This window comes from Vanellus vanellus (genome assembly GCF_965231255.1).
Source record: "Vanellus vanellus genome assembly, chromosome: 11".
In the NCBI taxonomy this organism is placed as follows: Eukaryota; Metazoa; Chordata; class Aves; order Charadriiformes; family Charadriidae; genus Vanellus; species Vanellus vanellus.
The window spans coordinates 9,879,108-9,951,196 of record NC_138916.1 but is presented as its reverse complement, the minus strand read 5'-3'; the positions used below and the strand labels follow the sequence as shown (position 1 = coordinate 9,951,196).

The 72,089-nt window shown below is 39.9% G+C and overlaps 2 protein-coding genes across 2 annotated transcripts; one reads left to right on the top strand and one right to left on the bottom strand.

The window, feature by feature from the left end:
• The first annotated feature begins 23,416 nt into the window (after positions 1 to 23,416).
• Positions 23,417 to 49,898, top strand: TEX9 (testis expressed 9). Its single transcript, XM_082488888.1, has 13 exons — positions 23,417 to 23,476; positions 23,552 to 23,646; positions 24,589 to 24,652; positions 26,222 to 26,292; positions 29,984 to 30,032; positions 31,068 to 31,153; positions 32,677 to 32,855; positions 36,570 to 36,652; positions 39,004 to 39,177; positions 43,456 to 43,590; positions 44,070 to 44,204; positions 47,999 to 48,118; positions 49,888 to 49,898. The coding sequence occupies exons 1-12, from the start codon at positions 23,432 to 23,434 to the stop codon at positions 48,074 to 48,076; spliced, it is 1,194 nt and encodes a 397-aa protein (XP_082345014.1). The 5' UTR covers positions 23,417 to 23,431; the 3' UTR covers positions 48,077 to 48,118; positions 49,888 to 49,898.
• On the bottom strand, positions 49,383 to 59,440 carry MNS1 (meiosis specific nuclear structural 1; the record flags this gene model as incomplete). The annotated part of the gene is made up of 11 exons (XM_082488953.1): positions 49,383 to 49,685; positions 51,326 to 51,451; positions 52,356 to 52,613; positions 54,122 to 54,229; positions 54,308 to 54,524; positions 55,257 to 55,486; positions 56,323 to 56,425; positions 57,323 to 57,450; positions 57,688 to 57,798; positions 59,247 to 59,274; positions 59,433 to 59,440. The coding sequence occupies 11 exons, from the start codon at positions 59,438 to 59,440 to the stop codon at positions 49,587 to 49,589; spliced, it is 1,416 nt and encodes a 471-aa protein (XP_082345079.1). The 3' UTR covers positions 49,383 to 49,586.
• Positions 59,441 to 72,089: the final 12,649 nt, after the last annotated feature.

Here is a 72,089-nt window from a genome sequence, read left to right as displayed (position 1 = left end):
GCAGAAACCTGACCAGTCTTTGCAGGACTGGGATCTTTCTTGTTCTTTCCCATTTTCCACATGGTCCGCTTTTATGGCAGAGCACAGCAGCTGAGCTCAGAGCTGGGGGCTGCCTGTCCGCCTCTCCCCTTCTGCAGATGGATTTTGCTCTTCTGGAAACTGATGTTGCTATATTAGCGCTAAAATTCCTGTCTTTTCTCACTCAAAAAGCACTGGAAGCCCGCTGCGCCAGACAGATATATTCATCAGAGGATGATCATCAAAAGAGCTGTTTTGGGGAAAGAGGGAGCCGGCTGTCTGCACAAAGACAATCTCCACCATGCAGTCCTGTGACAGGCAGGAGCTAACTCCATTTTGCCAGGTTAATTCCAAAAGCTGTGTTTATTTTTCCTCCATTTCTGGAGCTTAGGATCTAACGCACGCCCTCTCTGTGGGGAAAAAGTTGTGCTTAAATACTGCCTAACCTATTTTCCAGGATTTTCTCTACTGTACTTTAGCGTGGCTTTGTTTTGTTGTTGGTTTTTTTTTTTCTTCCCTGTTATGAATTGTCTCTGGCAGTCGGGGAATAGGGTGTCTGATGCTTTCAAGGAGGAATGCCTCACCAGCACAGAGGGGAGGGTGCTTTTCCTGCTCCCCCGTTGACAGAGAGGCATCCGCCACCTCTTGTCTAGCACAGGACCAGAGACTAACCTGTGGTAGGAGGCACATAAATAATGAAACCTCGCTATCCTTATCCTCAAGACAAACATAGAGCATATTCTGTGAGGATAACTGCCTTTAAAGGCTTGCTAAAAAAAGACACTTTCCAAAAGCTTTAACCACTGGTTCAGTGAACTCCATTTTTAAGCCTTTTTGCAACTCTCCTTCCCAAGGGATGTCTGTCTTCATGTATCCTAAGCTATGCCCAAGACATCTCCCTCTGGTTCTCTTTGGTTTGCTACCTCCATTCACATGTAGCACCTGTAAAATGAAAGTGCAATAGCTAGTAATTCACCTAACCAATTTTAACGGATACTTTGTCTTTTATGGTTTCAATTATTTAAAAAAAATAGCCAGTTTACCTAGGAAACCTTCAGACTCGTATCATACCAACTGGCAGGAGAAACCAGGCTGTGTTCAAACCTGGCAGTGAAAAGGGGGCTATTTTAATTATAATGAAAGCCTGCTTGACCAGAAGTTTTGCCAAACTTTTCTGGGTCTTGCAGCATGTTTGGAGCGGGTGCAAGCATTGTATGGTGGGCAGTATCACAACCTGGCAAATAATGGGAAACATTAAAAAAAAACACTAGGGAAGTTTGAGGTAGGCCCCGTGATCACAAGTCCTTCTCCAGCAAAGAAAATTAGCCACCACTCTAACTAGTTATGGAAACAGTTTTCTAGGCAACCACAGCTCCCATTCCCTGCTTTGCCATCCATTTAGTCATTTATCTCCCTGCAAGGCAGTTTTAAGCCACTAATGAAATGAGCACGCAGCCCTTACTCTGTGCAGATGTGGGAGATCATCAGGTGCAAGGCAGCGATGGCCCGGGCTCACACAAGCCTGGCTGTAGCTTGCCATGGTCAGTCAGACGAGGAGTATGGCGTTTTTCTGGGGTAATACCATTTACATTTTGTAAGTCATGATAATCAAGTTAAATTCCCAAGGTCCATCCAGGTTTTTTGATGATACAGATAGTTTGAAACTTTTCATTTCTGTAGAGTGCCTCCTCCGTACAGTACAATAGATCTTTCTCTTAATGTAATGTCAAATGGCCTCAGCTGCTGAGCTTGAAAAAGTTATGATTATGGTGTTCGTATATACTGCATGCTTGTCTTAAAGCTGGAAGAAGTCAGTAAGGAAGAAAAAGGCACCAGCTACCTAAGAAAACTACTTAGAAGGGGACAGTGGGTGATGAAAGGGGTGATTCAGAATGTCCTGTACAAGGCTGATGAGTAGGAAGGAAGAAATACCAAGGTTTGGTAGTTGACTGAATGAGGTTTTAAACAGAGACATACTTCCACTGTCAGTGTTGTTGAATATTTGATGCTCCCGCTGGTAGAAGTTAGGGGAAAAATGTTTTCAGTCAGACCCCTACACAGATGGCTGATCTTGTCCGTTGTCTCTTGTGCTGACGCAGAGGCTCAGTTTCAGGGAGATTCTGACAGAATCAAGGCCAAGGAGAGATAAATATATGCAAGTTTCATGTAACAAAGCAATCAACACTACAGTCTTTCCTTGATTTTTTTTTCTTCTGCAATGCAGTAGTGAACTGGAAAGGCACAAGCATTTAAAACTAAGGGTTGCCTACCTGCAGAATGGCTTGAGTGCAAGGAGGGGGGCAGCTGCAGATTGCACGGACTTTGCCACCTGCCCAAAATGATGACCCAGGAAAGCCTCACACAGTCACGCAATAGTTCCAGGTATGTGATAACAGAGGATGGGAGAGCACCGAATCCTCAAACACAGAGCCATGTGGCACAGGGACTGTGAATTTCAGCTGCATTGGTCCAAGCTCGGGATCCCCAGAGAAACTATGGAAGTCCTTAATCCTACTGCTGCCTCAAGGAATCCTGGAGGATTTCCAGGTCCTACACCTCCTGAGAAATTTGTTTGCATTTCTCCTGTGTGCAAATTGGCAAGGCAGTGATCCAGCAATACACAAGGGCTTGCGATTATGGCATTGCCCTTTGATTCCCCATCTTACGAGCAGGCAGTGTCTTGAAAGATCAAACACCAGCCTGAGGACTTCATTAAACATTTCTGTTCTCAGAGAAGTTGCTCACCCAGAAATGGGGGGAAAGGAAAATGTGAACTTCACATAGTTCCTGTAGTACAGGCAGGTGAACCCACACAACCATACCATGCCTTGGCCTCCCATTTTGTCTTTCTTTCAGCTCTCTATCCCCGACAAGACAGCAGGGTGTCCTGTCAAAGATCAGAGCAATCACATCTCATCACTACTGCTTATGTCCATCTGGTTTTAACACTTCATTTCTTCTTGGTCAAAACTCCATCCCTCCCCCTGCTCATCTTCTGGCCGGCAGCTCCACCACCTCTGAGGACCATGTCAGGACCCTCTCGTCCAGAAAGGCTTTCATCCCCAGGGCTGCTCCATGGACTCTTCACAACCTTTCCGCCAGCAGCCACTGCCCCTCCAGCGATGAAGGCAGTGCTGCCCGAGCCCGGGAGTGGTGCTATCAGTGCCTCGTCAGGACGCAGCAGGAAACGTCTGGCCTCCGCTCCACCACCATCTGCTAAAACCAGGCCTCCTCTGGCGGGAGTCCAACGCAAAGTAAATAGAGTTTCACAGCCAGATTTCAAACAACAAAATAACTGAGAAATATGGCTCACTGCTCCTGGTTTTCAAATTGAAAACATTAAAGTCCCTAGAAGCAAAAGTCCTTTATGCATCCCAAGACCTTTTGATTGCCAAATGGGCCCATTGCAGCTAATGCTAGGGAGAAAGTGCAGTGATGTAGCAATTTTAGTTAGCTACACCTAATTAGTTCAATTTACGCATTTGCTAATTTTTAAGATGATTTCTTTCTCAAGATCAGTGATGGGGAAAAATTAAATTGTCAAACTGGAGACTTCAGCTTGCAATATTGGTTTGAGAAACCTTACAGAGATAGAAGAATTCTGCATCTTGCTACTGTACAATATTTTTCATGGTATGGAAGAGAGAGAGAAGGACTCAATGAAGTGTGAACGATTTTTTAAAAGAACAGATTGCCATGTCTTTTAAAATAGGTCAATTTTTTGGCCTAGTTTCCTTTAGAGTGTCCCTTAAAGCAATGGGGTTTGAATATCCAAGCTAGCGCCATTGCTTTTTTGGTTTTAGCCACATCCCTGTGTGGCTGTAGTTGTAAGGCAGAAGTGATCCAGCGTAATACTACAATGGCAGACACCACATGTCTCAAGAAGTATTTCTGAACAAGTTTTACACTGAACAGTAAAATCTCAGCAGTGGCCGCGTTTCCTACTTATGTGTGTTGTTATTCTGAAACAAGTGACTAAGAAAAAACAAACTATAAAAAAAGGTGATGGCCAGCAAAGCCAACACCCGCAGACCCAAATCCTGTCAAACCTGACCTATTAACTCTCCAAATTTCAGGAGGGTTAGTTGTTTGCTTTCTATCTTTAAATTGATTAAATCAATTGATTAACTTGATTTAAGTAGAAAGTAGAATTACAATAATGACATTTAGACTGAAGATACACAAGATAGTACTTATAAGAACAAACCAAGGCCATGGAGATAAAATACAATGGTCAGCTGTCAAAGCCAAAAGAATCTGTATGTGTACATTTAGATTCTAAAAAAGGATGTTCAACATATTTAAAGAGGGAGGAAATTCTGCATGCAGTATTAATTAATATAGAATAAATACCATCTGTCTTCTATGTATGGAGCAGTCTGGTACATATATTTATGGATGCATCTTTGCTCTATGAAAGTAACTTAAGTATAGTACACATGTATTTGTGATGTTACATAAACTTAATTATTCAACGTAATACACATAGCAGTAATTGTGGTTGGCCCTAGTGCAGCTATATGGAGTGAGGCAGGACACGAGGAGGATTTCCTCCATCCCAGAGCCCTGGAAAAAGGTCAGGTGCAAATCAAGAGTGGTTGTGCTTGGGGAATACAAGGACAGGACTTGTCACTCTACCTACTTTCCCCTGAGGCTGAGGTGGGAGCTCAGCACATCCTTGTTAAGATGCAGATTCTTCTCCCCACTAAGCTGATCCATAAGGGATAGTGCCCTTCAGGCACAATCCATCTAAAATGTACCTTGTTGTGGTGAAACTCTGGATTGACCTAATACGCAGCCAGTAATAAACATTAGTTGGCTCACAGTGTTGTACAGTAATAAACATACTGAAGAGCTTGTCAGTGCATGCTTCGGGAAAGAAGTACAATCTGGAACAACAGGGTCTACGCATACACTTGGAATACAAATCTATTGCAGGCTGTGGACTTCATTATGAAAACTGTTCGTGATTCCAGTTAAGCTGTGAGTGAAGGCAACGCAAAGGCTTGTCTGGTATTAATCCCACTATAATGTGGAAAGATAAATCAGCCTTTAATAATGGAAACAGTTTTAAGAATACCTTTCTTTTAATGATTAACATTATTTTGCACTGAGATTTGTAGTTGTAACCACCCTTATGGACTGGAACCTTTGTTTTGTACCTGATCATAATCTGCATCTTTTGCTGAAGAACCAGCGTAAGCTGTTACACACATGGCTTTGTGTGCGTGGTTTGTGAGATAAAAAGGCTCAAGAAGGGGAAAGAGGATCTTTCTTTTTGCAGAATATCAAAAAGTGCAGGAGAAGACATCTAGAGAGCTCTTGAGGATACCGATTTGTGAACAACGCTTTTTCACATATTACTCCCACTACTTCCTGCGAGATAAGAATACTATGCACCCAGATCTGGTTTGAGTTTTCACACTGGCAGTTCCTCCTAGCTCGTGTCTCACAATCACTTTCACTTCATAATAGGTCATAAATTATTCCAATAATAATTCTAAGAATATTATTTTTGTCTGCTACACTAAATTATTAACAAAGATGCCAGGCAGATTTGTGCTGCAGTTGATAAGTAGCAGGAGAATGTTAGTATCTCCACAATGATCCCACATCCAATAGCTGGCAAAGCCCTATCCTACAAAGAATCCTACTGAAAGGTCTTCCTCAGCATGAATATGCAATTGCAGAAGTACTCAGCAAGGACTGGTGAACTAAATCTCATTAATTTACAATCTGAATCAGGTTGGGCAAAAAAGTCATATTATCTATTTGCATTGAATAGGTTCATAAGCTTCACATGGAGTTTTCCTCACCAGCATAGAGCTCAGTGGGGCATGGACATTATTTTTTCTCATCAGGATGAAATGCAAGAAATGAAAGACTGACTATTTATGATACTAAACATAGGCCTGGATTCTTAATGCCTTCGTCTCACTTTGTAAGGAAGTTTGCACTGTGTGGTCCTGAAGTCAGCAGCACATCCAGATTTCAGATGGAAAACAGAAGGTCCGAGTGGAATACCTGTTATATGTAACATACAGATAATTACATTGATGCTAAAGTAAGGCAACTGGCTCAGCTGCCTGAAGAATGGGATTTTATTCTGTTGGGCTGAAGCAATCTTCTGTGGGGTTGGAGCCAAGAACATTGAAAAGAAAATGTTGTTCATAATCCATCTGGCTGAAATCTTATACTTATCCTGTCTAGGCACTGGATCTAGCTGAGAGCCAAAATTAGGCTATCAGGAAAGGTACCACGGAGATGGGGATGAAGCCATATAGCTGTTGAGGGAACCTGGTCCATGGGCAGATAACAACATGTGAATGGGAGTGGGAGGGAAAGGCTGGGTAGCGGTTCCCATGTCAGATCAGCGTGGCAGTGAATGAGTCAGCAGTGGTGGTTATAGTCTTCTCGGTACCCACAGGGATCTTTGTGGTCTTAACCAATGTGTTTGGGTTGGACTGTCAACCTAGCAAAAAACTCAATAGCAAATCAGTTTAGATAGGAGAAGAATGGCATCCTTTATCAAGGTGCTTTATCAATATCTTAATTAATTGAACAGTTACAATATCACTGCTCTTACAAATCAATACTGCATACAGCCAAGAAACAGCCGTTCCCGTACTATCAGGCTTCTAACATCTAACAATTCAAAAGAAAAACAGACTAAGGTATAAGCTTCAGTACAAGGGAGCACTTCATGTCCTTCACTATTTTTAAGTGAACCTAAGAGATGATTGATGTATTTAAATAGCTGTTTAATAAATATTATGTGTGAAACTATGGAAATTTAGATAAAAGCTGTCATTTTAGAACTGATATCATCTGGGGATAGGAGGAAAGCGTGGGGATTATAATTGATAAAATCCTGGACTTCACTGTTTGGGATGGTGCTCAGAGTTTTTCAGCAGTCTTAATCTCAATAACCTCTAGTGGAGCAGCTCCGTTTATAAACCAGTGCACTTTGCAGCTGGACGTTTTATATCACCATGAGAAAAGTAAAATAAATAAATCAGTAGGTCACCTTCTTAACTTGATTTTCCTGAGGCAGATAATTTCCTTTCCTTCATGAAGCAAGAACCGATCTCTTTTAACATCAAGAAGAAAGGAAGTAGGGGCAACTTTCCCTCTGCTCTTCATTTTCACTTTAACCCCTAGAATGAGTTGATCACACTTTGTTCACTAAAATTTCACATGTTGGGGGGGTGGGGCATTTGTTTGTTTGCTTCTTTTCTTAATTTCTTCCCTTTCAGTTTTTAGAAAGTCCTCCCCACAAGTTCTAGCAGATCCCAAGCTCAAAAATCCGACTGCCTATTTACACAATGGTGTAAGGGATGATTAGCCAAGCGTGACACCGACCCAGGAGTAAGCTTTTTCTCAGATACAGGCTGTGTTCTGTCCACATTCAGGAGGTAGGAGAAGTAGTGTTGAGTCTTTTTATTAACATAGCAGGCACCCAACTTAGAGCTGTGCCTATTTAGACTTCTAAAAACAGTTTGCACTGAACATGCCCTCTGGCTTCCTGGCAGGGCTACTCCCATACCAGTAACTTGATATCCACCCTCATGGTCACCATAACACCAGCCAAGCACACAGAAATAAGAGCATCTTTAGAAAATACCTCAATGGGTTAAAAAACCAGCAGGGCACAGGTACCAAAGCCATGTCTGGGATTCTTCCCTCTGCCATGCAGAAAGGGGGCTCCGTGCCTTCTGGCTGTCTGCTGCTCCGAGAGGAAAAGGACAATTGTGCAGACTGCAACTTCTTGCGCAGAAAAATCCGTTTTCAGAATTGCAACAATTGACTAGTTTGACTTTGACTTCTTTATCCCTCCAGCACTGGGGTAGGGGAGGGGGCAGAAAGGTATCAGCTCTGCTAATGGCACGCAGAACGATTAACTAAACACTAGAGGCCGAGGTCCTGCCCTCATTGCACTGGTGCAGCTTATTGCAGAGGATACAGTGGCACAACCATGTGAGAGGACAAACACTGTCATGGCAGAGATGCAGAACCTTATTACTAGTAATCTAACTGTCAAAAAGGAAACAATATGCTGCATAAATGCCTGGTAGGTGGTTAGAAAAGCTTATGTTTTTAACCTTATTCGCAGTGTATTTAATCTCAAATTACAAATGCAGACATAGAACACACTTTTAAACATACCAGACTTGCCCCACTGTAAGACATTTTCAGGTTTTTTGTTCTGAAATTTTTTCATTTTGAGGGATTTCTTGAATGGAAAATTCTACAATCACAGTACACAGTTGCCTCTTGTAAAAAAATACTACTCCGCTTTTCAAATTTCCTCCCTTCCTTTCTGAAAGCATAGACAAATTAACAAAGAATAATCATAGCTTAGTCATAAAAACAATCTGTTGATATTTACATGGTGCCCTTTCATTACTTGGTCTTTCTTTGCTGGTTTGATACTTCAACTAAGCCCAGTATGCATCACCAAGCCCTGGATCTAGTAAGTTGGGAAGACGATATTTTGAGATGCATATGCATTAGGAAGTGAAAATCCAAAAGGAGTGAGGAAGTGTCCTCAGTGGGATTCAAAAGAATTGCTGAATGAGAGGTCAGGATATAACAGGATGAAAAAAACCCCCACAAATTAAAAAAAAAGGAGGCAACCAGACTTCAACTAGGTAGCTGAGCAACTGTGTGCAGCAATGAGAAAGCCATTTGCAACTTCCTCAGACACTGACTGTAAAGCTTCAAATTGATTTATGCTTCTGTTCAAATAAAGATGCAGCTAAGGCATAGTTATGTTGGGTCTATTGTAAAGTCTTCTGCTCATCTGTGGTTTTTTGATACCACTTTTTAGGGGCCTGAGGAAATCTTTTTGAGAAAGAAGAGAATTGGGGCTTGAAAACTCCCAACTACAGCAGTTGGTGCCCCAGGCACTGTCTGGAAGAAAGAGCAGTTTGAGAGCTGTCGGATTGCTTTTCCACCTCACTGCCATTACAGCTTCATAATTCTGACTTACTGGGGATCCAACTTGGATATTGATAGATATTTCAATATAAATGTAATTTCTCGCACCAGAAATGGGGGCTTTTAGTATGATAGGAGCAGGCGCACTGCTTTAGCAGGGGCATTGGAGCGAGGCGAGTGATTGTTCTGACTTGGTTTCTTTTTCGTTGCAAGTACGTAAGCACTGCTGCTTCTGAAACCCAGCTGCTATAGTATTGCACAGAATAACTCAGAGCGAGTATGAAACCAAAAGTACTGCCACATAGGCACAGCATATTTCTTTCAGAAGGTTTCTACCCAGAAGCACAATTGTTAGCTATAAAAGTCTCTCTCATTCATGCTTTTTGCTTTTTTTTTTTTTTTTCATCATTCTGGCAAACCTGCAGTTTGGGGACTAAGCAAATAAATTTTATACCTGGAACAGCTTTATCACAACTGGTTATATGAGCATCCTCCCTCTTTCTTCACATTAAAAATCTCTCTTAAAATTTTTCCAGTTATTGAGGCTGGCAGTATTACACAGTCAGAGAAGCTATCTGGAGCAGAGCACGATGGAGGTGCTTTCAGGGGCAGCACACCAGAACTCACCCAGTGAACTGGCATCTGAATCCTCCAATTCAGGGAGCAAAAATATGACACAAGGCATCCCAAATCCCACAAATGGTTCCAAATAGTTTGTTTTCCAAACATTTCCAAGTGGATTGCTTATTTTGAATTTCTCAGGCACTTATGGATGACATAATCGTAGTATAAAATTATTGCCAAGTGTGCACAAGCCTCTTCCCAGAAGATCTGGCCTGGGGGTGAATAATGTACTTGGTGCATTTGCAACACAATTACTAGGCAGAGCACAGTGCATGCACTCTGCAGCTTGCCTCAATTCAGCCGCTCTCACTCAAGCTACTCTGGTGAAAGAAGAGGCTTTACAATTTCCCCCACAGTACGCTTCCCTCCTAAAAATCACCCACATAAGCATTCTTACTCCTGCAGCTTCACCAGTGCTAGCAAGTGTGGGAGGGCTGGCATTTTTGGTACAAGAATATTTGGAACCTCTCTACAGTGTCTGCTCTGCTCCCTTGAATACATTTGCAATTAATCAGAGGAACGTATGACAAAGGGCGGGCTGCTGTGAAAGGTACCTGGTGCACTTGGACTTGGTATCACTTCATTTTGTGCAGATAACGATGCTCTCTCTCCCCCTGGACTCCCTCTTTTCCTCAAAACTGCTGGGTGAGGAAGACTAGAAGTTCTGTCCGAGGAAACTGAAAACAATAAAAGCTCTGATGTACTTATGAAAAGTGCTGTAAGAGAGCCAGGCTCTATATTATTATATTGTCTAGTATACTGCAGTAAAACATTATTAAAATTGAAGCAGTTGAGATCATTTTCAAATAGATGATGTGTGGACGTGAACGTTCTTCAGACTACCCTCACTAGTACTTTCATATATGTTACATCGATTTTCATATAAACATTGTATGATCTTATGTGGTATGTAGTCAAATAGCTGGAATCCATTAAAACCGTGCTCCGGCTGTGCAATCACTGTCCTCACAAAGATACATTTTTACATGTGGCTAATGCCAGGAAGAATCCACAGCTTCAATTATGAGAACATCAAAATATGTTGTTTATTGCAGAAAAAAGCATTTGCAGCAATTTAAAATATCCAGTCAACACCACACTGCTAAATCTAGATAATAGAAATCCTGGAGAAATTTGAGCTAAATCTGTCTGGATTATAGCTGTGGGATTATCTGAATGCTAAATTACTGTATATGTTTTACTCACAGGCATGAGCACAGACAGTATAGGAAGATGGATGACTATGCAGATCGCAATAAAACCCATCCCCAAGAGACTTTTTCATACAGTAGGTAAACAACCCCTCTCAATCTATCAAGCATTCTGGATTGAATTAATGCTGTCATTTACTTTGTTGTTGCTGTGTAGAGGAATATGGTTTAACTTGAACAGCTCCTTTAGCACCAGAAAAGTAACAAAGGTTTTCTCGGTGCATCCTTCACAGCACACAGAGTGCAGGAATATTAATCGGCTGCCGTGTTTGTATAACTGAATTAAAGAAAATACAACTGTAGTTTAGTGTGTAATTGGAAAACCAAATTATGTGCAATATTGAAAGAAAAGATTAACCCTGGTTGCCTTGTTAAACCTTCCCTTCCCCCCGCCCTGTTGTTTACACACCAGTGTTTCTGGCTTTCTAAGGACCGCACAGTGAATAAACCTGGATTGACCTGACACATAGCATCTCTCAAACTTTCCCCTTGAATGATTCACAGATGTGTGAGCTGTGACCAAAAAAAGCAAAGGGGAAAAATGCAGGGTACTATACAGGCTGGGTGAATTTGAAAGAGGTGATACCGTCTGTGTGTGCCCGGCCTGAGTCCCTCCTTCGCTGCGAGTGCACAGCTACTGATTACAAATACACACGCCTTCGGTTGCCAGTTTAGCTCCGTTTGACAATTGCAAGTGAAATTACCTTCAGTTGTGTTGATGCAGGAATTATTCTAATTCCTATTATTCTACTCATGTGTATTAGTTTTTATTGCTCTCTGATGCTTTTTTTGATATTTTGGGTGGGAAGGCTGCGTGTCCACACACCATGCCATCAGGTGAAGCCATGGGGAGGGCTGTCCCGGGGACGGCGGCTACACAGAGACTGCTGCTTCCTGCAAACAGCTACCAGCTGAGGTGGGCATGGCCACTTTCTTTTCCTTCTTTCTCATTCAAATAACGTATGTAGCTCCATAAACAGACTAAATTCAACTTCGGACCCTAGGAAACTGTTAATGTAATCCTTTGGTCAAAGTACAAACAAAAAACCAAAAGAATTGGCCTTAGCCAGAGAGTTCACCTGCATCCAGATTTTAAGATACATAGTTTTCAGCAGAAAACAAATTCAGAAAGGGCACCAAACCCCCGTTTTTTTACTGAGAAAGAGGGACTATTATGAATAGATGCCATGGAAAATGGGCATGATAGCTGTTACTGTTATTCTCAAACTGCGCATGTGCTAACAGATTCAGAGTGTCAGCACTCTCTGGCGTCTGAGATAACAAAATGTGGGTTTCCATTCTTCAGTTTTTCTCCCTCAACCAAAGGAGTAATTTCTCACCATTTCTGCTACTATTTTGGCTGCTTTTGTGATGAATGCATGAGTACTAGTTGACCTAGAACACAAAAGCTTGGTTGTTGCATGAACTATCTGTAGACTCGCACTCTCACAGCGCTGAACCAGAGGCGGTAACAATAAGACATTTTACGAGTAAAAGATTAAAGCCACCTAGACACAAATATCACAGCATGAGTGGAAAGCTGAGTTCGTGAGCTAAGATCTACCCTGTGACAGTGACTGCAATACATATTGCAAAGACTCCAGATCATACAGCATAAGTCCCAAAGGTGGTCTCTGTATTGTGGTCTCTGCCATAAAAATAACATGCAGAATAGAAAAACTTGAAAAATAGGTAGGGCAAGTGAAGAGTACAGGTTGGAAAGGGCTAACGTGAACGCTTTTTTTTAAAATTGAGCTAAATTCATGTCCAAAAGTAAATTCTAAAAGAACTTGGAAAGAGAGAGAATGGTTTATACCGTGTTACTAATTTAAAGGATAAATACTTTGGGGGATTGAAACATTAGGAAAAGATTTAAAGCAAAAGAAGAAATCTTATTAAACAGTACAGCATAGCCATAGATCAAACAATAAAATAGGGCGCTTCGTATTACTTGCAGGAATGCTAGATATGCTTCTCTCATCTCTTATATATTCATTATGAAATTTCTTCTACTGTAGCCCAGACACAATTTAAACTATTCCCTCTGCCAGGAGAAACCAAACTTTAAAGACAAATATTAGCTCAACTAGCATGTCTTTCTGGAAAAATACGTATGTTTTGATTAGCACGAGCAGTATTTCAGAACAATTTAAATCAATTTCCATTCAAAAGGAGAGGAAACAAATTTAGAAATCTGATTCAGCAATGTAGTTAGATAACAGCTCACATGCTTAGCACTATATATGAGCTTAGCCACTTTCCTGAAACAGAGTTCCAACATTAGAATAAATCTCCAACAGATCTCAAATCTTTGTCCGACAAGATCTACAAAAATATTGTGCGAGTTGGGAAAACACGTTTTCAGTTTTACACAAGCAGTGCTTTCTTCAGCATAGCCCCCTCAGATCAACAACCGCCATTGTCACATAGGCAGCTCTGTAAAACTCCACTGACACAAACCTGGATGCTGCTCTACAAAACGCTGAATGCTCAGACACACGAGTGGTCGGCACTTACCTAACAGTTGTTCAAGGTGGCCCAGGAAAGAGGTAGTTTATTTTGATTTCCTATTGGACTGCTGACCACATAAGGAAAAACACAATTATACACGGCATGGAATAACATTACGTGCAGCTTTACGGTTAATGCCAACACACTTGGAAAAGCTGCATGGAAAATAAACCACAACCTTAGTGGAGGTGGTTTCTCTACTACAGGCCAGCACTTGGTCATGGTGCCAAAGCAGCACAGGGAAAGGATGCATGATTGCTGCTTATGCTGTACTGACTTCAAAGGTAAAAAGCAGCTTACTTTTTCACTGCCGTTACCTGCTTTTTTTCTCTTTCACAAGCAATATGTTACAAAGATTTTTCCAGTCCTTAATTTCCCATTGTGTGCTGGTTAAGTGATTTCTTCTCTTCATCTTTCCATGTGCTTGTTTTGAAAGACAATCACCAGACAAACCTCCACTAACTCTGCTCATTGCTCTTTCACAACTGATGGCCAGACTCTCAAAAGCTGTCTCTTTGCTGTCCCCATTTGACTTTGGACACCCTTTCTTTGGATCATTCACCAAGGCTAAATGAGCTCTGAGAACCCTTTCTGGGGATCTCCTTTCCTTTTCCTCTGTTCATGTGATCTCTAGCATCATCTCCCAAATCAGCCAGAGTAAGTTCCTTCTCCGGTTTCCCCTGCACGTGGGACAGACACTATTTTACTGTATCTCAGGCCAGTGAATGGAACAGCAGAACACATGTGACTTACTCAGGCCTACAGCAAATTTGTTATATAGCAAGAGAACAGAAAACAGGAATGCCGTGAGCAAACCCCTGAATTTGCTACTGTCTCAGAAATCCATAGCCCTCTGCTAAGAGTTAGCTTATTAGAAAATATTAAGATGATTTTATTGTATTCAGTATCTGCTTAATGTGATTTCAAATTGAAACTATTCCTCTCCTAATTGAATTAATCCATCTGCTAATATTTAAAGTAAGGAGAAAGATTAATTAATAGACTTCAGCAACTTCACGTGGCCAGCACCACCCATTACTTTTAACCCGACAGTCCCTAAAAAAAGAGTCTCCATATGTTTGTTGTCACTGAATGCATTAGAACTTGTCAGAGATAATGACTTCCTCTATAAATAATGCCTTTACAGCAGCTTTTCGTGTTGCATGGTATCAGTTGTGTGGGTTTTTAGTACACTTTTGGACTTTAAGTTTGCACTATCATCTACAATATAGCTGTTAGTTCAGCCTGGTTAAGAAATGATAGGGAGGTGATACTCACCGAAGTGAAGTCACCATTCTGGAGCTATGAAATATGTTTATGACAATCTCACTCTAGAATTCTATTATTTCAAGTTTTAATTCTACTTAAGTACCTTTTAAGACTCAAAATTCAATGAAAAGTAGCACCACAGAATCATGTTTATAACCAGAGCTGTTTAATATGCTGATTTAAAAAATTATTAAATGTGATTTTACACTTAATGCTTAAGTGTAATTTTTTTTATTTACTGATACCAGCAATAATTTTACAATTAATATTTTCACCATTCAAGCTACCTGTTTACAGTGAGAATTCAACTTTTCTTTGATAGCAAACATTTGCTTTCATCTCTGCATTCCACTTTCTGCTTCTTATGCAGTGGCATGATCTTGCAAAATCTTGAGTTGCCAACACTGGAGAAGAATGTCCAAATCTAAGTATACAAAATAGCTGTTCCAATGGATCTTTTCCTTTTGATCAGGTTTTAGTTCACAGCCTAGCCTTTGAACTTAAGTGCCTTTGGAGTGCTCTTTTTACTTGGGACAGCCAAAGGCATAAAAGCTGAGTCATCCAAAATTAACATCAGCCAGCCAGTTTTTCATCTTTCCTACCTTGTTAATCAAAGGTTCAGAGCATTTGAACACAGACATTCATTTAATAATGCTAATAAATTAGTTGACAATAAGTTTTAAAGGAATGCCCAGCCTTCTACCTGCCACTACATTGCTTGTACCTCTGTCCTAGAACACTCAATGAATACACAACATGTAAATTAAAACAGGGATTCAGCTTTGGGGAAGAGGGCGGTAAGGAGTGATGGGATGGAAGCAAAGGCATTTTTCCACTTTATTTGCATATGCAACTAATACATTTTGTATTTATGTATTTGTTCTTGTCAGGGATTTGAAATGTTACATGGTTTAGAGGTTTGTTTTTTTTTCAGAAGGCCTTCTTAGTTATCTGCTGTTACCTGCTGAGGCATGAGTCCTGGGAAAACCTTAGCCCCCCTAAGGGGAAAAGAAGAGTTGTGATCACGCAACAGAAACCTTTAAATCTCTGTCAGATGGACCTAGCCTGGGAATTTAGTTCAGTATTTAGTCCAGGGTTAATTTTGCCATAGGTAGTTTCTTCAAAAGACAGATGTTTCGCTGACTGTCCCACAGTAGTTGTGTCCAAATCTCACCTCTGCATTCCCTCTCACAAAGCAATTCCCATCAGAGAACCCCTGCTTTAGTTTAAGCTAACTTGAACATTACTACTAAGGCTGATTGCTGTGAGGATACCTTGGCAAAGTTTATGAACATGCTTAATATATGTAACTTTCAAAAGACTCAGTCCAGTCTGAGTTCACGTATAGAAAACAAAAGCCCCTGTGCTATCCTGTCATCGCTAATGCCATACTTGGATCTTGAATCCGCACAACTCCTTAGCATGCTGTGGGGCATCTGCAGCAAAAACCTACCTCAATGGCAATTTGGGGGCTCAGCATGCCTAAATATTGGGCCTTGTCTTTTCAAAAGCTATCAAACATTCTGTTGTTAAAATAACATCTCTTTTTTTTGCGTGTGGCAGAACAACAAAAAGAAAACCCCCATGAATTTCTGCTGGCTCTGCAATAACAATTGCTGTGGGCATTTGTTTATGAAAACAGGCAAAAGAGAACAAACCAACCTTCTCCCCCCCAGCCAACACCAAGCTACACAGCTTTTACTACAGCTAGCCAAAAAGTTTGTACCTCCACTAAGCTGAAATAATTTTCCAGTGTAGTTTAATGCACTAACAAGTCAAGTGTGTTCATACTGGGGCTTTACACAGGAGTGTGTAGGTTGACTTTTAATCTATTTTACTACACTAGAAGAAGTTTTATGACAGAGAGTAGGCATCAGCAGAGAAGCCAAGGACTGAACTGCCAACAGAGACTGAATTAGCATTTCTTTTATCAAGCAACACAGAATGAGCAAATGCCCAAACCTGTGTTAATCTAGTTTAAGGCTAACATTCAATGCTAACATTGACACATTTAAAATGTTAGAACTTGTTTGTACTTGTTACATATTATTAACTTGCTTGGTGATGCCACACTATAGTCACTGAATATTTTAGAACCATTATGTCTTACCCTGCACTGAATGAAAAATTAATAAAAATATGCAAGCTGATAGTCAAGGCCAGATCTGTTTTGGTGGTGTCAACACAGCAAAGTAATTTTGAAAGACCTCATCTGCATTCACCCTTGATGTGCATGCTCAAATATACAGTGTGGCGAGCCCCGTGAAAGCAACAGTATAAAAAAGTGGTTTCTAAATTAACTTCATGCTATGTAGCAGAAGATAATCTTCCAAGTGAAGAAGAGTTGGATACAAGTGATGACACACCTATGCAAATAACATATTCATGAAAGGAGCAAAAGAGCATTTGGCTCTTTCCGGCTCTGGGGTTTTTGGTACTAAATACACGACTGGATTTCTCACTGACAATGGCATGGACAGGAACAATAAATGCAGGCCAGTAACGAAGGTGGTGACAAACAGCAATAGCATGGACAGATTTGCACTTGCTCCTGTTATAACTGCAGGGCTCTGCCTCCAGGTGACAAGATTGTTTCTTTTCCAAAATCTGCACTCTCTGTTGAAAAGTGAGCGATTTCTTCTTAAAAGCAGCTTGTTAGCTCTCTTAAATTTAAGTGAGATGGGGTTGTTTTCTTTAGACAGAGATCTAACATGTAAAGTGACACTCTTTAGAAGTCTCAGTGATCAAATATAGAGAAAAATATTTAGCCCAATTTTATTTCTAGTTTGCCATAAGTAAAATGAAACGAGGAGGAGTCACTGATTTGTTTCAACTTATGTAGCCTTTGTTTGAACTAGGATGAGGAAATCATCTCATTTAGGAAAAACCTGTATACTTCCAGAACAAACCAATGAACATTTGACAAAACCATCCAGTAGTAAGGTCTAAGGGACTGATTTTGGTCTACAGATGACATGCAAAGTTCTTTTTTTTTTTAAATGTAACTTCACACATTACAGTATTTCAGGGAGGAAATGGTGTAAGATTTCTAGTTTTGATAAAATGAATTATTACTTTGCCGCTTTGGGAACGAGCTAGGAAAACATGTCTATGTTGCAGCAGCCCTTTAAGGGTACCCTCCATTAGACAACATTGTGTCTTACACAGTAGGAGGCATTTCCATCATCAGTGAAGGATATTTCACTTTAACTTTGACATTGCCATATTCTGAAATCCTCTAAACCACTGTACAGGAGGACCATGTGCTTTTTTAATTAATTTTCAATGTGGCAGTCTACTGTTTTTTCCAAAAATACCAGCTAGTACCACAACAAAAAAATCGCACAATTGTCATAACAACCTGGTAATATTACAGGGGCCACTTTGAAGAGTGGTCTGAAGAGTATTTGCCAAACCTTTTGATCCCTAGTAATCAGAACAGAAGTGCCCAAAATCCAGAGATTAAAGGATTAGGCCTCAAGAAAGACTTGTGGTATTTCAAGAAAATGTGACTGATGCTCACCACTTATTTTTTACAGTGCTGATGAGATTTAGTGTTTAAGGTCCTTTCCTGTTCAGACATAAAAGCTGCTGTAATCAGAGTATTACTAGGGAAAACTACTCTGGTTGGGGATTCAATATGTTTAAATTGTTGAGCCAAGGTTATTGTTTGGATTAGGTTAGGAAGGATGACACTGAAATAAGTAAGCCCCAATAGTGCAGCGAAGCAGAGACGAACAAAGAAAAATGTTTGCATCTTTAAATAGCAATCTAGATACCCTAAGTACGCTGGTTATAGCTATATATATATAAAAAAAACTTAGACTAGCCTAAAAACGAGGGTTTGTAGATGTCTACACAGCTACTAGAAACAGAATAAACATCTCCATTGCACTGAAATCCATATGAAAACAAAACTGGAGACCCTGGAGGTAGAAGAGACTTATTAGGTCAGCTTGCCCACCCCCCAGCTCTGTTGTCCCTCAAAATCTTCATGCTCAGTTCCCATGCACCTCCTCAACTTGCGCATGCAAAACTTGACACAAGCAACCAACATCCATCAGGGTCATTCTGCTAGAAAACAAAAGATAGCAGGCTATACTGATGGTAAACCAGCTTAGGATATTTGTCAGTAAGGTCTAAAGATTTTTTTGCAGAGTTCATATATGCAAACAGCTAGCAGCTTTTTCATAAGAAATACATGGCTATTAATAATACTCAGTCTTTGTATTTTAGGGAGCCGTTAGAGATGCATGAGACACAAAAATATGTTCCAATATACAATCATGCCATTTCAAACACCATTGGATTATTATTACTGATTAGGAGGAAAAATCCAACAGCTGTCTGGGGAATTCCCTCGATGTCTGGATTATTGATTTAATAGCCACACACTGTCTAGATCCTATCACTCCACTAATGTTTGAAAATGCTGTACATGAGCTTACATTATTTTTTTCCTATTATTGCACAAAAAATATGTATTTTAGCCTGATTTTCAGGTGAATTCAAGATTATCTCCACACAATAGGAATATGAAATAGCAATTGTATCTTTTTAAGTAAAAACTAAGATGAGCTAAAAAAATTCCAAGTTTTCAGAAAGTATTAAATTTCACCTACAATTCATTCCAAAATTCTGCTCTTCCCTCTCCCCCCTCCAGGAAATTTGAAATAGAAAAACAAAGCAGAAGTTTAAGGTAGGGAAACTATTCAAGTGTGAAGAGGCTGTAATATTACAGTTGCTTAGGTTACGGTGATATGCTTTGGATAGAAGTTTGACATCCTCTCTGGCACATTTACAATAAGTACGTAAACACACAAACAAACAAAAGCCTGCTAGCTTTAAATTCTTTGCCTTCATCTGTGAGTGCTGCAGTCAGCCAGTCTCTGGTTTAGTTCCTTACGACTGGGTTCAGCCTGCGCAGGCTGTAGTTTTTGTTCTGCGTGAGGCTCCCTGTGCATGCCCTGCTTGTGAAGCACACTGATAAGAGGCATGGTGGGAATGGCAGCTTATGTCACCTGGACCAGGAGATACGGCAGTGCTGTGTGGCACACTGCTGCGTGGCACACTGCTGCAGCAGAGGCAGCCCTGGTGGTAACACAGATCTCATTTGAGTGTGGATGGGATTGCTTTGGATTCTCCTGCTGAAAAACATGGGTGATGACTGAGAAAAGTACCAGCGTTCAGACCTGAGAGTGTAAGCGTGGTGCGGTAAACAGTCTCTCCGTGACCGCTTAACCCGGACCAGGGTAATCTAAGCAGTACAGGCTGTCCTGGCCAAATAAAGTAGTGTACAAGGAAGAATGACACACTTTGTGTTATATAGCCTCAGTGAAGCATCCCTCTTTCCTAGGGCAGGCAGCGACAAGACCTGTAAAAGACTTTTCCTTCTGGAGGTGGAATCATCAGAGGTAATATTTTACTACAGGCCTCTCTCATATATGTAAGTTTAATTGAATTTAGCTCTACCACATACCAAAGACAATATGTAACCTTTAACATGATTCTTGGTCTAAAGATGGTAAGCATTTTCCACGTATATGATGCTATTAATTTGTTTAGCATGGCCCAAGAACAAAAACTTGAGCAAGGGTATCAGCTGTTGTCTCTTTGGCCTGATATATTTGCAATGATTTTTATGGGAGAAAATATTGTACTAAACCACTATTGTGCCTCTGTGTCTGACAAGTAATGTGATACACAGTGAAATCCTGTCGCTTCCTACAACGTTGGCTGTTGATAGTATTCTAGGTCTCTACTAAATGTCACAACTTTTATGAGCACAGAAAACTCTGTATAATGAATCTTTAAGCCAATAAGAAGATATTATGAACAAAAAAAAGTGTCTAAAAATGTAAAGATAATAGCTTAATAAATAAATCTCATGTTTTCATATTTTTATTGGGGCAGGACAGGGAGATCACAAAATTTGTGCCTGCAGAAGGAAGGACTATATGTAACAATTAAATAACATGTATTCTTTGGTCTAATCAAACGTAAATATCTTCAGCGGTCTTCTATAATAAACTATTCTAACATCATACCAGCTACGCACACCTTTCTGTCCTGAACCACTCCTACCAGCTGTATTGATTGAGCACTTTTGTTCTGTGATCTACTTCCTCCTTCACTGGAAGAGCAACAATGGCAATGCAGTGAACCACTTGATTTGGAATCTATACATTTCTGTTAGAGCCACTTAATTCTGGGATCTTATAATCCTCAAAAAAAAAACAAAGAAAAATTGAAACATTTGGAAAATACAGAATCATGATGTACTACTCTAATCGTGGAGGTCCCAAGGAACAGGTCCCGAGTACAGCTCACTACAATCACAAACATCCGTTTGAATTCTGCATCTAATCTGATGCATGCTTTGTTTCAAAATGACAAAAACGTTTTGATTTTACAGTCATGATGTTTGTGTCAACTTTTAAAAAACGATTAAATGGAAAATGAGAATCTGCTAACAAATAATGTTGGTTAAATCTTATACCATACCGATGCTATGCTTTCAAATGCCTTTTTTTTTTTTCCAGATAAATACTGAGATAAATTTTGCTAGCTCCTTATGTATCTCACTATTGGTTGTTGTCTCTAATATAAGCCTATTCTCTACCCAGTTACCAACTATGTATTAGAGAATTAACCACAACTGTTAAGGTCACATCAGGTCAACTTTAAAGTGATAAAACCTTAATGGAGTAAGGGATCAAGAATATAACAAAATCTCTTATTTCTGTTTTCTACATCTCTGGAGAAATAGTTTAAAGTTCACTAAGAAATTCTTATCTAAACATACTAATCTCTTCATATTATTTCGAACATAGGTAGTTGAATTCTAAATCCAGTTGATACAATATTTCAATAAAATAAATCATATTAAATCAATCACGTTACAGATTATAGAAAAACTGTGCAAATCTGCAATCCTAATATATATGCATGCCATTGTTCCCAGAGGACTCGAAACAAAAAGAACCTTGTGTTGCTGTCTTTGTTAACATATTTAGTCATTTATGATATAATAAATTACCCCTCTTTTGTTTATTAAGACTTAGCTAAAAGCTGGCTAGAAAGCCAGTGGCTCTAATCTCTCTAATCTCAACCAGTGATTTTGTTGCCTCAGTATCTAACTAGCAGAGATCCTCTAGCTAATACTACTTTTGGCATTTTTAAGGTGTTACAATCTTAGAGATATATTGGATGAGAACTTTAAAAACAGTAAGAATATTACTAAGATGATATTTTAGTTCTGCAAAAAGAAATATTACTTTTCTTTTGAAAAAAAAAAACAAAAACAAAACCAAAAACTCGTTGCTGGAAAGAGCACGTTTCTCTTTGTAACTTTGACCTTGTAGCTGCCAACTTTGTTTCCCTTCTCTAGCTTCTCTGTTTCTTTTAAAACCCCACAGAACTTCACTAAACCTCACTAGAGAGGTTTCTAAAACCTCACTTTGGTTATGATGCTTTAATCTCTCGTGGAATCTACAACTTATTTCTTAACAAATCCGTTTTTCCCCCTGTGGAGGTTTGCTTTCTACCATTGACCTCGACCTTTCTTGTTTCTCCAAATCAAAAGCATAGCTGATGGAGTTAAATTCTGCATATCTTTTTTTGAAAGGCCACCATTAACCTCTTGCTATTATTAGTAGTAAAAAAAAAATTTAAAATAATTGTAATGGACTGACTTCTTGGCTGACAATTTTTTCAAAAGCTCTGTACCTTTTTTCATAGGCTCACTCTTTCCCCCCTTTGTGTCAATACCTCTGTATCAACATTGCTGTTAAACACTTTCATTTTCTATATTGATATTTCTATTTTTTGCCTTCCGCTAATCACATTTGTCCCGTCTTTCATTTCACCTCCATTTATCCCATTACACTGCATGTCTCAGTGCTCAAAGTTAATCTCCTCCAAGCATTTCTTGTGTTTTGCAACTAATACTTCTGCAGAAATCCTTCAACTACAGACAGACCTTCTATTTCCAGTCAGCTAAGCCCTTCTGATTTCCCTTGTGTGAATCCCTTCATTAAAATCATATACAGTCCATGTAACTCAAGGCATAGAACTATATTATTCTTGGTATATACTCAGCTACCTACATGGGCACAGGACTGTGGGCCCGTGGGTGACTGGGGAGGCGAAATGCAGCAAAAACCAAACACCACGGGGGCGAGGGACAAAAATAATGGAGAGATTCACACGTGTGGCAGAGGACAAGGCTAAAAACAGACAACCACCACAGAAAACTGGGAACAGAAAACACAAGAGAGACGACAGCACAAAAGAGCAGTAAATAGGGTGGAACAGTTGCCGTAAGGCTGCAAATGCAGGAGTTTAACACACTGAAATGAAGGGATGCTGGCGGGACAACACGTAGCGAGGCCAAAAGGCTCAAACGGAAGGGTTGTAATAACTATTACAGTAATAACTGTAACGCTGCCTCAGACCTTATCACTTCCCCCTCGCCTGAGTCCATGGCGGCCCGGCGCCATGCCAGGAGCCTGCTGATCCCCGACCTCGGGTCAGGGGTCCTGTCCCCGTGCCCTCGGGTCGCAACCGCTGTCACAGGGCTCCCGACATGGTGGCACCAAGCCGCGCGAGGGACAGGGGGGACGAAGCGTTCCAGCTTCCCTCCGCCCGGCACCCAGCGCTGAAACGCGGCCGCCCCCGTCCCGGCCCTCCGCGCCCAGCGGCGCCAGGACGCCTGGCCGGGCAGGAAAGCAAGCCGCGACGGCGGCCGCCCCTCGGCCGAGGAGGGGAGGGAGGCAGAGTCACCACCCCCGCGGTGGCGGCGGCAGCCGGTTGCCCTGGCGAAGGCGACGCCACGCAGCGGCCTCCGCGCGAACAAAATGGCGGCAGGCGGCGGGGTCCGGCGGGGTGGGGGCTTGCTCGGGGTAAGGCGAGCGGCGGCAGCGGGACGGGGTGACCGTGCCGTCCTCGTCCCGCAAACGCTCTCCTCCTCGCTGCAGGTGCGGAGAGCGCCCGGCGGCCCCCCGGTGCCGTTCGCCGCCTCAGGGACCGGCGTGGTGAGCAGCGACTTGCTGGCCAAGGAGGCGGAGTACAAGTAAGGAGGCGGCCGGGGGCGGCGGCGGCCGGGCCCTGTCACCGCAGCCTTGTCCCGCTGCCCGCCCCAGCGGAGGTTACAGTTAATATTCACTCTGTCTGAGTGCCTCGACTCGTTCCCCCAAAGCGTACAGATGAGAGTACCAAAAGCGACGTTTTAAATTTTCCCCGCCACGGTTTTACGCGGGCGCCTCAGGGCGGGCTGTGCGCTGCTCCAGGCCGCACCTTGGTGCCACAGCATCGGGCCTTAGAATTTTCTGCATTTAAAACATTGACGCTTCTTTAACATTACAAAATATAAGTGCTTAAGCCTGTTAAAAAAGCTTAAAAGCTTTTAAGTTTGTGACAAATGCAGTGAAAGCACATGTAAAAGCTCTCGCTGTTACCTGCTGGTTCTTGGCCCCTGTGCGTGGTGAGGGTGTACGAGCAGCCATGTCTGCAGAACTCGTGTAGTCACACTGTGTGAAAAGCTATAAAGCGAAGCATGAAGGAACACAAGGTTATTTTAACCTGTACAGATGTTTAGCGACACATTTTAATTACATGATCAAGTGATGTAATCGTGCATGACTCCTTCCCCAACCCCTGCTGCTAAGTATACCTAAGGTAAGGATTGTGTTAAAAACAGAAAGCATTGAGGAAATGAAGACATGAAATGTGTATTAAGCAATGACATGGCCAAAACCAAGAACGCCCTTTACCTCTCAGAATTGTAGTCTAAACCTTACTGTTTAATGGATATAGGTGTTTTATTGCTATTGATTTGACAGAAACCCAGGAGATTGTTGAAATGTAACTTTGTTAGTACCCTGAAATATAAGGCAGTGTTCCTTTGTAGGAGTTATTAAAATTTCACTTAGTTCAGGCAGAGCTACTGTCATGCTTACCTTTATTCCTTTTAAATATTTCAAAAACTCAGTGGCAAGCATTCTTACTCTTTCAGGCAACTGAATGCAGAATTAGAAGCAAAAACAGCAAAACTGGTGCGTCAGGCCGAAGAAGTAATGGTGAGTAGGCTAAGTAGACTTATGTAATTTAATCTTGATTCACATGCACACAGGGTCAAGTTTCAAAAGAAATTATACCATGATAACTAGAAGCATTTTGGTTTCAAATGCAATCTAAGCTTTTAATTTCTTTTTTTTCCCCCACAATAGTAAACTTCTACCAAAAACACTTCTAAAAATAGTTTTTATATAATTTCATCAGGTAGGTAGATGTTCATATAGATGCATAGAACATTTGTGCAGATGAAGCCACATAAAAAGACTTGTTTATGATGTTTAAGAAAAGTATCTGTAGGTGGTTTTGTGTCTTAAATACTAAAAAAATAATTAGTATTTGAAAACCAGATAGTGTTGCAATAACATCCCAGTAAACCAGGATCTACACTGTTCAAGATGAAAAAAACCCCAAAGAATAAGCAACAAAAATAGAAAATATGTAGTTAGTAAGAAAGAAACTTTCTTAAAACAGAAAAATTTCCTGTTTATCATCAGTGTTATCTTTTAACATTGCTGTGGCTGTGTAGCAGATAGAGTCATGTTTTTGGATAAAAATTGGATAAATTAAAGAAAAGGAACAGGGGACGTGTGGTTTATACCCAAAACTGGAGAAGGTGTTCTGCATATTGGATATATTAATTGTAAGTGCACTCACTCAAATAAATGAGGCATAAAAAGCAAAATATTAAGTCTTCTGGAAAGCGATACTTGTATGCACTTCTCCTATTACTGAAACTTCATTTTTAAGTCCCGTGAAAACATATTCTTCTCGTGAGCTGTGATAAGCTAAGGCTAACTGCTTGGCATTTGAACAGAAGCAGATGAAGTGTCCAAAATAGCATCTAGTCTCTTTCCTTTAAAAAACAGCAACAACAAAACCATTTCTTTTTTTCTCCTTCTCTAAATACAGCAGAAGATCAAATATTCTTAGGACACTTAATATACCACAAGGCACTGCCAGATTGCACAGATACGTTTAACAACAAAAGAAAAACAGTCCAAGTTTAAAAAAAACAACCAAACAAAAAGAACACCAAACTGGACAATTGCATTTTGTTCTGGATTATGCTTCCTAACTGTAACTTAGCAACATAGAAGCTGTCTGAACATGCAGATTGAATTGTTCTCTAAAGTACATACAACATATCAATGCGCAATTACGGTTGTACTGCATGAATAAAGATTTCTTTTTAAGGCTTATTGTGCAATATGGGAAATTTAAAATTTGTTCCACCTGCTGTGAATTGCTACTCCTGTATTTTATAAAAGAAGGAGGGAGTGTAAGAGCACCTCTGATGATGTTAAGCTGGGCAAAAGTTTTATGGGCAAAAGGCAATTACATGTTGTGGAGCAGAAATACATGTTGGGGGATAGCAATGGCATTTTAATTTTTATCCATCTTTTCCTGTGTTTGAGAAGTTATTTTCCACAGCAGACTATAGTTTCCATTCTTTTTCATAGTAGACTATAGTTGCTCTGATCTGCGATTTACAAATGTGTAATTTGTCTTTAATGGATTATATTCCCCAAAATTTGACTACTTTTTTTTTTTTTTTTTTTTTTGTAATAAAGAAAGGCCAACAGGAGATACTATCCAGACAAGTTTCAGTACAGACTAAGTCATGTGAAGATGACAGACAGAGGTATGTGATTTACAACTGCTGCATATAACTCGTGGGGTATCTTTCGTACTGATCCTGCACACCCTGACTTGTGCCCTAGTCAGGCTACTGTTTTATCTGTCTTTGCAGCATACTGGATTGGTGAAGTCTAAACTTTTTCCTATTATTTGAAACAGTTGATACTAAATGAGTGTTGTTCCTTGTTATTTCAAGGAAGTCTTAATTTTGCTGAAATGTTCTAGCTAGGATACTAAGTACTGCTGAGATCTGTAAAAAAGCAAGGTAAGGTAACAGGTTTCTTTGCAGTGCAAAACAGTAGACACTCAGCAGTAGATGTTTTTTAACCAGTTCAGCTGACAAAGTGAAGAAATAGATACTGATTCACATTTAACTTGGCCTAAATGTTCCTGGGACAGGAAGTGCTTGATAAAAAAAAAAAAAAACCAACAAAACAAAAACCAAACACAAAAAACCTGCCAGACAGACGCTCAGCTGCCACCCTCTGGAACTTGGGTATCATTACACTTCAGAGGTTGACATACCTTTAGCCTGTATGAACATGCGTACAGCAGTGGGGTTTGGCCTGTATGTTCGAACCGTTTGGCTCTAGAGTGGTTACATAGCTGTATTTACTTAGTTGTTCAGGGGCGTTATTATTTACTTGGTTGTTCAGGGGTTTGTATGTTGATAGTACAGGAAGTGGGTGAATTTAAGATAGACTAATACACAGTTTACCAAAGATCTGATCTGGTAGGTTCCTAAATTTATAATCTGGATAGCAAAGGTACAGGGCCAGACTACAAGGTGCTTCAAATGTTAGGCTGCAGTGGGAAAACTGTTTTGAAATAGTAGATATGAAAGGCTGCTAGAGGTGATAAAATATTTACTTTTGTGAAGAGTAAAAACAAAAACAAGAAGTGAGGGGTTTTATGTACGTAAAAAGGTTTTCAGTACAAAAAAAGGTGTGACAGCAAGTCTGTGACAGAAGCCTGGCTATACCAGCAAAAGTTTGCTACTATAGTTAAAATTATCCCTGAACTATTTTAAAGCCGTATCTGTCAGTTGTAGAGGGAAACCAAACCAAAACAAAACCAAACCAACTTGTGTTATCAATATAATTATGCTTTGCAAAGAAGTTCTGGATCTTGCTTTAGTTGTATGTTCTGTTAGAGGGATTTTGAACAGTAGACAGAAGATTTTTTAAGAACTTCAAACTGGAGTTGAGTTACTGGGATGTTTTATGAGGTAAGGTGATTGGAGCATTCAACCCCACAAAGGGAGTTAACAGTTTTGATGGTATACATTTGAAATAAATGGGAGTGTGAGAATTAAAAAAAATAAAATTGGCAATTAGCATGTCAGAGTAGCAGCTGATCTATCGATTACTTACATAAATTGAAACACCTTAAAACAGTCACAGTCTCTGTTCTGGTAAACATTTATGTGAATGAAGAGTTGAAATCCCATCCTGTAGTGAAAAAATTAGAATTGTGTGCTAGGAATTAGGCACACTTGTTATCCATGAGTGAACATTGAGGCGATTCAATTAGATTAGTTCCAAGTATTTAATACTCGATTTAATTTTTGTTGTTTTTTTTTTTTCAAAATTTTGCAAGCAGATAGGCCATAAATCTAAAGGAAGCACTTGAGATAGTTTTGAAACCAGTTCCAGTGATTCCTTTAAGGATAACGAACACTAAAGCAACTGGAAAGAGGGGAAGAAATTGAAGCAAATAAAGGGGTAGTATTGGATGGGGGGGGGGGCGGTTAAGAGAAAAAAATGAGTAAGCAAATTAAAAAAAAAAAAAGGCAACAAATAGTTAAGTCACTCTCCAACTCAGTGTATATTTTAAAATAAGTTGTTCTGGAGTTTTTATAGCATAATTTTTGCAGAGAAATTTGAATTACATAGAGACAAAGCAGCTCCAGTGACACTGCATTGAAATCAGCTTTTGTTTACACTTTCACTCTTCAGAGCATTGCCAGGCTCATGGCGATGGGAACTGTATGCGCATGGGCAAGCATGCTATAGGCTTTGAATAGGATTAGGAAACACAAAGGGTTTGCTCATGCACATGCATCTCGTGTTTACATGCAGAGATGGGATTGTTAAACATTAGCTTCTGTTGCAGTGTTGCCACAATCCTCTAGCTACTTATTTGTATACCTTTTTAGGATTTACGCATTAATTTCACTTACCAAACAACTATAGAACTGTATTATGAGGTTTTAAACATGGGTTGTCATGTATGGGGAAGAGGAAGAGGAAAGAAACCATTAAGGTTAAACAAGTTTGAGAAATTTAGTGAAAAGGGGTGTGTGTGTGTTTTTGTTTTTTTTTTTTAAATAAGGCCCTGAGGCAACAGATATAGTAGGAAGAAGTTAGCCTATTGATGGAAAACAACATTATTGTTTTCTTGAATATACAGTGTTGTATTTTCATATTTTTCAGAATAACCTATAACTGCTATTTCTGTGGCAGCAAATCCTCACTTTCTGCATGCCCCTAAAGGTAGCCAATAGGAAGGAAGCATGAGGAAAATAGGGTAAATAGACAAAAACTAATCATCCTGTTCTTGAAGTCTGTTGCCAACCACACACAGACGATTTCTCCAGGTTTTTTTTTTTTGGATTAATAAAATCTGGAGCTTTGCGCAGATAATTCTTGCTGATGAATGGATGTCTGTGAAATTTTTAAAGGCGAGATCTAAACATTTGCTCAAATCAGCTGGGCAAAAAAAATTGAGGTGACTTGATGTGCCTGAAATTTAAATTTTATTCCAAATATTTTATAAGCCAGCATTTTAATTGAAGTAAAAAATTATAAAGGGTAGTAAAAAAGTAGCCTTTCAGTGTAGTAACACAGATTCACATAACTCATTCTGAAAGCAAAAAGTCATATATATGACAAGAAACTTGACCTGAATTATACACAGCATGCTAAAATTTTCTGCTTGTTTCCAGCAGGTTTTAAAAATAATCATTTAACCTGAAGTTCAGTTAGTAAGAAGTGTGGGTTTCAGCCAAATAAGCAGATAAGAAAGCTGCTTTTTTATTCCTGTTTTTTCATTTGTGAAATTGATACAATATTTGTAATAGGTATTTCAGAGAAAATTCTGTAAGGCTTAATTTACAAATTGCTCCCACCTCATATTCACTTGATAATGCCTGTCAATTGACTTGACAACAGTCAATCTGAGCATACAATTGCACTCCCTCTTAGGATGTGGAAGACACTGGTTTATATCTTAATTTTCTTTGTATTAATTCAGGGATTTGTGTGTCAAGTACACATATCAATCACTGAGCTGTTGGTGATCTTTGGTAATGGATTGTCAGTCTCTCTTGTTGAAGATAACACTCTGCATACTGGCTAAGTACTCCCTGGTACAGGGAATCATTGATCTAATAAGCCAGTAGGTGCAGCAATCGCCTGAATTGCAAGAGATGAGATTGTAAACTGTTGTATTGCATACCCTAGACTTACCAAGTGATTTACATAGCAAATGGGACAGAATGGAAAGACAGAGAATGAGACTGAATTTATGATTGAACTTAGTATATGTTCCCACCTTAGCTATGTTGTTTATTCTAGACATATCAAATGTTATTCTCCCGATTCTGACAGGGGGGGTGAATTTTTATTGTAAAATGTTTATTTTGTTGTACATGTTCTGTGAATTTTTATTTTTTAATTTTTTTTTTCCTGCAGAGATCCACTCTGTCCTGAAGCTTCATCTCTTACACACTCATATGCCAAGGTATCATAGTCAAAACTATCCTGGTTAATTTATCTTTTAGTATAATTTCCACATATTACTTCTGTTTTTGAGGCTGTGCTATGCTGGGGACTAATATGGGTGGGAAGCCAAAAGGAAGTGATGTTCAAAGCAGTGCTATAGGGAGTGTTGCTAGGGTTTCTCAGTGCCGCTGGTGGTTAAGTGGACTTACATCATGTTTATTTTTTGTGTTCTAAGTTTCCTCTGTAGTCTGTAAAGCATTGACAGAAGTGTTCAGTGTTTTGAACATCAAATTAAGAACTCCAAGTGCAAAATACTAGAACATAATTAATGTCTTCCTTTCTTCCTTCCCACAGTAGTATAATACTAAAGGCAGTGCTACTGTCTTCTAGATGTAATAATAAACAAGTAGTGAAAATAACTGAATACAGGAAGGAAAATATAATGGAAAAACGAGATTGAGATTAGGAACAAACTTCCTAGTCTCCAAATTCAATTACATTGAGTCTTTTAGGAGGTGAGCTAAAGCTTCCAAAATCCTGTCTTCAGTTATTTGTCAGAACGCAGTAGAAAAAAAATTCTGATTTTTGAAGAATATTTATGTGGGTGAAAGTAAGAAAAATATTGTTAATCTTCCTTCTACAGGGAATGTATAAGATTAAACTAATGCATAAAAATAGCATGTTTTTGAAGGTACGGTAAGCATTTTTCAAAGAAATGCACTCTGTTGACAGTCCAATAGTTAATATCTTGATAATCACAGAGAGCCTTGCTTATGCATGAGTTTATTATGAGTATGTATGCAAAAACTCCCACACGCAAATGACTATTGGATGTATTATAATTCAGGCATACGGACATCAAAGCTGCAAGATAAAGATGAGTGCAAAAAAACCCTGAAAAATTGCGCTTTTAAGAGTTTGAAAAACATACATTGAAAAGTATCCTTAAATCTGAATATATGAAAAAGAAAAAAACAACACAAAACCCATTAGAAAAATGTAATACCTAACTAATTTTTTAAAAGATCACTACTTTCTGAAAAAAATTTTGTAGCTAGCAAACAAGAAGAAATGTGCTTCGGTGCCCACAGCTCAGAACAGACCATACTCTGGGAGTAAGGGAAAAAGAACAACTTCAAGGTATATTATACACATCTCTTTGTTTGTAATAAACTATTTTAGTTGCTCGTTTTGTCTGTCAGGTTATTTTTATTCATGTATGTTTCTACATTTATATATATTTGTGTAAATAAATGTATCAAACTCTCGGTCCTCCTCAGTCAGCTCCACCATGTAGCTATCTCTGTTTACTTGTACGGAGCACCAAAAATTACTAGCGAACATATGTGATTAATATTACAACAGTGAAACTGTTGCTTCCTGCTGAAGCACTTCTCAAGGCTGACAGTTAAACTCTGTTAACTCCTTCAGTGAAAGGATGGCTAATGAGCATACACATGGGAGGTACATCATCTGAGGCAACCTGAGAGAGCACACTTAAGTGATGCTGACTGATCTGTGATCAGACTTCTGGTGGGAAACATGAGGCCTTCGAGGGTCTCTCCTGTTGTGGTGAACCTTGGGCTCACAAGACAAGAGGCAATAATAGTACCACAGCTTTCAGGGGTTTCAAGCTGAAAAGCTTCAGCTCTGTAGATAGCAAATACAAGGTTGTAAAAGCAAGAAACGGAAATCTGGACAAAAAAAGAGTAGAGAAATGCATAAAATCCTGGGAACAAATAAAAACTGCCACAAGATATGGAAAAAAATACAAAATAGGATGAAAATTGTCTGCAAGGTGGCCAAATATGGAACTGACACAGGCTGAGGCTGTCTTTCAGGACTTGCTAGTCATTTGTGGACCCTTTGGACCTCCCTTGAGTGGTTCAGGGGAAGTTGTCGTGCTGGCACCACATAATGAGATTTAGAAGTGTAATTATGCACATACGGGACCTACAGGATGAACCCAAAGTTGTGGGAAAAAGTTAGCAGCTCAAAGGAGTTTGGAGGCTGCATTGGGATGAGGATATATTCAAATAAGAACTTAGGAGCTTCAGATCCTGTGGGAACTAATGTCATCTTTTAGAAAAGAAAGCTGAGGAGATACCCTATGTAGCAGATGTGTCCCATACCTTATGTTTTGGTTTTATGAAAACTTTGTTGTGCAACTTCTAGGATCAGTGATGTTTCCTAGGCCAGGCATCAAGATACAGAGATTGTGGTAAGGTAGGAGTACAGCTACAAAGGACAGAGTTCTAGAAGTTAACGTGCCTGGTAGGGGAAATAGCAGAATTTAAGGCAGAGGATAGTAACTAAAGCCAAGAGAGCATTCCTCTGTTTTTCTTTTACTCTGATTTCATTATGAAGTTGTTGGATGAGAAGACCACACCACAATCTTCTCAGTAGAAAATGGTACTTTTTCTCTGCATCCTACATATGATACGTAAAATCCTGTAACTGTTTATATAGAATACAGTAGAAGGTATCCTCCATAAAGAAAATGAGAAATTGCTATCAATGCATCTTTCGTATGAATGTGAGCAATGAAGTTGCACTAGGTAAATAACTCTGTATACTTTTAAAAATAGCAAATATGCTATATTTTCGTACATTTTTTTTTTACAAATTTGAAATCTAGGGTTTGCTTTTTGGTTTTTTTTTAGTTCAAAAATAACCAACCTGGAAGTACAAAGTGCTGATGATGTCGCAATACTGGAAGATTGCGTAGATTTTTCTTTAGCAAAAACAATAAGCAAAATTGAAGAAAAACTAGAGAAAGGAGACTTGCCAGCTTGTCTAGATGATGATATTATTCCAAGTGTTGGAAAAGAAATTGGAGCAGGTAGGTTTCCTCCCATGGCTAAGTACTTTTATTCTTACTTCCTGATTGTTAGAAATTGGTTCTCCTGGGGGAGAAAAGTAAGAGTTTCTGGATTAGTTACAGGGAAAGCTCTAAAGCCCTTAAGTTAGAGGGAAAAGGGGAAGAAGATTTTTCTTCATGTAGTCCTAGAGGAAGATCAGGTCACATATGAGTAGTCATAGGAAAAAGTGAATTTTTATCTTGATGTCCACCTTGTAGAAAGACATTTGGATGGTAACATATGTTGAATATGTGCATAACATTTGATTCATTTCACTGGGGAAATAGAAATGCATCATGCTAAGTTTCCACTTCCAAAAAGATGGGCTTCAGTCCTTTGCACAGATTCTGCCTTTAGAGCAAAAAGCCTTTCCTCAGATCAATGCTGTAGATCTTAGTAAGTAGCTTAAATGAAGTAGTGTTTTGACTGTGGTGCTTGAACGAGAATCCTCCAGATACTTTCCCACTACAGATGGTGTGTTTATGTTTGTCCTAGAAATAGAGTAGGAAAGGGATTGCAACATTTGCCAGTGAGGCTAAAGGCATGACACACATCTGCCTTTTTGGTTCTGGTGTGATGAAAGTGGGTTTATCTAGTTTCTTACAATGCTAAAGCAATCATGGAGTCAGATTCACTGCAGTACTACGAAATGTCCCAAAGTACTTCTTTTAATGTAACAACTTGATGTCAACAAGCATGCCAACACACAAATAGCTTGATTTCTAGCCTTGTGTAATTCTGCGCAAGCCTTCTGTTAATAAGTCTCCCAAAACAGATCCTCAGATATATTTGTTTATAGTTCTTGTTCCTGAACTAAAAAGAAATTGCTTTGGACTGCATTGGAAGCTTACAGCAAATTCAAGATAACTCAAGAAGAGTTATTATTACTGGTATCTAGTAATAAAGTCTTGTGGACCAATGGCATGCATTTGAGTATTGAGAATTGTTTCTGTAACTTTAATGATGAAATGAAATGAAAATACTCTGGATTGCTTTTTGCTTTTTAAATTTGATATTGACTGTTTAGAACACTCCAAATGCCTCCTTAATATGCTAAATTGCAGAGCAGGCTAGCAGTGTCAAACTCACAGAACAGTTAAGAGTTTTCACAAGGAAGTAGATGTAGATACTAAATAGGCCCTGTTACAGAGTGGGCTGATCCCTTAGTGGGAATCTCCTAGTGAGGGATTCTTTAGGCATATGTGCCTGTGCTAGAGTTTTTAAGCCAACATGCTGATAAGGTTCCATAGCATTGTCCTTTCCCTGAGCTTCTTGCAGCACTCTTCCTGGAGTTAGGTAGTCATTTTTCTGTCAACAGAATAGCTTACTTTATTTTTCTCAGGGGGTGTTTTTGTGGGTTATAACTCAACTCTGCAGTAACAAGCAATGATATAAACACATAGACATGTAGAAGGCTGAAAATGTAGCTCTATTTTTATCTAATATACCCACACACAAATAAACAAAATACCTGAATGTGTTGTCGCACTTCGTGTTAATCTTCAGATTATCTTAGGAGTTCAAGACACCTATTCTTTCTTGTAGGGTATCAGAGTCTCTCAGATGTTCTTTCCTTGTTACCATTCCCTAAACTGTTGTTTACTTTATAACTTGGGACCACCCTATTAAGTGATACCCCTCCCCCTTATCAGCCTCATCAGGTGATTAAAATTGACAAATTAGGAACTAACTTTGGATCATAGCTGCCTCCCAAGGCCGATCTGGTTCTACTTGTGCTCTTGGATTTTCAACAAGGTTTACTATGAAGTGCTCTTAATGACTCAGAGCTATCAAAAACAGAAGATAAGTTGTCTGTGGACTAGTAACTGAGTAAAAGAGGAAACAACATGTTAAAAAGAAACAACCAGTTTTTCGAAGTAGTGACACAGTCCTGGAGTGATCCGTCACAGAGCTTACGTTATTCAATATACAGGAAAGTAATCTGGGAAAAAGGAATAATAGCTGGTAAAAAAAATGTATTTGAAACAACGATTTTAGTTAAAGCTGACATTGAAGTATTGTAGAAGTTTATATGCAGCATTAAAGAGTGCAAAGTAAAGGTGATAGAAAAAAAACACCACCAATTATACCTATGTCTGAGTTGGACTTTGTTTAGTTATTACCAATGTAGATGTCTCCAAAAGCATAAGCTTATTGCTTGTTCACAGTGGGAAAGGCAAATTGATTGTTAGAAATCCTTCAGAAGATAACAGAAAACAAAACACTGTACTGTTATCGTGATGCCATTATGTAATTAATGCTACCCCATCTCGAAGATGAGACACACCCCATCTCAAAACCAGGTTGTTGAAGTAGGAAAGTGTCGTGGCTTAGATACAGGACAGAGTATATAGTAGCAATTAGAAATGTGGAACATCTTGAATTTGAATCTTCAATTTGAAAACAAAACAATTGAGGGCAATATGAAAGATTCTGTAATGAAAACAGTAATGGTAAAGGGACAGCTGTATTTTTGTAATGCAAACGCTAGTAAATGCCACATTAACTTGGATTTAAAGCAAGCTTACAAAGTGTTTTTCTTTCACATAATGCATAATTAAATTAGCCAACTCATTGCCACAGGATCTTGTGAATGCCAGACTACGATATTTTTAATGAAAAAAACTTAATAATATAGAAGTGCATGAAAGAATATTAAACTTGATGGCTTCAATATGGTGTCTATCTCAGGATAGCCACCAGTTACCAGAAGCTCACATGCATATAACAGGAGGAAAAAAATCAGTCTGTATCTTATATTTTCATGGTGTTTTCCTAAACCCTACTTAGTATTGGCCTCTGCAGAGTTTCAACTGAAGCCACAGTTGACAGTTGATAAGGGAAGGTGGGTGAAATTAAAAAAATTCCTATTACAGCAAATGAACACGTGTACACACCCATCCCTTCATGTTCAGCTCCAGATGCTCCTCCTCCTCTTTTTTCTTTTCCCCTTGTGCCAACTGTGAATAATGGTTATTCCTAGGTTGCTCAACGTGATCCTCATACTGTTTCCATACTTTGTGCCTGTGGAAGTTAAGGGAGAGTTCCTTGTGAACGATCTGGGGAAACGGTGGGGATTAGGGAGTAACAAACCATACTGTTCATACGCAGCTTGTTTTTTCATGACAGTAGTACATTTCTTAGGTGTCTAAGAGCAAGAAAGTACTTAATTTGGAAAAAACATCTGATAAAATTGATTTAATTTTAAACTATTAATTGAATAATGTTAGCACTGTACTTTAAAAAAGCATAGACTGTTGTGTGGGAGGAGTATTTACCTATTAGGAGTGTTTTGCAGTCTACATTTAATTCCTTCTTGTGAGCAGTTTAAAACTACTTTGGGTGTAACTACACAAATTGGAGCTACAGATTAATTGCAATGCAGACATGTATCCTACAAAAGTATCCAATAAGTTTCAATTTTGAGAATTATGAGTCTTTTACATTTTAAAGATGTTGAGTGCAGTCATTGAAAGGAAAAATCTATACAAAGCTTCACCTAAGATTGAGAAACTTGCAACATTTATTTAGAAATCTGAGTTTTTATTTGCCCATTTCTCTTTAATAATTACAAACAATGTGGTATGTTTTTAAAAACAAGAAGATGAAAGTGAGGTCTTACATCCATCTTGCTTCTTTTCTGCGTTGAATAATGAGTACCTGCAGATATTAAATGTAACTTTTTATGTTCACAGAAGCTCAAATCAGATTTCTTAAGGCAAAGCTACGTGTTATGCAGGAGGACCTGGATAGTGTAATGTGTGAATGCAGGAAAAAGGTAAGAGCTGAGTTTTCTTATCCGTAGAAATGGAGTGGCTTCTCCTTTAGCAAATAACCAAAACAGAATTCCCTCAACCTTTCCTTTTCAAGTATTAAGAACTAAGTGTCTATTTTTTAAAATTTGCTAAGAATTTAGAGTCAAGAATAGTAATTTCTGAATAAATGTGACCTTGGGCTAAACGCTTGCGAAATACACTTAATGAAAAAGAACTTGAGGCAGGAAAGAACCACTGGGAATGAGGACATGCCCCGACGTGCCCTGGCTGTAGGGACACTGTGGTGCTGCCGAGTGCCCTAGCCATCACTGCCGGGAAGGAGAGCGTTATCAGAGCCTGAGAAAAGGGAGGAGGACGCAGTAGCAGTCAGATGCAGATTTTGGTGTACAGAGTGCAGACGAGTGGTGCCCAGAACTGGGTGATTGGAGGAGAGGGATGTTTAGGGCAGAATGAGAAATAAAAAACCTGAGAAATTGAGTCAGGTGCTTTGGGTGTCCTTGGTGGAAGAAAGTGTGGAAACAGCTGATCTGTGATCTACTTTAACTGGAATATTGTAATCAAAACAGAAATTAGTCTTTCACTGTTCTCAAGATTACACTGCGGAGGACTATATTTGGAACTACATATTTGGGCAGATCAGACTAAAGTTAAGGCGTTGTGAAGCTACACGGATATTTTACTGTTAGAGCATACTACAAGTGAGTTTTGTGATCTACACTGTTTGCCAATACGTTTTCAGGTGATGCTCCAACATCTGGAACTGTAAATAGTTTGTGTCTGTCTGCCAGAGGGATCACCTCTTTTTCATGCAGTTGTAATCAAGCAAGGTTTTGAACTAACTTTCTGCTTTACACAATTAGATTATTCTTACTTGTGGTCTCTTAATTTCAAAACACTTTTTTCCACCTATTCCCCAGTCCCAAATGCGATGATGACATTCAAAACATATGGCAAGCCACCTATATGTTTTCTCTCAAGCTTTTAATTTAGAGTTAAGGAGCAGGATGATATTAAGTAAGTTTTTTGAGATGGGTGCCTGGAGAAAATCTTTAGAAGGAATTAGATTTTGATATTTTAGATCTGTACTTTATTTCATTTTTATCAATACAGATGCTGCTGCATTTCAATACTTTTATGCTGTGATCAGAAGAAAGTTGTTACATTAGATTTTAAAGACATTTTCATTTTCAAATCAAACATAATTTTGCCAGTAGCTATTGAACTTCATCATTCCATGCCAAAAATACTACAGAATTCAGTTACTATGGCAGATGACAGAAGACAACCTCGTACCTATTCTTGTCCTGCTCCCTTAGCACTCTGTATGTAAATGTATCATTTTGGGTACTAGTTTCTCTAGTGTGAAAATAACTCTATGACATTCAGAAGGTCACAAAAATTTCATATTGGCAAAACCTTGAGAAAAAAATCTGGATTTTGCTCCAATTCAGAGTCCAATTATTATAAGGAAGCGGGAAATCTGTTTTAAATATAAAGAAGTGGGAGTTTCTGAGGTGCGTGTGGTCACATGAAACTTAGCGTAAAGCACATATATTTTCCAGGTGAGAAGCATGTATTCATAGGGGCTGAGAGGACAGGAGAGAAAGACTTGTTTTCATAGAAACTCCGTTTCTGAATGTGCCTTGATTTCTTTTTTTTTAAAGAAATGAAGGGCATAATGTATCTCTGAAATAACCTACATTAATATTCACTTATAATGTGTAAAAGGTTATAAAAGAAAAATGCCTTGAAATTATAATGCTTAATGTGGGATGTAATTGCCAGTAGGTCATGAAGCTAATACAGGATTCACTTGATGTTAAGAGAATCTTGATTTTGAATACTTGATGTATCCTGATCATTAGAGCTTGCTTTTAAGTCAAAACCAGATAATCTTCTAAAACATAATGGATTGATTTATCAGTAATTATATTCTCTTCTTTTTCCCAGAATTTTTCCTAATGCGTGCATTTAGCTATTCTCACAAAAATGTCACAAAATATCTATGGGAAATCAAATGTTTTACATACTGCTACAAGACAGTTCTGCAGTAAAAAAACTGCAGAATATTAAAAAAATTTAAGCATTACCGTTTTTTGAAGCATTGTCCTGGCAAATTGGTGGTTTGTCTTCTTAGTTTCTCGTAGTTCTTTCCTTTCTTAAAATTGTTGTGAAACCCATCACGAAGGATCTAAACATTTAAAAATAACATAATTTTTAAAAATTGTTATCTCCATATCTACAATATGTATATTTTTACTACATTTTATTTACAAAACATTGCTATTGCGTTATCCTACTGCTTCCTTGCAGTAATTTAGTTGGTGTTTTTTTGTTAATTACTGTCAAATAGGATGATGAAAATCAGAATTTAAAATCTCGGCTTAAAGACATGGAAGAAGAAAACACCAGAATGCAACAAACAATCAGTATTCAACGTTCTCAGACGGAAAAATACAGAATGTTGTCACAAGAAGCAAACAAAAAAAGCGAAAGGTTACAACAAGAGGTCATAGCGCTAGAAAAGGTATTGCGTATATTAATCTCACTTATCTCATGAAAGGGAAAAAATGCATCAAATCACCCTCTGTACCCTACTTTGATAAATTCATATCCAGTGATCCCATTAGCATTTCATCTGTGTTAATAGTTTTACAAGTTGTATTTTTAAATGCTCTAATCACCTTTTTAAAGGAAGAAATAATATATTTTGCTAATTGCTTTTCTTCTGCTTCTACAATCATATATTTCTGTATTTTAAAATTAAACTCTTGTGTAAAAGACCCACAAGAGACAAACCAACCTTTTCAGAAACTGCGGTCAAATTCACAAAGGAATCTTGAAAAATACAGCCAAATTTTATTTTTCTGGTTTTAATTAGAATTATTAAAAAATACTTCTGGTTATAGGAGTTTTACTGTAAAGCATAGAACCTGGTGAACATTTTATAAAAAAAAACACCTGCAGCTTATATTAGTATCTTCTGGAGGTAGAGGAAGGGATGTGTCTTTGTTCTTGAAAATGGACTGTTTGAAAACCAGCCGCTCCAGTTTGGATGAATCAAAATCAACCCAGCTCCTGCTGTAGGCCACATACACAAAATTGTGTACGTGCCTGGTTGTGGCAGATGGCCTGCATACACAGCTTGCTTTGTTGTGAACTTAATCTAAAAGCAGCATGTGTTTTTCTTTAATTACTCAGAGCTAGAGAGGTTGACTTCAAAATCATGTAATATATATAGTATCGTGTAGTACATGTAATATAACCAGGAGAATCTTTCACTTAAAAATTCAGGGAAAACAGAACACAACTCAGCCTAACAAAGTCTTATTATGCTTCCATTAAATCATACTATGTATTTGCATAGTCATATTTTCATCTTCACATTATGTAGTTCTGGCATTTTAAAACAAAAACGTTCAAAGTTTGTGTGTTCTTTTTGTGCAGATACTTGGAGGTTCTAAGTTCCCTTACATAAGTACCCTGATTGTTGATTCTGTCAGGAAAAATATTTAATAGTGGTACTCATACTGCTCATCGGCTCACAGTAAATGGGGATTAGAGACATACAAAGTCCATTCTCTTAAAGCAAGACAGGATAGATAATGTCCAAACCATCCAGGACATAAGTTTAACCTGTACTTAAAGCTTTCTGTGATGGCAATTTCCATAACTTCCTTAGAAAATCTATGCTGGTTCTTGTACACAGGCACAGAAAGCTTATCCTGGTATATAGGAAATGTCTCTTGTGATGAAAAGTTCGTTCACTTCTGCTCTACAGCTACTGTATCCAAAATGCGGTCGCTTTCCTCGCTTGCCTTTTCTCTGGATCTACCATCCTCAGTTGCTTCCATTATTCCTAATAGGTTCTGTTTTCTAGATTTTCTCAAGGCTACTGATCAGACATGATCATGACAAATAGTGGTAGTCCTTTAAAATCCTGAGAAGGCAAAAAAGGCAGGAAAATGTAATGAATGGTTCTCTGCTAATTCAGAAGTTATTTAAAATATTTTTTCTGATATAAAAAATGAACTATTTTTTCTGCCAAAAATACACAATTAAAAATATTTTTTTCAGTAATTGCTTAAGTCTCCTATGGACTTGGCAATCTGAAAACTGTTTTATACTTTAGGTATGAAGTATTATTCAACATTATATAATTTATGTAGTTGTAGATTAATTCTAGACATACATTTTAAAAAATTTCCTGTGAACACAGGCCTGAATTTGTACTACTGTGCTACTAAACTCTCGAGACTCATACTTTCAGTCTAGAGAAAGTTTTCTGTATAGTTGAGATAGTAAAAATGTAGCCTCTGATTTTTGGGGTTTTATTGCTTTTGTTGTGATTTCTGTTGCAACATAAATGATACAAGACTTAAGTTTCAATACATGCCTTCCCAACCTTCCTTAGATTTTCAACAATTTACACAATTTCATTAATCCCCCAGCTACTTTTTTGTATGTGCCTAGGCAAAGATTCTCACCTAGTTCTCACTATTTACCTGAAACATGGTAGTTAATTTGTTATTTTTACACTTCCTTCTTTCGGTGTTTAGTCTCTGTGAACATTTCTGCTGGAACACTCACCTGCCTCAGGCAGCAGTTGAATTCTGGTGCTCCCCAAAAGTTCTATCTTCTTTTTTCCAGCACTCCTCTTTATTTCCATCTAGTTGATATAAATAAATTATATCACCGCTCCTGTCCTTTTCCACCACCTGTCTACAAGAACATTCCTCCCTTGTGTTCTTTCTCACTTGTTAATTCAGTCTAGCTATAACATTGGATAAAGGTCAGGGAAGCACCAAAGTTGTGCTTTTTCCTTTTCAGGCTTTGTGCAGGGATTTTATGATTTGCCTTGACGAAGGGCTTGATGTAAAGCAAACATTATCGCTCAAATGTTTTTGGAGGTGGGCAGGTGTTGCTGAGTTTTCTAATGATGAAGAGGCTGCTGGGAGGGTTACTCATAGGCGAGCTCTCTGGTATCACAGCCCCTGCTAATATTCAAGTGCCTCAGCCATGCCAGCACAGTGGAGAAAATCCAGAGATCAAAATGGGATGCAGTTTTAAAACATAGTAGTTTTTTCCCCTCTTGGAGAAACATTATGTGAGGAAATGAATCCAGGTTTTACTTAAAGTACTGAGAACCGGCAGAAACCTTGCCTACTTACAAAATAAAATACTTATTTCAGGCATTTTTAAGATGAAAAACTTGGAGTTGAATATATTTAACAATATAGCTTCACTGGATGACTTGCAAAAACATCCTTGCTAAGGTATGATGTATGATAGTAAATGTCAAAAAACCCTGAAAGAATTATTAGAATTATCTCATTAAATGATAACATTAGCTGATACGTTATTTGCATTGTACGCAGACTTTTTTTTTGGTCATTAAATGCTTGAAAGACTATATTCCAAAGCTTTTCATATTGGTGCAGAATAAAATCCATATCACGAAAGATTCAGCTGACCCTGTTCGCAGTTCCATCATCTTGATACAAGACAGAGAGGTCTGTGTGCTGTGGAGCTTGTTTTCTGTGGAAACACAGGGGGCAGTTTCCAGCAAACAAATTTGCGTTCTCAGACGATCCATGTGCACGTGTTCCAGGGAGGGGCTGTGCTGCCCTACTAGCTGGGCTTTTACCCATCTTTTTTTAATCAATCAGATGGACAGGTTAGCAACGAAATAAAAATGTTGAAGCAACATCTGGTTTTGTAAACTCTTGGAGGGGGCAGATTCACCAATAGAATTTTGGAGGATTAATGAGATGCATCTACTCTCGCGTTTTCCTCATCTATTTTGGAGAAGATTCAAAGCTTCCCAGAAATACCTGTTCCAGTCATAACTTTACCTTAATGTCTTGCTGCATACACTTATCAATTAGTAGGTATTTCCTGCATAAGTGATGTGGAAATTAGAAGTAACCACCACAAGAGCTAGTGTGGAATTGAGAAAATAGAACAGTCGCTCAGAAATAAGGCAGTCTGAGGGTAAAAAGTTGACAGCAATCCCCCTGTCTACCCTGATTTGGTTAAAAGAATCTTTCTGTGCCGTAAAAATTTGATAGTCTTTTAAAAAAAGTCTATTTCTTTTTCACAAATGACAAGATGTGCTCTTTCTGCCAGAATTGTTTATTTCTTCTACTTTGTCTTTTATCTATATTCCCTGATCTTTAATCTCATTATTCTATTCCTCATCTCGGTCTCTTTTTCTCATTTCCCCGCTCACAGCACTATGAAATACTATCATCAGAGATAAGAGGGAACTGGTTTGATTGTTGCCATAAACACTTGATGAGCTATTTTCTGCTAGATGAAATAGTTACTGCCCTCGGCCATCTTCAGTAGGCTGTTTTAACATTTTGTTGGTAATTGCATGTAGTGATATCTGTGGAAAAGAGGTAAAAGGAACAGGTGGGAAGAAGCAGCTGGGAATACTAGCCACTGTTCCAAAATCTGCCACAGAGTGGACATACCGACATTTTTTTATTCTCTTTTTCTGACTGAGCGTACAGGGTTTTTCATTCAGTCCTGTGGTCTGTCATGATCAGATCCACAATTATTCTAAGAGAAGTTTAAAACAAAGATGAGAAAGATCCCTTTTCAAGATTTCAAAGGAGAAGGGCGTGTTTTAATGGTGGAATTAATGGTCTTTGAGACAGATTCTAAAGGCCAACGAAATCCACAGACTTTTCAGTTTTCAAGGGTGAGACCTGACCTGCTGTAAATGTGTTGTCTGTATGGGATTTGTTAAAATACCATTATTGACAATGTTTGGTTTTATCCTTTGCTTCTTGAATAGGAACTGGAGACTCTGAAGCGTGTACAAAAGCAGGCCACAACCAGTCAGAGTGCAACAGAGGTTCGCTTAAACAGGGCCCTGGAAGCAGCGGAAAGGTATAAAGTGGAGCTGAATAAACTGAAGCAAAGTAACAAGGTACGATGGCTTTGGAAAACAAGTTCCAGCTTGTAATCACTCAGTCATGCTAGAATGAGACAAAAGGCTTGATCAGCTTTGGAAGTGATGTGTATCTTACAGACAATCCCAAAATTAACTTGGAGCAACTCACCAAAGGGCTTGATAAATTATCTTGGATTACACTACTAGGCAGGAGGAAGAAATGTACAGAGTAAAGTTAGAGCCTTTCTGATTTTCCCCATTTGTGTGAAAATTGGATGTGTTTAGAAAAAGGGAGAAGTACACACGCACCTGATAAACACACAGGCAAACCGCAGCTGTTGCGCCTTTTGAATTTTTTTTCTTTTTTTAAGTTTTGATGTGGGAATATTTTGGTTAATCCCACTTCTTTTCAGAAATGTTAGGTGTGGCTACTGTTTGTCATTTTGTTATGTAATGCCAGGTTACATTGGTTAAAGCACCACTCTCATACATTTCTCCTTTTCTTCCCATGGTAGGATGTAGCTAACCAAGAACTCAAAACAATTGAAGAATTAAAAACAGAAAACAAGAAACTGCAGAAACAAAAAGGAGAGCTAATCACAGGCTTTAAAAAGCAGTTAAAGTTAATTGATATTTTAAAGAGACAAAAGGTAAGGACCAGAGTACTGTTACGTTGCAGTTAACAACCTCTAGCTAAATGTGTCTGTTGTCAAGCAAGATCATCATGTAAACCAGAGCCCCAAGACTGGGGAGCTTGAATGCAAGGAAGCAGCAGCCTCACTTTTATTAGTGCATATTTCTAATATTTTACTTTTTAGCAAAAGCTGATCTTTTGAATTGACTCCATTCCTAACTTGGAACATACCCTGTCATGGTGAAGCACTGCTACTGACAGGCTTTAGGGCCGAGAGTATCTATTTGTTCAAGAACAAATACTGTTCAGGTAATAACAGCAAATCCCTTTGGTGCTGTGTCAGTAGAATCCATTTTAGCATGCGAGATGTTCTTTTAGTTTTTTCCCCCCAGCATATTACTTGTCGTACCAGCAGCTGTAACAGCGTGCCCTCTCAGGAGCAAGCCAATACATTTGAGACCTACGTTCTTCCTGGATTCTCAAAGCGTGTCCTTCTCTGTTAACATGGTGTCTTTTTATTTATGTTCTGAGGTGTTCTATACATGTACAGTTCTGCCCAGGTGCAGATTTCTTTGTGTGTCAGACAAAAAAAAGAAAAAAGAAAAAGAAAAAAAAGAGGGAATACTTATCCTAGCTGTGAATTTAGTGGATCAAAGGAGGGGGGCTGATCTCCATCCTTTTGTAATTCCTGGAATATCACACATACTCTGAATGACGCACAATATCGTAACAACTGCATGGGTGCTCCTATCCACACCACACTTGCAGCTGGCCTTATTTTGAAAGTCATTTGATTCTACCTTGATTTCCTATCTCCCTCCATTCCTCTCCGGTGGTCAGGGCAGGGGCTACTCCCTTTCAGTTTCTTTAGCAGCTGAAGCTGAAATTGAGTAGGGGATAGGTAATAGAGGCTTGCTGAAAATTCATGCTGAACAATTGGTGATACAGCTTTCCTAGAAAGGTGGTGTAGTGAAAAGTGGATTAATACTTCAGATAAAATATAGCTAAAAATGTATTTAACCATTGTACTTGATAAAGCTATACTGATGTCTCAAAAAGAAGGGACTTGGAAAGACAAACCTGCAGAGTGGGTAAATACCTTACATTTCTCAAAATATATTTTCAGCATAGACCTGTCAAATGAGCTTTGATGGTACAAATTGAAAGAACCTGTGAGTTTACATGAAAGCAAATGAGAGGACTGTATTCTAAGAGTTGTTGCCCAAATCAAACAATTTTCCACATACTGATGCATCTAGGTCTTAGTTCCGTCACACTTACCAAATACTTCGGATTGCCTGCTATCATTTGTATCACTTTTCCTTCTGAGGCTGCACCGGACATATGCCGAGCTATGGGCTTCACAATTGCCTAGATGATAGGATCTTAACATCATAGAGCAGCTCACCTCTAATTGCTTACGCTGCAGAATCTAATGGGATTCATTTCAGGATGGAGTTAATGCACTTTTTGCACTTTCAAACTAAAGCTGTAAGAGAGGTAAAGCGAGCACTGTATGGTGACTTGTTGAGCAAAGGCACCTTAGAAGGGTCAAGCTTCGAGATAAGAAAAGAGAACATTTGATTTGCCCTTTGAGCGCTGCAGTGATCACCAGACATTTTGTAAACGCTCTTGAAGCTGTTGAGCCCCACCAGAGGAAGAATAGCTCTGTATGAAGTGGCAGCTTCACGTAACAAAATACACATACTTATCCAAAGAACTGGGAATTGCAATATGGAAATACACCCTGGGATCTGGAATAGCTCTCCAACACAGGACAAAGGAGGATAGGTAATTAGAGGAAGAGGAACTGGGGCTGCTCGTGTATTTCCAGTGGAAGAGGATTGTTCTGGCAGTAACAGCATGCAGGGAGGTCTTGGGGATTCATCTAACAGAAATAATGCTAGCTTGGCCTTTGGCTGGTCTTTCTAGCTCGAGTTTGTTCTGAGAATGAAAAAAATACAGTATTCAAGCAACATACACTCTATATATGAGGTAGCTCATTGTTCTCTGGAACACAAATTCACTGAAACAGGTGTCAAAGAGCAGTATTTCTGTTTGGCTGTGAATCAAAACCATAGTCTCAGATATATTTAATGAAGTTTTGTGAAGCTTATTTTAGAAAAATTATGAATACTGTATCAGAACTGCAGATAGTAGAGGAAGCTACTTACCTTTTCTTATCACAGAAGGATGCTGCTAGTTCTCCTTTCAGAACAGCCTATGACTGGAGGAACCTGCAAAAAAAGGTGCTAGCTGTGCCTTTTAGAGCTTCTGGCAGAAGGCCCAGGGGAAGAGCAGCTGAAACTCACATGTGCTCAATGTACATAATCACCTGAAGAACGTCATGTCTGCTTCACACAAGCCTTTTCTTGAGTGAATGAGGAAAACCTAATTTGGACCATTTGTGTAGTATTTGTGTGGCAGATTCAGATGCACACAGCAGGCACAGCTGGCCTGAAGGTGAGGGTATGCTACCACGTGAAGAATGATGGAGGAGAAAAATCCCCAGAGGTATTAAATATCAGCGGTAGGATGAGTTGTGGCTGGCAGCAGTAGCTGCTGGTGTTCAGTTGATCTCTTCAGACCGTTCTCTGCTTGTCTTGAATAGAAAAATCTTAGTTCTAAAAGAGATTAAGGGAAGTTAGCCTGAACTTTACAGAGCTGGAGGGTATTAAACAGCCTGTGGGGACTCCAATATGCTTTGTTGTCGTTTTGAGCTGACAATATGTCTATATATTAAAAAAAAACAAACACAACAGACTCCTTGTAGACATGAATCACTTCCTGTTCTTCAAAACATAACCATTTTATTAAAATTTGCAGTAAAAACTATTTAGCTGGGACACGTTCCTTTCCACTTGGAAGAATGACAGGTAAAGAGGTAATACCCTCATGCAGGAATGAGGATGTGTGGCACCACTGTTTTTGGTTATGGTAGTTTTCTGCAAATACACTGACCATTTGGTACTTGTTTTCTCATCACACCTTGATGACCCTGATGACTCTTTTCCAAGCAGTTGCATTATTTGAAAATAGCCTAGTTGTTCATTAAAAAGTTCTGTTTGTTCCTTTCAGTGTTCCATTTAAAGTAATGTGCTATATCCTATGAAGTGGAAATACAAATTAGACTACTGTATGATTTTTAAACATACAAATATGTACACACGTAGGGGGTGCATGTGTGTATATATGTGCCATAATGGACCATAGATGTACGGTGTGACACATGGCAACACAGCTACTAGTGTAGGTTAAGGTGAGGTACAGTTACTCTTTGTTACATGCCAATGGTTAATTTTTAATGGCATTATATTATTTGTTAAAATCCTCATTTAACATTAACTCACACATATTAGAGGCATCTTAATGATGTATTTGATTTGTAATAGCTTTAAAGTTAAGCTGTGTATTGATCAATTTGAAAGAATGTATACCAGTTTTCATAAATCTGTTCTTTAGAGGCCACAATAGTTGTGAGATTTTCAGTAATTTCCATGCCTCATTAAAATGGAGCTATTTTTAACGCAATATAAGGAACTAAGAAAGCTATTGGTCCTGTTTTACTAGAGCTGAAGTTGCAGTGTTTACCATAAATTTATCACATTATCCCTACACTATAAATTTTTGCAGAAAAATATGAATAGCAGCTTCAGCTTAAACAGGTGAACATCCATCAGAACCCTAGTATGAAAAAGCGGAATGACAGAGTGGAAGCCCCTTTCAGCTATCCCAATTGTACAGGATTTTACATTGCTCATTTGCATTATTTTACCTCCTGCTCCTAATTTTTTTTTTTCCTTTTTTAAGATGCACATTGAAGCTGCTAAGATGCTTTCTTTTACTGAAGAGGAATTTATGAAAGCTCTTGAGTGGGGACATTATTGATTCCATAAAAAGAAAACTTCTGTTCAAAATACACGTCAGATGGTACATTATTTTGGCACTGTATATGAATGCTTGTTAATAATAATAGTTAATAACTGTATATCCCAGTTAATTGATTTTGTTGATTTTGCTTGTGTTTAAATTGTTTAACTTTTGTAAGCCTGATGGCTTGTGTTGTGGTATCATAGGAAACACAAATTTCTACAGAAGTTTCAGGCCAAACTGTCCCTTCTGTTAACGAGCAGAGAAGCACAGACCATGCAAGAAATATTCCAACAAGTGAACTTTGTTATCAGTTTGCTCTGTTTTAGCATTTAAAACTATATCTAAGGTAATATTTAGTCCAAAGAAGCCAGGGTTTAGTCTCAGAAAATTCCTTGTTGCAACAGAAATAATTGAACCAGTGATCAAGTTGAACGGAAAATGTCATGTCCTTTTTAAAACACGTGGTTGGAAAATTGGCCTTCTCTGTTCTCTGTAACAGATCTCCCCGCAATGCTGGTTGGTCTGGCATCTAATTTAAGCAGCAACAGCTCTCTCATAGAAATGTTCATAACTTGTTTTAGCTATTGCATCTGACACCCTTGGCTGGCAAAAACATACACGAGACTTGCTCCTCGCTATCCAGAGAGGCTCCGTAATCTGATACAGTTGTATTGTTTAAAATTACTACTTTATTTAGTCAAGGTGAAAATATTAAAATCTTTCCCTGGCCATCAGCTGCTGCTTTGGATACAGCCAGGAGGGAGGGCTCCGTATTTACAGGTGCTCTACAAGCATTACACCCTTAAGGATTTTATTATGTCATCGTTATAATCAACAACTAGGTAGAAGTTTGAGTGTAGATGAGCTGAGCAGATCACATGTACATTAATGAACAGGAGCAGTAAAAGCCTGTGCTGCTTGCCTGAACCTTGGTCAAACCTCAGCTCTTTCACTGGACTCCTCCCTTGGAGAAACTGAATAGGAACACGACACATAAATAGTAAGTTTATACACTGAAAGGTAGGTATAAATGGTGATTCTGACCTCAGATTTCTCTGCTTAGATCCTACTAAGCAAAGTAACATGAACTAACAGTGAAACAAGTAACTCAGACCTACCCTTTGAGATGAGACAAACTACATTTAAGTTAGTATTTTAATAGTGTAGTGCCAGGGCATAAGAAGCAGAAATAGTGCATTAAGGGAATCTTATAGTCCACCCTGAAATACACATGTGAATTTACACTAGCTTAGGTTTCTGCAGAGTTGTTGGAAAAAACATTTTACCATTCTTGCATCACCGACTGACAATAATTGAGAAATCCATAGCAGTTTATTGATGGAAAATGCACGTACAACATACACTTTGATAAAACTAGCTGCTCATCAGTTTAGAACTCCAGTCTTAAAATGGAGACCTTTTATAATACCAAAAAGGAGCTCCTCACTGTTAACAGCAAGTGGAAATTTTCATTAGAAATCAGATGACACCTAGTGGCAAACCAGGAGATGAGAGAGGGGAAGTTTCAGCTCTTTTCTGAAAAGGCATTGCCTCCTCTCTTCTGATAAGCCAGTCGAAATTCCTCTCCAAGCATGTTAATGTCATCTTCGTCTTTGATGATCCCCTGCAATAAGGGGAAAGAAACACACATGAGAAGGTAAAACAAAGTAAAGTGATTATTATGGATCTCTGAAGTGTTCTGTGGAGGTGAACGTAAACAGCTTGTATCCGTGATACTGAGGTTACCTTTAAAACAAACAGCCCTGAAAACTGTCACAAAACTTCAATGGAAGAGTTTCAAATTGGTGCTTTTGTTCTTCACACAGATGATGACAGGAACCCCATAAAGATTCCAACATCGACACTATACAAAAGACAACATTTATCTGCCTTCTCTTTCTAATAAAAGTAATTATAGTCAGCACAGCACAGGTGCAGGTTTAGTAAAACTCGAGCAACTGCACTGCGAAGAGGCACCAGCCAGAGTGGGGCTCTGACTCCACCTTCCCTTGTGTTGAAATGAGCCTGTACCAAGAACTGATTTTGGAAATCAACTGATACTGAACAACTTACTCAGAAACTATATTTTGGGGAAGGGAAGCAGGGGAACTCAGAAATCTGAATCTCTAACTACTTCTAAATTAATTTTAGGGCTAAATATGCGTATGACCCACAGAACATACCTTGCAGCATTTAGAAAAAAAAAAAAAATTACAAATTGCATTTTTCTTGGAGACTTTCAAATTAGGTAGCATGTTTCTATTTAAGCACGCGATTCAGACAGAGTTGAAAAAGGAAAGAACAAAGTAGAACATCCACAGCATGGAAAAGGTGTGACACTCTGAAATAGCCAAGACTTCCTACAACAGTAAATTCAAAACAGAAAACTATATCAGAATATTACCAATTTGAGTTATCCTTTCATTAAATCTACATTAGAAAATAACTCACTCCAAATTTTACAAATTTGCACACCAAATTAGCATGTAAATATTTGAATAAAAATTATACTGGAAAACATTGTAAATGTAGCGGAATATTGCAGAAAAGAATTTCTTTAAATAATTGGATAATTCCCTCCCTGCTGTAAATGCATCTGTACATCCCTAAAGCAGCTCTCCGTTCATTTCTGTACCATCAGGTGATCTTTCCGATCATGAAGCGTAATACAAAATAAATTGTAGTTTATTCCTATTACAGTAACTGCTTCCATCTTTTTAACTTTTAAAAACACCGGGATGAACAGAGCGAGCTTCAAAATGCTTCTGTAAGCACTGCATTTTATTGCACTGCAGCAGAGACGAGGCCTTGTTTCCATGGTAACAGAAGACTTGGAAGACAGCCAACACTGTAAGAAATTGCTCCCAAAACCCCAACTGAGAAATTTGGTGGACACGGGGTTTAAGATATGGCAAAGCCCTTTCTAGCTAGAAAAGCCCTGCTTTAGAATTTACATTCCGTATCCCAAAAACTGGATGCGCAAAGCGCTGCGGAAGCTTTCAGCAGCTTCTATGCTTACATCAATATTGCAGCAGAGCCCAAAGCCACTCATACAGAAAAAGTATTTTTGTGAATTGCTTCCCAACTCAGAAAGAAAAAGAAAAAAAAGAAAAAAGGAGAAAGCGGGCACAGGAGAGCTGACACAATAAGGTCATCTGCTGACTCCAGGAATTTACACAGTTCTGCAACTGCACCTTAAACTACCCAAGAGAAAGCTGATTTACAGGACAAACATTTAAAGTGTTTAAAATACAATTCACTTACTCGAGGAAGATAACCCAGTAATTTAGACGCATGCTCTTTCAGGAGTTTCTGTCTCTCTTCTTCAACAATTGCACGGATGTTTTCTTGTCTTCTCTCCTCTAACTGTCTGTCTTCAAGTTCACGTTCCTACAATAAACAAGTTTTTGTAACTGTTCAGTTTCAGCTCTGTGAGCATTTGTTTCCACCAAGATCCACCATAGTACAAAGAGTAAATTTTGAACTTCCATTTATTAACTCCTGGTCACAAGACATTCATTTGAGAAGGATGGAGAAGTGTATGTAAAAAACCACAAAGCACTGTTTAAACATTACATGTTTGGGAACTAGAAAACAAATGTCAGTCAAAAGAGAAGACTGAATGGCAAGACCTGCGGCTAGTCTGCTAGGCAGGCGTGCAGTCTCATACCAGAAGCCCTTTTAAAGGTGGTTAAATGAAGTTGCGGTTCCTTCCTGGCTCTCATACAAGTCCAGCTGTTCCTGCCCTACTGTTCTAACCCGGGAAAATGAGAAATAGGCACCTGTTCTCTTGGTGATGCCTAGAAATAGCAATTCACATTACACATCTGATTCATACCCTATAAATGGGTCAAAAAACTGCAGTATAGGATTCCATGACTTGTTTTCAGTTTACACCTTTGATTCCTTGGATCATAATTAGAGAGATTTAATCTAAAATCAAGGCTGGGACTTGATTCTCAGACATCATCATCAGTGCTGCTGATCTGGGACGCTCAAGTGGACAAGAGTTGTGTTGCTGATCCCACGGCTCTTGAAGAGAGATTTGCAGAGCATGGCAGGCAGACAGGGGTTTAGGGACATTGCTGACGTTTTGTAGCCTCCTGAGCTACAAAAAAACATTGGCTCTAAAAAGACATTTTTCTTGTCAGCAAACCAGAACAAAGGCCTGCTTCCCCCCTGCACGTTTCTCTGCAACTCCCCTAGTAACAGTAGCCTTGTCACTTAGGACAGCGGAAGCATTCCATATTGAAACACTTTGGCTCAAACCAAAGGCAAAAGCAAGAACTCTTACTTTATCAGCAATAAACTGTTTGCGACGGTCTTCAATAAGTTTTTCCACAGCCCTTCTGTGCTCAAGCTGTTTCATTCTGCGTTTCTGAGCGTTCATCTGCTCAATGCGATCATCCTCTGCAAACTTGGCCAACATCTGTTGTCTGAAGGCATCTTCCTCTTCTTGCATAGCTTGTTGCACTACCTTCTTTAAAGCCAATTGCTCTTCATATGTTTGCCTTAAATCTAGGCGTTGCCTTATTCTCTTTTCAATTTCTGCCTATAAAGGAAATTCAATAAAACACCCTATCACTGAACATACTTTGGAAAATTTTGATCTTCATCAGCTAACCTGCCCCATTTATCTTGGAATCAATTTACTGTAGCTGTTACCTTCTAGCATAAATAACTGGAGCGAACACTCCAATCTGACAGTGCTCTCCAGTATTAACCAGTTTGGCAAATGGCTCAAGATTCTCAGAATTAAGTCCAAAACAAAAGGAGATTACTTTTCTCCCCACTAGCATGAAGTGAATCAACAAGTCAGTGCTCCTGAACAACTCTCTAAAAAGAACAGTATTCTGTATCTCAGCCTGTGTCACATTTTGTTTGTCACCCATAGCAAAAAAAGCCAGAGTGCGGGCGGGCACATAGGAAAAAGCAAATGGACATGCAAAAAGCAAGCACTTAATTAACCTGCTTAAACCTGAACTTGAAAGTTACGGGCATTCTCCTTCAGGAGATACATATAGATATAGAGAGGACAATAAGGATGTTCAAAAGCTTCAGTTGTCTTCCTGGTTGAAATTAAAACATAAATACATTAGGGACAGCAAAGGAAACTCAAAGGACAGAATTTTCCCTCCAAAAACTAAAGTAATATACAAACTGCTTGTCTGACTAACAACATTTAGTAAATAGTGTTGGAAATAGACACTTTGAGCCAGAACAGAAATATAAAACAATTCAAATTTATTTAATACACCTAAACCCGTGTCAGAATTAAGTTTTTTGCTTTGAGACAGCTCACAGACCAAAATGGGCTCAAGGAAGGCCCTCAAAGCCATCCCAAAGTCACAAAGAACACAGTAGACTTCACAAAGCCAAAGCGTGAAAAAAAAATCAACATCCCAACCCAGTCCATGAACAACCCTGCCAGCATTGTTAGAGAAAAAGTAGTGGAAATGGGAGTTAGGTGGCCTCTGAAGAGCATCCTCAGCTGCAGAAGGAATTGCATGTGGGATATACTCTCACCGTTCTTTCAGCGTCACAACTCCAGTGACACTTTCCAAAGGCCGAAGGAGCGCTGCTCCATCACAAAGACATCAGGAGAAGCAAAGGGACAGAGGAAGGACTATGAAAAATGCTGCCCCTGCATTCCTGTTATTACTTATTTTCTAGATCAGTGATTCAAAATGGTTTTATTTTCTCTTCAAATTTTCATATCTGGCCTGTTCAATTAGAGTCATTTACCCATAGCTACAAGTGCTTCATAAATTATATGGTTTCCTGCATATACACTACTATTTTTGTTTTGTGGAAGTTTCATCCAGACCAGCTCCGCTAACCTGAATGTTCTGCAGGAATTCCGGCAGAGTTGCAATACTCCTTTCTGCTTGCATTTTCCCTTAACAGCTTATGCTGTACACATAACAGACGCACAACAGATGAAAAAACAGGTATCTGACAAATGCCAAAATACCCATATATGTATCTGCGGCAGAAATCCAGGGACAAGGAAATATTCCCCACCCGAAGGTGCTACTTCAACTACCTGCCACCACTTACCATCTCCTTCTTCCTTTCTGTCTCCGCCTGCTCTTCCAGATACAGCTCTTGGCGGATTTGCTCCAGCTCTTCACGCTTCTGTTGTTCTCTTTCCAGATTTTGGGCAATCTATTACAAGAAGGAAGGATTTCTAAACGAAAGACGAGAACGTACAATAGAATCATAGAATCATTCAATTTTTGATACCATGCTTTGAACTCTTTGTTTTTTCTCCTCAATGTCTCGAACTTTAGCCATCCGATCTTCTTCTCTTTGCCGCTGAATGTTGACAAACTCCATAATTTTCCTGTTTTCTTCTTCCATCTCTTCCCATTTCCTTCTCCTCCAGATAGCTTGTTCTTTTTGAAATTCCTCAATATATGTCTGGGTTGCTCTCATTTTATCTAACTTCAGTTGTTTTTCCCTGTAAAGATGGAGAAAAACATTTAAGTAGTCATGTAACATACTGCAGAGTAACATTAAACAGCCTATATGCTCATCATTAACAGTATATTCCAGAGACTAAGATCTAAATGACTCTCCTTACCCATTCAGCTAGAAAATAGGTGTCTAAATTGAAAATACGTATTAATGAATTGCCCCCAAAAGAGAATCTCTTGTCTAACCCCTTTCTTCAGGACAGGCTGTACACGTAGGTACTCCCTGCTACACGCTCCATCAAAACAGAAAGAAGGAAGCCCAGTGGCACCAGAATGTCCTAAACATTTGATTTCCACTAAAATCCTCCCCACACACACACCACCACCCTGCTGCCCTCAGAACCTCCTTTCCCATCCCTGTCCATAAGACAGGCAGACAACATGCCTCACAAAGAGGCAGGGGCACGAGGCGTGGCAGAAACCCATGAAAGGCACGCATTTCCAGCACCGTGTGCCCAACGGAAGCACTCCCTGAAATAAGCTGGATTTTGTAACTGGGTAACAAGGACACGAGACTGACTGGAATGACAAGAACATTCTGATGTTTAAACAGCAAAATCCATGCAAGTCAGTCTCTTGTTACTAAAATGTGTGCAGGGAAAATGAAAACGGGCCTTAGTCTATAAAATAAATGCATATAAATTTGTTTTCTATACAGAATTTTATGAGTTGTTTTGTTTTAAATTAATAAATAACAAAAATCAAAAGTAACTAACATTTGGTCTTCCTCATAGATCTTTCTTACAATTTCATCAATCATGAGTTTCTCTTTTAGAAACTCTTCGTACGCATCCTGCTTCTTCCTCTCTTGCTCCTCAAGCTGTTTCTCCAGTTGTTGCTGATACATTATTTTCTCCTTGTTTCGCCTCAGTTCTGCAGAATTTTCTTCTTTTATTACCCTTTCGTACTCCTCCTTCATCTTTTTGGCTATTTCGGCCTCACGTTTCTATAGGGGGGAAAAAGCAATGCAAGATTCCTTTTTATTCCAAATAATACAACTTGTAGTGAAAAACACACAGTATAAAAGGAATTATATATGACATTACCAAAATGGAATGTTTTACACCTCGCTCTACAAATATAGTGCCTTAATGTGCTTAATAGCTTAACTCAGCACATAGAGCCCTTGAAGAGAACCCTCAATATCTAAACAACTTGAGGAGAACTAACACCACCAAAAGGAACCTATGTATTGAATGCAGACAGAGCATTCAGCTTGAGCAAAACTAGCTCATGGGTGCTAATGACTGGAATGTGGTTTACCTATGGAGCACATCCTCAATAAACACATTTTCTTTACAGCAATTTGCATAAATTAATTTTGTATAAGAGGTTAACATAATAATCTGCCTGATCACCGATATTATTCTATGCATAAATAAAAGTCCACAATTCTTTCTGAAGTTATTCAGATACATGTTTAATACTAGTAACCATGTTTTCAACAATTTGCTTCTGAAGTAAGGATTCACCGCAATAGGTACAAAGTGTATCATAATTTGAACTTGGATAAATATTACAGAAGCGGTAAAATAAGAACTATATATACAGCTTAATTCACTATCACTTTGTTGCAATGGCAAAGTAAGCCTTTTTCTCACAGCTGCTTATTACTGGCTAATTAGCCCTTCATAACACAAGGCATATTTTCAATAAACACCAAATGCCTAAATGTAACAATATTTTAGATAAAAAGGCCAGCTTCAAAAGAAAAATTTTCAGCACAATCCATACAAAGAGTTACAGCACTCAGGTGCTGGGGTGCGCTGTGAAGCTAATTACCATTTTCTCATACTGTATAGCTTCTTTTTCAGCGATCTGTGCAGCTCGCTCTTTATTCATGTAAGCAGATTTTAGCTTTTTTTCTAACTCTCGAAGTTCAAGACTGAGGGGAGGAAAAAAAAAAAAAGAAAAGAAATTTATCCTATTACAAGGAAGTGAGTACCTAAGGGAAAAAATTGAAGTTTCCATCACTATGTAAACACTGTCTTTTAAAAAAAATATTTTTCAGGAAAAAAAAACCAATTTTAGATTAAAAATATTGCTCTAGTAAAAGAGCAGAAAAAGAAAAAAAAACTTGTTTTAAAACAAGAGTTATCTATATTTGTACATATGCTATCTATAGTTTTGCATACTTTACATCTAACTATAGAAATGTACATATATAAACCCATTCGCTTATAGATATGTGTAAGCGTACAGATATATATAAGCACGTATGCAAAATAGGAATTTTGTGTGTTTTTCTCTTATTGACAAAATTTGCTTAAAATTCACTTTTTATCATACTTTGATCTTAAAATAACTTTTCTTTCCAGGTGAAATTGATTTTTGTTTCTGCTCCCACGAAGTCTGTCCCCTCTCCGCCTTCGCGCTGTCCCGCCGTCCCTCGCCTCTCGCATCTGCCTCCCATACTCTTTTCCGACCCCGGTCCCCTCTGATCACAGCCTTCGCCCACAGCACTTCTCGAAATCTACCTCCTCCTGTTTTTTCCAGCTATAATCTTCTCTGCTGCACAAATTAAAAAAGTTAAAGCCTATTCTAAAAAATAAGTTACGCATCTGATTTTTGCATATTAAAACTTCCTCTCCATTGCTTGAAAACACTTCGTGCTACAATCTTGCTGCATCTAAGGTTCTGTCCAAAAGGCGATCCAGAAAAATAAAGAACGAGTAGGAGGTAGACAACTGACCGAATACTTTTATAGATACACTTTCCAGAGCTAAGACTGGTTTACAGTAACAGGCAGTTAAATAAAGCAGTGAGATTTGTGGAGTTTTACCTGTTCTCTCTTACTTGTTGCCTCATCTTTTCGTCTTTAAGCTTTTCGCGGCTCAGCCTGGCCAGCTCGGCCGCCAGCCCGTCCTCTCGCTCCAGCTGCAGCGCTCTCTCCTTTTTCTCCTCTTCTGCCTGATCAGAACGAACCGTTCCCCACGCCGCTCTGCTGCCCGCGCCTGCACACGCTCGGGCGCGGGCACACCGCAAAGCTGCGCCGCCACCGACACGGTTCGAGAGGAGAAAGCTTCGGGAAGGTGGAGCCCGGCGGAGCCCCGCGACGGGGTCGCCTTCCTCCCCTCCGCCCGGCCCGGCGGGCCCCTGCCCGCACACCCAGGCAGCCGCGGCCCCGCTCCCCGCCGCCGCCCTTACCCGCAGCACGGCTTCCTCCAGCCGCCGCTCCTGCTCCAGCGCGGCCCGCAGTCTGCCGGCCCGCAGGCGCCCGCCGCGCTCCTCCGCCGCCGCCGCCAGCTCCGTGGACGCCTGCGGGGGACACGAGAGAGGCGCTGCCGCAGGGCCGCACCGCCCCCCGGGACCCCGCTCCCCGCCTCGGGCCCCGCCGCCCCCGGGACCCGCTCCCCCCGCACCATCGGGGAGCCGCCGCGCCGCGCTGCCATGGCAACGATGGGGGCAGGCGGAAGGGGAGGGGACGATTTTAACTTCCGGGGGAAAACCCGTCGCGCTGATTGGCCGAGAGGGCCGCGTGATGTCCTGCCTTCCCTTACGTCACAGGAGCGCCATTTTGCAGAGGAGGGCCGCCCGGGGAGATCCGCCCTCCCCGGCTCTGGCGCTGCCGAGCACTGGGGGCCGGGAGAAACATAATTACCAAAATATCTTAAAAAAGGAAATCTGTTCAAGAGCGTTTCTTGAATTAGTGCTTTAAGTTACCGCACTTGGCTCATCCACAATCACCAAACGTAGGTGGCAGCGTTTAATGAGGTATTTCTCCCCTTCCTGGGGGTTACGCGGACCCCACGCGCGGGGGGCCGGCGCGGGAGAAGCCGCCAGCCCCGACCCCGACTATCGCCTGCGCAGGGAGCTCGGCAGCGCCGGGATGGCGGCTGCGGAAGGGAGACGCAGCCCGCGGCGTCCCCAGGGAGCGCGGTGTCACGGGGCGCACAGCGCGCCGCCCCGGGAAGACGCGGCGCTGCGGCAGGCCGCTCCCCAACCCACCCGCCCGCTTCCACCACTTTTCGCATCTTTATTTTCATATCTACATAGTTACATAAAGCCAAAGACATTCAAGCTTCTTTAAAGCGGTATTTAAAATTCATTAATGTCAGCTACTTTATCAATTAAAATGAATAAAGCTTAAGAGAGGAACACCTCTCAGAATTAGGTAAGAAGTCTGCGTGTTTCTATTGATCCTGTGCTGGACACACCTAGATCTATGTATTTACAGGATGAGAACACTCATTCTTTTAAGTCAGTCCCTAACCTTTTACAAAATCTCCCAAGTTAGTGGAATTCTTTCCGAAGCTTTGGTTGTTCTTTACCCTTTTAACGAGAAAAATGTTTTCCTAGAATGTTGAGGGGGCTGGGGGGGGGAGATGTATCTTTAACTGGGGGGGGACAGAGGGACATATCTTTAACTTTCCCTACTTCTCTCCAAGTGGTGTAACCACTACCGCTCACTCAAAACAAAAATAATTTCTATTTCTTCAGAATAGACCAGGAAAAATTAAATGCCAAAACCCCTATTCCCCAATGATTCCAAGGTGTTGGCTTAGAAAGAAGCTTCTAACTACACCAGCACAGCACTGACTTTCACCACTCAAGGTTTGGGGGTCGCAGGGGGTGGGGAGATAAAGGTCCAAAAAGATAAAATTGCTGGTCCCTTCTCGTCAGTAAACAGCTCTAGGCCTCTCTGGAAATAAATGGATTTTTTTTTTTTTCTTACCAGACAAAATGACAAAACCAGGTGCCCTCACCTCACTTCTGGAAATAACAGCAAATAACCTTCAGCTGTAAAATTTCATCTTTGCTCACGTGATGTCCTCAACTTGGAACAGCAACACTCTCAAGTGAGAGCCTTGATTCAGTCTTCAGGCCAGCAAGGCATTCAGAGAGAAAAGCGGGAGTAAAAATGCTTGAAAAACCACACATGTATCAGAGACCAACACATCAGTTCACAAAGTTCCTTTTAAAATTAAGAGGTGGCTTGTATTTGCACATAAACAGTATTTGTGAGCAGCGTACCTTTCACAGAAAGGACAGAACACAGCACTAATATTCAGTTAGATCCCACAGGGAAAATATTTTGAGGTTTCTGGTCCTCAGTGCCTCATTGTTCTTTTATTTCCCATACATTCCAGATTTGCTGCAATGTGTTTAAAATGCAAAGAAGAAAAAAATACAACCAGAGAATTCTTTTATCCTTGATACCTTATGGCAGTTTGCGCTCAAAAGCTCTTACCTTTAATACCCTGATTGTTTTCCCCAACATAAATTGAGCCACAGCGATAGTTCAGTAAACACACTATGCGTGCAGATTTCCAAAGAAAGGCAAGGAACCTTTCAGCATGTACCGTCACCCCATGTAGAGAACAGGGAGGGGAAAATACTCCAGAAACTGCACAGGAACACCCAATATACCCTTGCCCTGCTCCTCCTGTTAAACTGAACAATCATTTCTCCCAATTCAAATACATCTGCTGGTCTCAACTCTTCGGGAGAGCTCCCCAAGAACTGCTGGCTCCTGTCCTAAAGCTTGGTTGTCTTAACCACCCTCACCCCCACCCCCACGCCCCCAACCCCTGCATCCAGCAGAACCCTTTTCGGTTTGCGACCATTGCCCTCTCAGACTCCCGCAGTGGTGCTCGGCAAAGAGCCCAGCTTAGTCTTCGTGGAGCCCTCCTCATCGCAGCTGGGGGCTGCTTTTTGCCCCCCCCCAGGCAATGACTGCACCTCCCTCTTTGCACACCCGCAAACTTGCTGGGGGTGCAGGCACATGGGCAGCAGGCTGGCACCTGGACAAGCGTCCTGTGCCCTCCTAGCACATCCCGAGCTCCTCACCAAGGGCGTCTCATTTGGACGATCCACCTCCAGCTGCAGGGGAAGCATCTGCTTCTCCTGCTCCTCCCAGCTGTGCGGTCACAGCCCATCGCTGCGCCATGGAGGGGCCTCCCTCAAATGATCTTATTTGGGAAGAGATCAAGCACCGTGTTGAAAACAGACCTACCTTTTCCTCATGTCAAAAAGCAGAACTCCTTAGTGGCACCAACACATTTCACAGTTAAAGACTGAAGAATTTAACACTGGCAGAACAGAGTTCAGTCCAGGCAGAGTTGCTCAGCTCATCTGAAGGAACAGAATAAAAATGCACTGGTTTTGAACCAGCTGGGTCAGACTCCTTAAAAATCAAGCGTGTTTCTATTTAAGTTTTCTTTCCGTGATATAATTTACGAGTTTTTTAGAATAACAGAAAATGAAATATCTGCTTTACTATAGTTTGGAAGGGAATGAGTCCCAGCTGTATCACTGCCATCAGACTCTCATTTCATACAGTGTTTCTTCAGCAGCCTGGTTACAGCGTACTGCTCAGTGACCTGCTGCTCATTCCTTTTTCCTAACAGCTTTAAACACTCTCAGGGCCTGAAAAGCTTCAGTTAACCAGCAGCTCACTGTAGAAATGCAGAGTTAAACCCAGCAGTCCTTTCTCAGGGTTAACACAGCATGTTAATAAATGATCCCGGTCTCAGTATCACCACCTACCGATCAACTCGTGAGAGCAGCCATGAAGTCTGCTGAGGAATGGACATTTTGCTAGTGATAGAAATAATGAAATGGAGCATTAAAGGGAAAAAGAAAATTCCCTTTATTTTATAGTTTAGATTGCAGGTGATGCAGGAGCACACAGCAGAAAAGGTCATCACATGAAAACGGTGAAGCCATTTTGCAGGTTTACCTCTTTTCTAGGGCATTTTACTGGATGATCATAACACGAGACAGTGACAAATGCGTTCCAGCTGCGATAAGATATGTGGGTCATGCTGACTTTGCAACATTATAAACCGCTATTGGGGATAACACAGCTTCTCTGCGAGGTAATTTACCTTCTTTGGATGAAAAGATAAATGTGAATTAACAGGGAAGAGTCTGAAACATCTGAGCGGTGCTATTGATCTACTAAAGACCTAGATAAGTCACAGACAAACTAATGCTTGCTTTGCTTGAGATTAGTGATGGATGGGATAGCAGATTGAGCAGCTAAGGGGCTATCGCTGTCAAGAAAATCTTAGCACTTTTTTTTTTTTATTATTATCCTGCAGTAGTGGGGAGAATACGTCCCATGGCAGCAGTGGGCAGAAGTGATCTTTTACTTACAACATTATGGACAGTAAACAAAAATATTACAAAGAACAAAAATGCTCACTGCTTTAAATGTGTTCAACAAAAATACAACCGTTCCTGATGAGAAAAATGTGGGTTTGATGAATATTTAGCGGAGTTTTCAAAAAAATAAAGCGAATAAATGGAGCATCTCAGGGCAGAAAGGATGACTGTGCAATGGACATGAATAGAAATTAGTCTTTTAGGGGCTTTCTTTGCTTTGTTTTTGGGCTTCCATCCCTGCTCAGTCCTACTGGTCAAGGGTAAAAGCTGTGAGCTGCGTGTCTAAAAGCTGACATGACTAAATCTATTGGAATGAATTTACAGCCATCGCATCGTATAGCATGGATTTAAACTCAGCATTCTTAACATTTCCTATTAATATTTATTAGTGATTTATTCAAGTTTATAAAGCATTTGCCTACTCTTCTGAGGAGACACACTGTTTTTAACAACTGAATACATAAATCCCAAAGACGACAGATGAATTTGACTCCACAGTGACATTACACTCCAATGATTCTTACAGAGGGTATTTTTGCTGATTGGACACGAAGTAATTGTCATTCTAGTTAAAAGGGCAGGATAACACCCAAACAGATTCTTTAGGTAGTTTGTAGAGAGGATCTTTAAAAGGAAAAATAGTAGTATAGTGCAACTACACTAGATTCTGCTTCTGTGCAGGCAGAAGAATTGGACAGTCCCTTCCAGGCTTACGTGTTGACAAAATTCTTTTTCATCCCACAATCCCTTACCTCCACACAATCCTTGTCGTTCCTTTGTTTCCACATGAGCAATGCCAAAAAACATAAGTGCTTCTTGAAACATGCAGCCCAAACTCATTTGACACTGCAGAACAAAAGTAGGGAATTAGGACACTATTTCATCACTCGTTTTCAAGTCTCTCTCCAGCCAGCATTCAGCCTTTCAGGATTTGTTCAGGGTCAAGATGGGAAGACTGCCTTAGGCTCTCTGACTGTTTCTTTCATATATTCTTTGGGTGCTTCTGTTTCTATGCAGTTTCTGTCCCATTCCTATTACTCCAACCAATACCAAGTAACTTTCCGCACCTCTCCCAGTGATCAGTGATCAATCCCAGTGATTTTCATTGTTTCGTAGTTTGTAAGTTTCTTATTATTTCCCTACTTTAATCTATATTGCAGTTCAATTGCTTCTTATAGGTAACCTGGAAACTGGCAGCAGTTAGACCCTCAACATCAGCCAGGTTTTGTACAACATCCAACACCCATTCAGTGAGCTGGGAAATGAGCTTTCATAGCACACGGCAAAGTCTGAGCTTTCTTGCCAACTGGCTGCCTGGCTAGTAGATCTGTTTAGGTTATGGAACAGGGCATTTCTCCTGTGCATTTGGCACAACTTTGCTAGCGTTCAGTGATTAAAAACCAATTAGACAGCCAGGTCCACCATGCTCTTTTTAATCCAGCTAGAAAACACTGGGGAGAATACAAGTTGCAATTACTAGGCTTTCTGCTTCACCTGTAATCTTTTTTTTAAGCAAATGTTGTAGGCAGAGCAAATACAGTAATTCTATGTGAAGAATGTTGTAAAACCACTGCTATAACGACACTTCTGGTTTGTGCAACGAGAGCCTTATCCACTTACCTATTGTAATCAAACTCCTGCCCCCCGTGAAAAAGAAGAGATCGTAAGTTCGAGGAAAAGGATTGAGTTCTTTCTTAAGAAAATGAACAGCGATGATTTTTAGCAGAGAATCTAAATGTTTATGGGTATGAAAGTTCTGTTTGTAAAAGCTTTCCAGAAAAGTTCTATCTAGTTTAATCAGATTTTTGCACGTGACCTGATTTAATTACTTGTCAAAAAGTGCCTCTCAAGATAACAAGCTTTGAATTTGGAAGCAGAAGGGTTAAATCCCAGATTTTTTCCTACTCTATCCTATCTTTGTTTTTCCTGCACAGGGTTTAGAGGAGGCATTTGAGTAACCAGCCTGCAACGTGCCAACATGCCCAACTGAACAGGGCAAAGAGAGTGTCTCGGAGGGAAACCAGTCATTACCTCCAACCCAGCCATCATCATCACCTCAGCTGGTTTTGGCCATCATTTAAGCACTTGACCAGGTCACGGTTTCCTTTTCCATATTTTGTACGCAATGCCATCAGAACATACAGCTCTGGAAGGAAGATTCATAATTTCCAAGGTCAAATGAGATACTGAGAAAAAAACCTGTTAAGTCCTAAGCTTTACTCTTCTTCTCCCTATAGCAGCACCCATAGAAAAGCACACCCCAAGTAAAAGAGTGAGGTGGCACATGCTTCCTGGGCTGCCTACTCCCTCGGAAGCACCAAGTCCAGGTGTTAGTATATATTCTAACTCGAGCGCAAAAGAGAGCACCAAGAAACATGCTCAAAAGAAAGCAGACCCCTTTCATTCCTGCAAGATACCACCAAACACAACTAATTCCAAAGAGTTCACTTTAACATTTGTGAATAATTAAAAACCTGAGGAGTTCCAAAGGGGAGCTTAGCAAAGAGGGGAAAACTAAGAAAGTTGCCATTTGCAAACAACAGAGTATTCAACCAACTAATCCATAACCATAACCTTAAGCCAACCAACGGAAAGGGCAACTGAAGGGCAATAACAGAAAATAAACATCAGTCCCAGAAAGGGCTGAGAGCAACGTTAAAGTAATTCTGCTGCCCGCGTCCATCTCGTACAGCGGCACTCCATCCTGCCTGTCAGCCTCGGCAGAGCCCCGGGCTGGCGAAGGCTCTGCTTCCCTGCCCTGCATGGGGATGTGTCTGGAGGAGTCCTCGGGCGTTTTTAGTAAAATCCCTGATGTTTTATTCAAGAGCCTTTAGAGAGGAAAAGAGCACACAGTGGTTAATGATACATTTCACTGCTGATAAAACCGCAATTTTGTGCTCCAAAAAAAAAAAAAAATCCACCAGCGAAGTGGGGAATTGCCCCTCTATTACTATGGACCAGACAAAGCCCACAGGTTTCTGTCTGCGAGGCATTCCCAGTCTCGCAGCTCTCATCACAATTCATTTGCTGGGACCCTGCGTGCCAGGTCTGTCGAAAGGGCACACTGATGTGGGGGCATCACAGCAGTGCCAGCGGCTGCCGAGAGGTCTCAGTGCCCACGCTCCCTGCTGCTCTGCACACCATGGATCCACTGCCCAAAAGCGGGGCTCACCCAGCCCCAAAAGCTGTGTGTTCACTCTGCCACCCCGCAGCTGGACTCTCACCAGTCCCTCCCTTCAAGGCTCTCACTCGGAGCAGCGCCCAGATGGTAACTCATTTGCATGTGAACCTTTGGCAATTTTTCCCCAAAGCGGTGTGTGCTCTTGCTCACGCCTGCTGCTCGGCACTCGGCTCTGGCAGCAGCAAGGGGAACCAAGGATGTACAGCGTTTCCCCTGAGCAGATGACAAGCAGGCACTTCACTCATCTGACCTTCCTCAAACTGTCGTAATTATATCCCCATATACTCTCTTAACTCTGACCTCCTCAGCATCCTTCAGGCTGTGAGAGTGGGAGCTCCTGCTCAGGGGCAGGACCGGCGCAATCTTACCCAAATGCTTTGCCATGCATGGGACCCTGTGTCTGCTTCAAAAACTGCTCGTGTACGCCAAGATCATTCTTAGGACTGAGATGATCGCAGAGTTGGTACAGTGGCACCCGCTGATTTTGGTCTGCAGGAAAGCAGAGCCCTTCTCTATGTCTCCATAGAGGAGACCCAGTGACACCATCACCACTATTTTGCTTGGAAGGAGACAGAAGGATGAGGGAGAAAGTCCTCTCGTTTCTCCAAGAAAATGTCAGGTCATCATATAGAACTGTAAAAAGTAAAAAAGACAAGATTATAAAAGGACTTCCAGCAGTAAGCAACATTTGCTTCCCATCTGATATCTTCAGCCAAGTTGCTTACTTGAAATCAGAAAACAATGTGCACACATGTACTGTAACAAGTAGCTATAGAGTGTGGTTGTGTGTTTATGCCTTGCACAATAAGCAAACGTAGTTTTGAAATAAACAGTTGGGCTAAAATTATATTTCTACAATTTAGAAATCAAACCTAATCTAATTTGCTACAGCTGGACACCACCTGCAGAGTACTGTTTAAGTACTCTGAACATTACACACTTATCTTTTAAATATTGATAATGCCATTTTTCATTTATATGACATGAAGTCCCACAGGGAATAATTATGCTAATAAACCTTAATGATTCTTGCAAATAAATGATCAAACAAAATTGCTACTGTTGATTTATATTAATGGATGCCTTTAGGAGGAGATTTGTCAGGATGTGCTGCTTCTTGAATCCCAATTCATCTTATTTAGCAGAAGAATGTACATAGTTTGTAAAACAGATTAAGTGTTTAAAATATAATGTGTTCATGGAGTTTCTGCAGTTCATAACGTTCAAGCATTATCATCTTGCCTTATGGCAAATCTTCATTAAATAGCTTCTTTGTGTACAACTTTTTGGAGTCCTTCCTCCCCGCACCCCCTTTTGTCACCTGTGGCTAAGAGAGTCCTGCATTTGAAGATCTTTAACTTAACCTTTCTGTTACTCATGTAAGAATCGGTGATCATTTTGCTGTTCTAATAGATGAACACTGCTGTTGAACAACTTTGCTTTTGTCGTAATGAGTCTAGAAACTTTTTTGGTGCTTTAACAAGGGCACATCACCTGAAGCTGGCAACCTACAGAATTTTATAGGATACGTTAAGATCAGTAGTTTCTACTTTTCTTCTGCAGTTAGATATGCTGGCAATTCCCACTCTCCATCCAGCTATACTTTTGATATTTTAAGCAGGTTCATTTGGAAAATGTTTTACATGGGCTTGCCTTTTAGATAATACATACCTTTGAAAGCAGTATCGATGCGCTTCTCTTACTCCTGATTATAGGGCAGGACGTATTTTAAAAGTGTCCCAGGAGAGGAAGCTAAGGAAATAACAGGAGAAGGAACTAAGTTTACGAATTTAAATTTAGCGGAGCTAGAAGAAAAGAATAAGCACGTTTTGTCTATTCAGCGAAACACATACATATAAGTGCAAGGTGGTGGTGGGTCAGGGTTAGGAGCAGGCAGGCAGGGGAAGCAAAAATATGCTTGCGCTGCCTCTGCAATACTCAGTGCCCAGGGGCGAGTGCCATACAAGTAGGTTTAATTCTTTGCTTGAACAACTTTGTTAAATTGATAGACTTCAGCAGAATAACAGCAGAATGAAAGCACAGGATGGTTTTGCCTTTGAGGCAAATAATATGTTCAAGTAATCAGTAATTTGTGGAGCTTCCACCCATCCAGAGGTTTTTCAGGACTTTTTTTTCCTCTTTTTACCTCCTCCTACTTCTCCAAAAGTTCAGTTTCAAAGAAGAGCTAAATATCCTACTCTGCAAACATTTTCTTTCTCTCATAATGTAACCAGCTCCCATGAAACATGACATTGCATCCACAACAGGTTGGTATTTCAAAGAGTTGACATGAGTGGATTTTACTACTGACTGGATAATACAATCATGAAATCCAGCTGAAACATGGCACTAATTCACTCCATGCACAAGGAAACCAATAACTGCGGCGCAGGGATGAAGTCTCTAATAATGCTTTAGAAGGAACTGGTGGTTTGAATTATGTCTTCAAAGAGGAACATTCCTCAAAAGCCTGTCAGGTAAGGCTTTTCCTTTCCAAACTGAGGGCTAATCTTGCAGATCCTGAAAGCAATGGAGGTTCCTTCTTCTGCGATTCAGAGCACCGATCCTGCACGTGGTGGGGGAGTTTGCCAGTCCTGCATTTCTGTTAAACTATGAGAAATTTACAGTCTCGTTTTGTTCATCCCATGCATGTGGGTTCTTTGACAGCTCTCCAAGCAACTGGCAGGGGAACGTTTTCAAATATGTAATTACCTTTTGTACGTGACAACAACAGAGAGGCTTTCAGCAATTAGTCGGATTGGACACAGACTGAGGATTAGGTGTGCCTGAATTCTGGCTTAGTCTGTAACTTGCTGCATAGCATTCGAAAACTATTTTATCTTACTGCCTTTCTGCATGCCTGCAACAATGCTTGTCATACTTACACAGGAGGAGCATCATATAGGTTAGTATTTTTATAACTGTACTGCATGTGAATGCGTACATCACTACCTATTAAAAGGCTATCACTGCACTATCAGGACTCACACTTCCCCAGATGCACGACTGCCATTCTCACCAGCCTCTCTGCTCATTGCAAAGTGTAAAGCAGTACTGGTCTCGTGCTCTGACTGACACAAACTTTCCAGGAACAGGTGATGGCCCATTTTCACAGGAGGTCCCTAAGGCAGTTTGGGCTCTCGGGGACACCCAGAGCAGAGGGAAGCGCCGTGCTCCCAGACACAAAGTGCTGGGCTGCAAGTCAGGAGCCCTAGTCCTATCTCCGGCTCTCTGTGCCTCAGTTTTTCTAACAACAAAAAGGGAGCCAGCCACATACATTTCAGCATACAAAACATACAGCACTTGCATATGTGTGTATAGAACTTTGCACACAACTGAAGGCGCAGTATTGACTTCTAACACCCAGGCAGTGCTGATGTGACACGGTGTGGAGTGGCCAGGAACTGTGACTGAAAAGCCTTGATTGTGATGTGAAATCAAAGGGATTTTGCCACTGGCTTAAACAGGGTCACGATCTCACTCCCTGTTTTATGCAAGTCACTTATTGCTTTAAAACAAAAAAAAAATATATAATTTGTATATATACCCCCCCCAATATTACTTTTTGCTTTAGCTTATAAATAACCATTTCATGTCCCTGTATCTTTTCAGACATATACTACAGAGACACAACTGTAGGTTAAGCTCATTTTAGTATTTTCAGAGGAATTATCTCTATCCTCTTTCTTGTCTCCATTACCTGTTTGGCATTTTCTTCTTTCTTTCACCATCCCACAGGTGCTTGCTTTCCAAAGTGTTCTTTCAGGCACTTCTAGTTCCTGGCCTCATATTTTCTCTTGTTGTGAAGCATTTTTCAGACCTTGCCTCACTTCATTTGCATTTGAGGACTATTACTCCTCTTCCTCTCTGTGGGGTGACTTCTCTGTCAGTGGATTTGGAATGACATCTCTCATCAGGCTTCTCCAGGATCCAAGAGCTCTGTTGGGACCCGACTTCTGCAGACAGAATAAGCAAAAAGTGTGAATAACACCATGTCTGCATTAAATGAGACTTTCTCACCGCCCCTCCGACATAGAAACTCCTCTGTGCTTGGTTTGGTTTGGCCACAAGCGCTTGAACTGAAATAATTTTTTGAATGATCACTTATAGCCTCAAAAAAGCATTTGACGTCTAGTAGAGTAAATTGCCTGAATCAGTCGGTCTCTCGTGTGTTGCCATGTCTACTATAGATTTTTTTTCTCCACCTTGGCATGGTGTTAAAACCACCTCTCTACCAGTTGCACAGGGAAAGCAGTCACTCCTAAACTGGCTCATCTCTTCCTTCCAGGTTGCTTTAAACCATGGTGGTCAGTTGAATCCCTCTGCTCCCTGACTGACCTCGCATGATTTCTAGGTGCTTGTTATTTATTTGAAGGCAGTCGCTTCTTATTCTCACACCACCTGGCCAGACATGTCTGCTTTTATACACTGTAGATGTTCTACACTTGATCCTTACAGTTAGTTCATGCAGCTTAGTTAAAATTTATATATAATTTATTTACATTTAGATAATGAAATATTCACTTACACTTTGTTTCTATGCGTGTAAACTGAGATTCCAAATGGATGTCACTATCAATTTGCTAGGAATTCATACACATTTCTTAGTGCTTATACAGTGGATTGATTCTATTTTAATACTTGCCCATTTTTATCCTGTGTCTCCTCAATAATTCATGTTTATTAATTACTACTTACAAGTACCACTGCATTTTGATACCAGGCTCTTCACTGGCAGCTGCATAAAACAAAATTACTGTTATCTAGAATGCAAGATTCACTTTCTAAACATTTTCCTCTTTTAAAAACTGACTTGAAAGGAACAATTCATTCTTACCTACTTGTTATCTAATGTGCCAGTTTCCTGAAGGATTAGACATTTTTATTTTATATCTTGGGGGGGAGGGGGGAAGCAGGGAGAAGAGGCAAGCCCTTTCTTCTTATGAATTTCAATGTTTGAAAAAACGATTCTCTTTGCCTTCCAGGCAGCTTGTCTCCAAATACCCACCTTGCTTGGGTCCCAAGCTGGATTAGCAAGCCAGGGGAAAGCATCCTGTTACTCTACACACAGCCTGGGATGAGGATGGCATCCAGCCAGTCCAGACCTAAGGGGTAGAAGGGAGTCTCCCTGCAGAAGTCCTTCTCTGGACACCTTGAGCTTGAAGACATAAGCTTGAGTCCTTGTAGTAGCTTTTCCCCAACTGAAAACAAGAAGACAAGCCAACAGCAATACTCTAAACGTGCCTTCAAAGAGGGATGTGAAAGTGGAGACTATAAAGTGAGATATAACTTAAATAATATGTAATCCTAAATACCCAGTAGTCTTAGATGTAGAAGATCCACCTTCCATGCCCTCAACTGCAACAGATAGAGAATTTCTCTCTTTCCTCAAGAAACAGTGAAAAAAACTTGAGAAGTTTTTTGTCCCAAAATGTACAAAGCCCTCCCTAGATATTAATTTTCTGGCCAGTCCTAGTCAGAGCTAGATGAATGTTAAGGTTATATATAGACTCTACTAACTTGTATTTTATCTCAGATTTGAACAATTTCATTTAAACTGATCTTAGTAAAACCAGAAAAAAATCCTAGACATTTGTTGACATTTATTTTCTAAATAACATTGCTAAAAAATTATAATTCATCAATAAAATAGGCAGCACTTAAAACCAAATGATACAATAATGCTACACATAAGCTTACCCATGTCATATTGTAAAGGCAAAGCCCTTGTAATGATCTCATAATGAGGTATGGTAGAAACATTATAAAAAGTCAAGAATAACAATGCCAATACACAATAAATACCGAACCACACTTTTTTGTCATCTCTACCTTCATCCCAAAGTTGTTTACTGTGAACTCTTACTATGCTATATAGATTTCATTTAAACGAAGTTCTGAACCTGTTTTAGTTGATAATCTTCTAAGTGTAAGTAGATGTGGTAATTAAGATGCTTAAACATAAAGCCATGAAATAACATGACATTCGTGACATGCACCTAAGCTTTTCTGTAGGTCTTTTTCAGGTATTATTTTTTATTGTTGATGCCCTGGAAACAGCGACATTTTTAAAATAGGTCAAGTCAGTTTTAACCTTAATAAATTTAAAGAATTAATATATTTATAGCATGCCATAATGTTGTTCAGGTGGAAGAGCTGACTCTCACACTCTCTCCAGGACTGACAGGGGAAAGGGGAGGGGGGGTGTTTCGCCAGGCCCGCCAGTGCTGCAGGAAGGTTTAGTACCGTTCTTGCAGGAGTCACATGGCGCAGCCACACTTTTGCTGTGCTATGCCCAGGGAGCGAAAGCCACGCTGTACAAACACTGATTTACCAAGGGACAGAAAGGGGAAAATGAGCTTTTGCACCTGTTTGCATCAGCCTGTGTCCAACCCTGGGAGATGACTTCAGGCTGGGGAGGGCCACTCCCATGGATACAAACCAGAACCTGAAATAGGGCATTCACAGCAGAATGACATTTCCAGCTCATGACTACAATTGTGCACGATGACCTGGTCCCAGACTTCGTCACAACCTGCTCTTCTAACAATAACATACCGCACCTTTACAGGCACTTGTCATTCACAGGCCTGAAAGCAGGCGGCTGCACTGATCACAGCTGTCTGAATTCAGTGCTGCTTAGCTCTGCCTGAAGAAGACCGAAGTGAGTCTTTTCCTACAGAGTTTATTTTTAAAAGACAACTTTTGAAGTACACTGTTAGAAGACACTAAAATACACTATAGGCCTTGGTTTATTTTAAGAGTTTGCTTACTCTGCTCTTCCTTTAACTTCAAAATATCAGAAGCGCCTTGTTTCCCTGGACAGGTTTCCATATGACTCACCATTTCTGTAGCTTCAGCCTCACATTCACCAATCCACCAAGGCTACTGAATATTTATCTTTTTTTTTTTTTTTCCTTTTTGGCTAAAAGATTTGCATTTAAATAAATAACAACAAAAGAAAGAGTTGAAAAGAGTCTTCCAGAACTCCCCCCAGTTACCTCTTTCAACTTTTGTACCATCATTGCAGTCATTGTCTACCAAATCTTCCCAGGCAGACAGAGAATATATTATGCTGCAAAAACCAAGATGCAGTTTAGGAACAAAAACTGCATGCGATTGCATGAGTTTACAACAGGCATATTGTTATGATACTTGTAGACTTTTTCATAATAGTAATAAAAACCTGCAATATTTCTTTAGTCCTTCATTAAAACTAGTGCTGAATTTGCTGTTTATTACTTTTATGTTATTTTAT

Coding starts and splice junctions, on each gene's coding strand:
- TEX9 (XM_082488888.1), top strand. CDS start 23,432: ATGGCGGCAGGCGGCGGGGTCCGGCGGGGTGGGGGCTTGCTCGGG. Junction 24,653..26,221: donor GTCAGGCCGAAGAAGTAATG/GTGAGTAGGCTA, acceptor TTTGTAATAAAG/AAAGGCCAACAGGAGATACT. Junction 36,653..39,003: donor TGTGTGAATGCAGGAAAAAG/GTAAGAGCTGAG, acceptor ACTGTCAAATAG/GATGATGAAAATCAGAATTT.